This window comes from Salvelinus fontinalis, chromosome 33, assembly GCF_029448725.1.
Source record: "Salvelinus fontinalis isolate EN_2023a chromosome 33, ASM2944872v1, whole genome shotgun sequence".
NCBI classification, from domain to species: domain Eukaryota; kingdom Metazoa; phylum Chordata; class Actinopteri; order Salmoniformes; family Salmonidae; genus Salvelinus; species Salvelinus fontinalis.
Window position 1 is genome coordinate 44,249,189 of NC_074697.1, and position 72,089 is coordinate 44,321,277.

Here is a 72,089-nt window from a genome sequence, read left to right on the forward strand (position 1 = left end):
CATAAAACATTTTAGAAAAAGGCTCCGTGTCATTATCCTTACATGGGGAAGGTGCTAGAATATTGAAAACAGAGGTGCTAATAAATTTGACCCGTATCTTTTTTAGATTTGTTTTATTACATGTTAAACAAAGTCTCTTTCTCTGAGCAATTTAATTTGTATTTTATTTGTATCCCAAATATTTAGAGAGCTTTGTATTATTTATGACATCTTTTTTTTTCTCATCTTAATTATTAAGGGTGCCAATAATTATGGACTGTATATGATACTAATATGAATAATCAGTGCCATAGAATGTACATAGAATATGAAAATACTCTTAAAGCTGCAATGTGTCACTTTTTGTCCGACCAAAGAAATGCGCATGTGTTATAGATCTATCATCCTCATTGAAAGCAAGGTCTAAGAAGCGGTAGATCTGTTCTATGTGTGCTATTTCTACTCTTCCCATTCTTAAGTTTAGTTTTTGCGTTTTACTTTCGGTTTTGTACACCAGCTTCAAACAACTAAAAGTACAATATCTTGGGTTATGTAAAATATATTTCACAGTAGTTTAGATGGTACAATGATTCTCTACACTTTACTTGCTTGTTTTGTCACAAACTGAAATTATGTGAACTATTAGAATTTTTGCAAACAGGAAATGGCGGAGCCATTTCTGCATAATGCATCTTAAAGGCTACATCAATAAAATAATCCTTTGGCATCAAAAGTATTCTGTTGGGAATGCAAAGAGCGGTTAATACACTTTCTAACTGTGAAGCAGTCAAGCTCCAGGCAAGACCCATAGCTTTTCACACGAGGTCAAAAACAGTGAAAGGGAAAAGTTCACTAAAACAAAATGTGTGTTCTGGACATATGAGTGTCCTCGGCTCCACTGATGATGGTATCAAAAGCACATAAAAAACACAAAAAAAAAGTACCTAAGGATCGAAATAAAACGTTGAAAGTGGTTTCAGCAGGACAATTATGGGATTCTTGAAAGTCGGGACAATCCTTGTGCGGCAGGGAAGGGAAACTAAGATTTTGTTCCATTATTTGTGATAAAAAAATTACATTTTATAAGACGGAAGATTGTCTTTTTGAATTTTCTAAATATTTTCAATATTATTCATTTCCAATTCCCTTGTCAGGAGCAAAGGATCTCAATTACAAACCCTCCCAAAAGCGCAATAATGAATATTAACTGAAAAAGAGGGATCTTATGTAGTTTATTGAAAAAGTACTCTGACTTTAAAAACATATTTCTCTCAAATCTGTGATTCCTTAAAATGTGTCTGGAGATTTGATCAACTCAGTCAGATTAGTCTAAATCCTAAACTAATCAGGAGTGAGCAGAGTCAGCTACATCATAAGGACCTATTTTTCATGTCCTCATTGAATGCAGTGCAATAAGACCACTCATGGTCTGGAAAGTTCTCTACTTTTGATAGATTAAAACAAACCAGACTCTGTGATCGTAACATTTTCAGCAAAATCAACAATTCACTGCATTTTATGCCACGGCAAATTTGACCAACCACCGCACTATTTCTGCATAAAACAATAAAATCATTGCAATATTATCGCATAAAACTGACCTATCACCGCAGTACAAAAAGAAGGCTCACAAATTCAACTAATCAGTGCACATTTGCCAAGTAATATGTTTTAATCAAGCCACAAAGCGTCAACAAACTTTTACCCTCATCAGCACATTTTCAAGAAAAATTTGACAAAATCATTGCATATTACCATGCAAAAAAGTCAGAATTGCCACAGCAAAATCAAGCATTTTTGTCTGCAAATATCACTGAATCTCCCCGAAATCCTGGAAGGACAATTTTGAAATCCCCATGGTCACAACCATAAGCTGTCAACTCCATCTCCCTGTTAGATTAAGATATGTAATTTGGTGCAAATTTGTTTATCATAATTAATGTTTTATTTTAACTTTAATTAGATTCTAGAGTCATAAAGCAATTGAGGAAAAATTAAATGCGTACTTTATATACAACTTGAATGAAGAAGAAAACATTTTATTTTTGTCTAATGTCAACTCCGTCAGAGTGCTGAAAGATCTGATAGAATGGATTTTCAAATTAATAATTTTCCATATTTTACCAATGTTTGTGTTGCACTCTTATTTTTAGAGGCAAAAATACATCTATTTTGAGTTTTTGTTGTCAACTCTGTCAGTGGCTTGTCAATTCCATCGATCATGGCTAACTCTCGTAAGATTTTTTTTGTTGTTCTCAATATTCTGAACAAATATTTTAGTCACTGTTCTGCAAAATATGCTTAAACTATTGAAGTATTTGCTGTGCTGGATCTAAGGCATAATGTTTGCTTTATGCTTCTACACCTGCATTGCTTGCTGTTTGGGGTTTTAGGCTGGGTTTCTGTACAGCACTTTGATATATCAGCTGATGTAAGAAGGGCTATATAAATACATTTGATTTGATTATAAATGTTTTATGTTACGAATTTAGAAACACATACCAAAATGCTAAATCCCTGGAGTATTATATAATGTATTCGAATAATATAATGTTAGAATTAAACAATCAAGGCATTTAAACACTTGTTGGACAATACATCTAAAAAAGAAATTCCATTTATGGTGTCTGACAGAGTTGACATAAATCCAGTTGGTTGTAATCTATGGAAAAATTGAATTAGGATGTTTTTCATTTACATGGAGTGATAGCTGATACTTTGGTCTATCAAAATATATATTTCAAATGCTGTTAATATTAAGAAAAACATTTCTCCAGTCTTTAAAAAATCCCTGATTGACATAATCTTCAAACTTTTTTGTTATCGATGAGGATTGAGTCTGAGACTATACACCACACATTTGGAACAATCTCATTAGTTTACAAATTCCTAAAACCTATATTCTTACGGGACTATTGCAGCATTTTTTATGTCTCCTCCCTCAGATAGCTTACATGTGTTTGTATGGGTTCCTTGGAAGTCACTGTAGTGCAAATGCAGAGGGATACTACTCTGATGAGGACCTCGTTCTGATTCTAAGATTCATTATTTATGCTGGCTATGATGTGTGTGATGTTTTATTGAGGCATCCTTACCAGGGGCTATCGAAGGTGATCCCTTGGGCTCCCAGTTTTTGACTCAGCATTCCACTGGCCAAAGTGGCAGTTCCTTAGATACTCTTCTTTAAAAACCAACATAGAAAGTCCAAACACACAAACCAAAGCCCCAAACAGTTCACAAAGTTAAACCATGTTTCCCTGTGGACCGGCTCACTGTAGCCGTTAAAGCACAGCATCATTGATTTGGGGAGAGTGACGCATACGTTCGGAAATGTTCGGAAAGTATTCAGACCCCTTGACTTTTTCCCATTTTGTTACATTACAGCCTTATTCTCCCTCATCAATCTGCACACAATACCCCATAATGATGAAGCAAAAATGGGTCTTTAGACATTTTTGCAAATGTATAAATAAACAAAACTGAATAATCACATGTACATAAATATTCAGACCCTTTACTTAGTACTTTGTTGAAGCACCTTTGGCAGCGATTACAGCCTTGAGACTTCTTGGGTATGACGCTACAAACTTGGCACACCTGTATTTGGGGAGTTTTTCCCATTTTTCTCTGCAAATCCTCTCAAGCTCTGCACAGCTATTTTCAGGTCTCTCCAGAGATGTTAGATTGGGTTCAAGTCTAGGCTCTGGCTAGGCCACTCAAGGACATTCGGAGGCTTGTCCATCTCCTGGGGTAGGCGTGAGTATTCCATCATCATCACTTTCCACCAAACCCTTTTTAGTACAGATTTTACTAGCTGTCTGTCCCTCGTGTGTTGTTTTTACAGCTCTAGTGGATTCCGCTGCCGTGGGGAATTTAATTGAAAAGGCCCTTGCCTCCTCCCTGAACATAACCTCATACCCACTCTTATCTACGTTTCTGGTTCAAGCACCGGATAATCAACCACTGGGATTTGGGACAATTACACACATTACAGCACCAATCACCATCACTGCGGATCCCCTGCACCAAGAGAGCCTTCCCTTCCTCATCATTGAGGCACCGGTACACAGTCATCCTCGGCCTCCCGTGGCTCCAACGCCACAACCCCACCATCTCCTAGTCAAGGATGGAGATTACTGTCTGGGCATCCGGATGTCGGGAAGGCCTGCTTTCCCTTATCCTGTAGTTCCACGTCGGTTGAGAGTTCTGTGGTTGCCCTCGAGGCCAACATCCCGGAGATTTACCAGGATCTGCGTGAGGTTTTCTCCAAGACCACCTGTCTCCCTCATCGCCCATGGGACCATGTAATCGACTTGCTAAAAGAATCTGCCGCGTCTACCCCCTGTCGCTGGCTGAAACCAAGGCTATGGAGGAGTATGTCTAGGAGGCTCTCCAACAGGGTTTCATCCGCCCATCCACCTCTTCTGCGTCGGCAGGTTTTTTCTTCATGGCCAAGAAGGAGGGGACTACATCCGTGCATCAACTACAGAGGTCTCAATACTATCACCACCAAGTTCCGTCATGTGTGAATGAGTAGTCCTGAGACGCCTCCTGGAGAACCATCTATATGTCAAAGCGGAGAAATGCCAGTTCCATCAGGCCGCTGTCACCTTCTTGGGATACCGGATCAGACCACAGGGAGGGGTTATGGAGGAGAGGAAGGTCGAGGCAGTCAGGTCATGGCCAGTCCCAACCAATGTAAAAGGATTCCAACGATTTTTGGGGTTTGCCAACTTCTTCCGGCTCTTCATTAACTTCAGCTCCATCGCCTCTCCTCTCACCTCTCAAGGGTGGTCCCCGTAATTTGGTGTTGAGTCCTGCAGCCGATGAGGCCTTTTGAAGGGGTGTTTTACCTCCGGCCCAGTTGCTGAAACACCCAGATCCTACGCTGCCCCTCGTGGTGGAGGTGGATGCCTCTGAATAAAGTGGGTGTAGGGCTGTCCTTTCACATTGCCAAGCTAACTAACAAATATTATCCATTTGCATACTATAATAAAACTGTCTCCTGCAGAGAGGAACTATGATGTCGGCAACTGGGAGCTCCTGGCAGGGAAGTTGGCACTATAGGAGTGGAAACACTGGCTGGAAGGCACCAAGGACTAATTTGTCATCCTCACCGACCATATACAGACAGTGAGGTGACTGAACCCGCACCAAGCAAGGTGGATCCTTTTCTTCACTAGATTCAACTTCACCCTGTCATACTGTTCTGAGTGCGCCCATTATACCGCCCTCCCGAAAACGTTGCCCCAACGATCCTCATCTACATCCCAAAACTGGAGAGTGAACCGAGACCTACTACCTGCCCTCCGGAGCGCACCTATGTTCCCATGGAGGTAAGGGATCGGCTGTTGACCTGAGCACACACACCCCTTGCTGCTGGACACCCAGGTATCACCCACACCACTCAATCCATCTCCGTTAAGTTCTGGTGGCCCACCTTGGTGCAGGACGTTATCCGCTACATAAACTCCTGCTCCGTATTTGCCAAATCCAAATCTCCCTGGCACGCTCCAGCAGGGAAACTCCTTCCCCTTCCCCTGCCTCCTGTTTCCCATCTGTCCATAGATTATGTTACTGAACTTCCCCCATCTGATGGTTTCACCACTTATGTTTGTTGTGGACAGATTCTCAAAATCCTGCCGTTTTATCCCTCTCTCTCTGGTCTCCCTACTGCTCTCTGAGGCACTGTTCCAGTAGGTCTTCCGACACTATGGCCTTCCGGGGGACATTGTTTTGGACCATTGTCCACAATTCATGTAGCGGGTATGGAGAGCCTTCATGGAGAAGTTGGGGGTCACAGTCAGCCTCACATCCGGATACCGGCCTCAGTCCAACGGGCAGGTAGAGAGGACTAACCAGAAGCTGGGGAGGTTCCTTAGGAGTCACTGTCAGGACCGGCAGGGGGAGTGAGCACGGATCCTTCCCTCGGCGGAGTTCACCCACTAACTTTGTCACTCCTCCACCCTCAGAAGCTGAGCCCCCGGTTTGTGGGGCAATTCAAAGTCCTCCGGAGGGTCAATGAGGTAACATACCGATTACAGATCCCCACTAACTACTGGATCTCACCGTCTTTTCACATTTCCCTCCTCAGGCTGGTGGTTCCTGGTCCTTTGGCTGATGCGTCCCCCACGACGGGGGGACGCATCCCTTGAACATCGAGGGGTGTCATGTCTTCTCCCACTCCCTCACTCCGGCGCTCGACATCGCCAGTCTGCTGTACACCAAACCTGGCAACCCATCATTACGCACACCTGTCAACCTTCATTATGCACACCTGCGCCCCATCATTAGGCACACCTGGACTTCATCATTACCCTGATTATTTCCCCTTTCTCAAGCACTCCATTGTATCACCCATCAGGCAGTATTGTTTATTTTTCCATGTTCAGACACTACTCCTGTTTTTGCATTTACTCCGTGTTCGTTCCTATTAAAGTCACCGACTGCACCTGCTTCCTGACTCCCTGCATTTTCGTTACAGTAACAAAATGTGGAAAAAGGGAAGGAGTCTGAATACTTTCCGAATGCACTTTTTGCAGTTTGGTGTGCCATGGTTTTGGGTTCATACATTGATTTCATAATTATTGTAATGATCTTCTGGCAGTCTCTTTCTGCCCTGGCACTGCTCTTTTAGAAGGCACATCTAGTCTCAAAGGGTAAAGCACAGGTGTACTGACTGCATTGACCCCGGGAACCTATACATTAGATATGGAAGAAATCAGTAAAAGATGCTGTAATGGGCAGTTTCAAGCGCCCACACCTTCACTATGCTAAACAAAACCAAACGCACATCATCAATGATTTAGGGAACATGACCCTTATATGTGGGCAAGGTGTAGTGGTGTGTAGAGTTAGGTTTAAGATTAATAAATTGTTTAATAAAAAAATGAAATAAAAGTCTGTAAGCCCTTTATAGGACTGGCAGACACCGTTCAACCTATCCGTATGCTGATGTACTCATCGAGCGTGGGTTTGCAATTTTGATGTCTACACATATCCAAGGTTTAAGGATTATGGATAATCGTGTTCGAGTTCAAGTACTGTTGACCTGTGTATAGTAGGAAGCGGTGTGTAACGGCTTTCTTCCTGGGATGAAGGAGAGGACCAAAATGCAGCGCGGTTATTGTTCAACATGTTTAATAAGACGATAAACGGTGAACATTAACAAATAACAAAATAACAAACGTGAAAGCCGAGACAGTCCTATCTGGTGCAGAACACAAACACAGAGACAGGAAACAATCACCCACAAAATCCCAACACAAAACAAACCTCCTATATATGATTCTCAATCAGGGACAACGATTGACAGCTGCCTCTGATTGAGAATCATATTAGGCTGGACACAGAAACAGACAAACTAGACACACAACATAGAATTCCCACCCAGCTCACGTCCTGACCAACACTAAACAAGCAAAACACATAAGAACTCTGGTCAGGACGTTACACGGTGGGTATTTTTATAGAACCATTTAACTCAGACAAGGAGCCCTTGCATTCTGCCAACGCACATCTGCATAACGTTCCTGCCTCCGAGATGAATGCTCCTTTGGCTGTGATAATTCTGCAAAATCGAATAAGATTGATGTATAGTATGTTTCTACATTCAGAATTTAAAGCAACGGTTGTTTCCATAGACGCTCATTTTGAGTAAGTAACTCATCTCTTGTGACCTTATAAACATCTAAAATCTCTCGTGCGATGCTAATACATCATTACATGATTGGAGAATGAGAGTGTATTACACCACACCAAAAGTAATGAAATAAAACTCAATAATAATAGTAATAATACACTGACACGACATTCAACATGACTTTTTTCAGAACATTGATGAAAATATTGCTGTGAGCAAAGTAAAAGGCAATAGGAAGGGGATAGAGGGCAGTGAACTGTAACGCTTGCTTGACATCAGAAATAGTGGTTACATTTCACCTCCTGCCTGTGGCCATGTTTGAAAGCAGTGTATTATTCCTGCCTCAGGCAAGGGCATCGGTCAGATTGAATATTAAAGTGTTGATTCCATATAACAGAGCAAAGGGCTTAACATCACCTGGTGTGTGTGAGACTTGAGGTGTCGTACTTCTCTTCCCTCATCTCATTGACTGTGACAGACATTTACATGCTTTGATAGGGAGTCGCCTGCGGCCAGTAACTTCTAATGGTCTCAAGACGAATTGCTTCCTACCGACAAAGGCGGCCCAGTGTCTGGCCAGTAAACCAGCTTGAGTCTGTGCTTACTACGATAAGGTTGTGACGTTTCCCATTAACAGGTTAACACCCATTAAGTCGTGCAGGATTTTTGGACACTCCTTGTGAAGCCGTATTAGCCAAGCATTGACAGACAGCGCATACAGACAAGTCACCTACGGCTGGGTTCTGATGGTGGTCATTGAGCGCGTTGTACTTCTTGAATACTCTTTTGGAATCTTGCATAAAATACATCAGTAATCTGTAGTCTGTGAATTAAGTCAATTTGTGCTTAGTTTTAATCAACCATCTGTCCTCTGGTGCAGGGATAATGCACATACAGTATGCATAACTGAATCCAGTCAAAAGTTTGGACACACCTACTCATTCAAGCGTTTTTCTATATTTTTTTACTATTTTCTACATTGTAGAATAATAGTGAAAACATCAAAACTATGAGATAACACGAATGTATTCATGTAGTAACCAATGCGTTTCAATTAACAGATGTGCCTTGTTAAGAGTTAATGCGTTTGAGCCAATCAGTTGTGTTGTGACATGGTAGGGGTGGTATACAGAAGATAGCCCTATTTGGTAAAACATAGTACAAATAAAGAAAAACCCTTGAATGAGTAGGTGGGTTCATTCTAGTTCACCAAATGTTCCCAGGTCCCCTTTTCCCCTTTTCCCCAAAACAAAGCCAGGGAAAAGTTTGTATTTTAATTTGCTGCTACAAACAAAAATGTATTCTGTCTAACCTGCACCAAAATGCAATTCATCAAATGCACAGACATAAACACAGATAAACTCACATACAATATTTCAAGATGACAAATGTAGGGAAATGTATATCATGATATTAAAATGCGTTTGCATTTGAAAATTCCTTGCCTGCCAGATGTATAAACGTGTAGCTGATAAAAGGCGACAGTTCTCCCTGACTGTGGCTCACAATGAGTTTCTCGCCAAGCATCGTAATATCTTTCTAACGGAAATAAGATGGCTTGCAGTAAAAGAGATGTGGTGCTAAAGTCTTTGCCGTTCCATGGCCAGTAAATATAATCTCAAAGGTATCAAAGTGATCTCATCTAGGGTGGCATCTTCAGTCTTCCAGACCAGACTGTACTTGAAGATGGTCTATATATGGTCTGTATATATAGTCACACATGCATGCACGTAGATTCGCACGCAAGCACGTGCGCACACACACACACACACACACACACACACACACACACAAACAACGGTATGGAGCCGACAGGACCCTGAATAGCTTCTACCCCCAAGCCATTAGACTGCTAAATAGTTAACTAAATAGCTACCCGTACCATCTGCATTGACCCTTTTTGCACAAACTTTTTGGACTCATCACATGTGCTGCTGCTACTGTTCAATATCTATCCTGTTGCTTCGCCACTTCATCCCGTCACAGTTCTCCCCTCAGCAGACTCCACTGCCATATGTACATACTGTATCTACCTCAATTACCTCATACCCCTGCACATCTACTAGGTTGATGTACCCGTGTATATACTGTAGCCTAGGTATCTTTATGTCATTGTGTATTTCTTATTACGTTTTTTTAATATGTGTTATTATTATTTGATTATTTTCTTTCTCTCTACATCGTTGGGAAGGGCCCGTAAGTAAGCATTTCACTGTTGGTCTCTGCCTGTTGTTTACGAAGCATACAAGACAAATACAAGTTGATTTGATTTGACACACATACACACACACTCCACATGTAAGACGCTACACTTAAATTCTGTCCTCAGGTTGTAGGGACACATATATTAATTAATGATCAAGATTCCTGGCATGCTCTCCCAGTTGTTCCAATGTGTTCAACAATCGATGCCACATTTTCTTCATACATCGTGTCACATACATCATGGAGCCCAGACTGTTTCTTCACACGCCATGAGCAGACAATTTGCTTGCGGTGTGTGTGCACAGTCTGCAGAACACCATTTTGTTCATCTCAATTCACTTTTGTTAGTCACTAATCAATCAATTTACACCTTACTGCCACAGCAAGGTCATACACTTTGAGAAACCAACATGGAGGTCATTCTTCAATATAGTATTCAAAAACAGAGTAGTGGGTTTTTACCGCTTTTGCCTTATCAGTAATACTTAAGACAAACCATCTGGTTTCACGACGGTAAAGGAGTTGAGGGATAGGTTTGCTGTGCTAAAAGTTTTTTTATACATTCTTGTAAGTGGTCTATTTTATCAAGGGTTGCTGCAACATTCCCAGTCACTTTCATGCCACTTTAATTATACTGTAACTATGGTGTCTGAACTAAGTGACCTTATTTGAAAGAGTTCCATATTTCCTTATTTGAAAGGGTCCGCTACACTCTCAGAAAAATAGGGTACAGTTATGGTACACTATTGTTCCTTGGGGTACAAAAAAACAACATAATACATAGCATACTGTACCTTCAGAGGTATACATACAATATCACATGGTACTCTCTGGTACCTTTTAGTGTACATGTGGTATAATCTAGCGTCATGGTACATTTTTGTACCCATTATTTAGAATATTAAGGTACAATCAGCACACACTCTCAAAATCCACGGCCATCATTATCATATTTCCCAGCATGCAGGTAGATTTTTTTAAATAAATTGTTTGTTTCTATATGTGTGTTTCCGCATGCACATTGATTGATCTTAAGCTACACAAAAATAAATAACATACATTTTTCTAAGCGAATCCAATCTGTTAGTAGTTGGACTTATTGCACCTGTTACTGAGATGGTTGTTCCTGTTTAGATGGTTTAGGTAGTCTCATTTATACATTTCGCCAACCTTGGCAGTCGTTCTGAAGGATTAAAAGTTACATTTTTGGGATATCCTAATTCTGGCTTGATTCCAATAGGAATTACATATCACTTCGCAAGCCTGCATAATGCATAACATAATGCAGTTGACTGTATTGGGGTAAAACTAGGCTGATAAAGTATGGCCTTATGATATACTGTATGCAATGTATTTTCATAAAGAGTTTAATTAAAACAATTGAATGCAATAATCATGTCTTTGTCACTGGTCACCTAATAATCCCCAGTTTACAATTGGCTCATTCATCCCCCTCCTCTCCCCTGTAACTATTCCCCAGGTCGTTGCTGTAAATGAGAATGTGTTCTCAGTCAACTTACCTGGTAAAATAACGGATAAATAACATTTAAATTAAAAAATTAAAAAAATAGCAAACAAAGTCATGGGGGGTACTGGTAACTCAAAAATTCACTTGATAGGCGCCCTGGGAAATATGCAAATAATACTTTACACCCTACAGTGTTAAAACAACACCCTAAACACGTTTTATAGAGGTACATTTTTGCCACTTAAAAGGAACAAACAGCTTTGACACTGTGGTGGTACCCTAAAAACGGTTCTAAAGGTGAGCTTTTGTACCTCTAGACTACATGTAAGCAAGGTACTATCTCCTCCCGTAAGATACACTGTTGGCTCCTTAAAGGTGCCAAATGCAAGGGTGCAATTATGTACCCATAACTAAAAGTACAATGTGAATACCTTACAGGGTACCACTGCAGTTACAAGTGTTTGTACCCCCAAAAGGCCCAGTGCTGTCACGATCGTGTGGCGGATTGACGGACCAAAATGCAGCAGTTGGAAAATAAGCCATCTTCTTTTATTAACACCACGAAGATGAACACGACACAAAACTCTATACACACTAACAAAACAACAAAACGACCGTGAAGCTACAAACGTTGTGCACATACATACATGCTACAAACGTTTTACATAGACAATTACCCACAACCAATGAGAGCCTATGGCTACCCTAAATAAGGCTCCCAATCAGAGACAACCGAAATCAGCTGTCTCTAATTGGGAACTCATTCAGGTAACCATAGACTCTCCTAGATAACTAACCACCATAGACAATGCTAGACATCTACACTCAACACAAAACCATATACTACACCCATTAACCCCTTTACCAAATAAACACCCAAAACAACAAAACATAAACATTCCCCATGTCACACCCTGACCTAACTAAAATAATAAAGAAAACAAAGAATAATAAGGCCAGGGCGTGACAAGTGCAGTCAACAATTACATCTCCTGTGTTTTATATACCCTGAGTGTACAACATATTTGCTCTTCCCATGACATAGACTGACCAGGTAAATCCAGAAAAGCTACAGTATGATCCGTTATTGATGTCACTTGTTAAATCCACTCCAATCAGTGTAGATGAAGGGGATGAGACAGGTTAAAGAAGGATTTTTAAGCCTTGAGACAATTGAGACATGGATTGTGCATGTGTGCAATTCATGACGGTGAATGGGCAAGACAAAATATTTAAGTGCCTTTGAACGGGGTATGGTAGTAGGTGTCAGGCGCACCGGTTTGAGTGTGTCAAGAACTGCAACGCTGCTGGGTTTTTCACACTCAACAGTTTCCCATGTGTATCAAGAATGGTCCACCACCAAAAGGACATCCAGTCAACTTGACACAACTGTGGAAAGCATTTCGAGATCTTGTTGAGTCCATGCCCTGATGAATTGAGGCTGTTCTTGGGGGCAAAAAGCGGTGCAACGAAATATAAGGAAGGTGTTCCTAATGTTTTGTACACTCTGTGTATATTTCCACAGTGAGGTTGGAATGGTACTGTGAAAATGGTGATAATGCCCTTTTAGTGTAAGAGCTGTTGGAAAAAACTGCCTGAAATGTCTGCCTGTTTTGTCCTTTCTAGTGTCATCACCAGGCGGTAAGTTAGTTAATAGACCAATAAGAAATAGTTCCAAACTGCTCTGCCAATATCAACTTGTTTTTAGTTTCCCCCTCCCCACTCCCAGACTGTCCAAGCAAAATATTGCTTGAGAAATTGCTCTTTACTAAGAAGCTGTTTTTGTTTTTTTGGAGAATATTTATGAAAACAATCGCAGCACGGTACCTATTTGTTACCCAGAAATTATTTGTTCTTGAGATAAAAATGGCTGCATTGGACCTTTAAGTACAATTCTAAACCTTTTTTTTCTGAGAGTATAAGAGTCAAGTTGTTCTATGTTGCACATACCATTCAAAACCTGTTGACTTGTCAGCTGTGCAGGGAAAAAAAAAATCCTTTTGGCCAGTCATTACTTGCAATCTCAGTGGAGGTGGATTTTTCCCTAGAGAGGACACTAAGGTGTTGTTATACATACACGTTTTCAACAAGCCTAAAGATCATTTGAATGCAGTCTGACAACACTCTCGACTTGCAGTCCGATCACGTTACGCAAGTGAAGATTTAGCAGTTTTAAAAGTTAGAGACGATCCCGTTCAACTCTCTTGTCCCTGAATATATTATCTAACTTCTGAAAATATTAAACAGAGTGATTTTCGAAATATCTATGCCTCTCTCAAACCCTTGGGGCCATTTTCAGATTGCGAGACAGTTTTCACACTTTAAAAGCAACAGCTTTTTTAATATTCTTATGTTTCTGCATAAGTGACTGAAGGAAATCACAAAGCTCTTTATTGAATGATGTGAGCTGGAGACTGTAGTTTGCAAGTGGAAATGGGAAAGCGCAAAGGAATTTAAAAACCTTTTCACCTCTCAGGGATTGCCTTTGCTAACTAGGGAACACACTCAGCACATCTGAAAGGGCAGACTGCTGATAGCGTAGTCTTTTGAGCCAGACAATATTTATACTCTCGGGCCTCTACACTAGGTATGGGGTTGTCCCATATAATTTCAATCACTTTCTGACTGCACCACGTTTGATTTGAATGAAACCTTCCATACGTTGGCCCATGGTAGAACTGGCCAGAAAGTAACTTTCGGACCTATTTGCCAAAACATTCAAGCGATAGTTGACACATTTTGCATACCCCACCCTAACATGAGATATCAATGTCTTCATCACTGAATAAGATAAAGGGTTGAGTTTAATATACAATCATTAAAACATTTACAAACAGGTTTGTCAAACTATTTGATAATTTCTTGAAAACAGTTTATTTTCTTTTTCATTTTTTTAACCTTTAATGTCAATAGGGGGAGCTGTTAGCACTATTTTTTCTTGATGTTCCCAAATTAAACTGCCTCGTACTCAATTCTTGCTTGTACAATATGCATATTATTATTACTATTGGATAGAAAACACTCTAGTTTCTAAAACCGTTTGAATTATGTCTGTGCGTGAAACAGAACTGGACTTAGAGCAATTTCCCTATGTGGAGTTGAGAATGCAGATTTTTCCAACCTGTTCTCAGACCTGTGTATAACTCTGCCTGTCTTCTATTGGTTGAGATGCACTGCATACGCCTTCCCCTGGGTGTCAGCGAATAGAGGGCCTTGAAATGGAGTCTCTAGGCAGATCCGAAAGTCTATAAATTGATTGGAATCGATGTGTCCCCCCTTTTGATTCTTCGCGCTGACGCAGGGAGGACCTTGGCATGTCGTTTTAGAAGCTCCTGTTTTAGCTCCTAGATATATCCGGCTCTGTTTTTATTCGATATAGGCTTTAAAGACATCATAATCTTGTTATTTTAAACCGATTTATATCAGTTTGTCAGTATATTGCGATTTTCGGGTATTTCATTTTCTGGCGTTGTAGGAAGTTGGGTATCTCTCTCTTGCATGCTATTGTTTACTGCTAATTGCAACGTGGAAGGAAACTTTCTCCAACCCATCAACGATTCTTTTGGACAAAGGACACCTATCCCAAGATTCTGATGGGAGGTCATCAAAAAGTAAGAACTATTTATGCTGATAATTCATTGTTCTGTTGAAAAAAGTCAAATGTATAAGACGCCATTACTTGCAGTGTAGCCTTGCTTTATCGCACGCTGTATTGCGCAGTAACGTTAATTTTAAAAATGTAATTCAGCGATTGCATTAAGAACTAATTTGTCTTTCAATTGCTGTCCAACCTGTATTTTTTTAGTCAAGTTTATGAATAGTTTTCGATAAGAATAGGTGCCTTTCCAAGATGGCGCCGGCCAGATTGCTTGAGGATTTGGACACTATTCTCATTGTATAAGCACGATTTGTGCCGCTAAATATGCACATTTTCGAACAAACTCTATATGCATTGTGTAATATAATGTTACAGGACTGTCATCTGAAGAATTCTGAGAAGGTTAGTGAAAGAATTTATATATTTTGGTGGTTTATACGTTATCGCTATTTTTGCCTTGAATCAATGCTGGGGTGATGTTTGCTATTGTGGTAAGCTAATATAAAGCTCTATTGTGTTTTCGCTGTAAAACACTTAGAAAATCTGAAATATTGGCTGGATTCACACGACCTGTGTCTTTCATCTGCTGTATGCTGTGTATTTTTAAGAAATGTTTTATGATGAGTAATTAGCTAGTACACGATGGTCTCTGTATTTATTCTAGTCGCTTTGGTGAGAGTTGTGATGGTGGCTGCAATGGTAAACTCTGATTTATACCTGAAATATGCACATTTTTCTAACAAAACATATGCTATACAATAAATATGTTATCAGACTGTCATCTGATGAGGTTGTTTCTTGGTTAGTGGCTATTTATATCTTTATTTGGTCGAATTTGTGATAGCTACTGATGGAGTAAAAAAAATGGTGGAGTAAAGAAGTGGTGTCTTTTGCTAACGTGGTTAGCTGTGATTTAATGATATTTAGATGCTACTATTTACTTGTGACGCTATGCTAGCCTATGCTAGTCAGCCTTTTTACTGGTGGGGGTGCTCCCGGACCCGGGTTTCTGAGGAAGTAGAGGTTAAGATCTGTCACGACTTCCTCCGAAGACAGTCCCTCTCCTTGTTCGGGCGACGTTCGGCGGTCGACGTCACCGGTCTTCTAGCCATCGCCGATCCACCTTTCATTTTCCACTTGTTTTGTCTTGTCTTGTCTTCCCACACACCTGGTTTCAATCCCATCAAGTACATGTTGTCTATCTGTTCCCCACATGTCCTTGTCCGGTATTGTTGATTGTAAAAGTTGTGCAATTTTTTCTGGTGTGCGAAGGGTTTTGTTCCATTGTAATTATTTGTGTTTGTTCACAGTGATTTTATTATTAAACTGCACCACTGTACATGGTATTTGCTCTCCTGCGCCTGACTTCTCTGCCGCCAGTAGGCACACATTACAGAATACCGGACCAAACTTATGGAGTCACCAGGAGCAGGTACCCCGGGTATAGGGGTGGAGGAGCGCGTCTGGGAGCACGCAGCAATGCTCCACCATCTTGGCACTGCCATGGACCGCGTTGTCCAGACAATGGACCGCTGGGAAAGACAGGGAGTTCTCCCAGCGCCTCCACCAGCACAACTGGGGTCTCCACTACGACTTCTCCTGGTCCCAGTGGGATTCGTCTCTCCCTTCCCCAGGAATATGATGGCACGGCTGCAAACTGCCAGGGGTTCCTATTACAACTGGACCTATACCTGGAAACCGTCCACCCGGCTCCTTCGGGCCGTGAGAGGGTTTCCGCCCTTGTCTCGTGCCTAACCGGGAAAGCCCTGGAGTGGGCCAATGCCATGTGGAGAGAGGGAGATGCGGCGTTGGACCAGTTTGAGGAGTTCACCTGCCGTTTCCGACCATCCGCCTGAGGGTAGGGCGGCGGGTGAGCGCCTCTTCCATCTGAGGCAGGGGACAAGGAGCGCCCAGGAGTTCGCCCTGGAGTTTCGGACCCTGGCTGCCGGCGCGTGATGGAGTGACAGGGCCCTGATCGACCATTATCGTTGCAGTCTGCGCGAGGACGTCCGTCGGAAGTTGGCCTGCAGAGACACCACCCTCACGTTCGACCAGCTGGTGGACCTGTCCATCCTGCTGGACAACCTGCTGGATACCCGCGGACGATCAGATCGGGGTCTGTTAGTTCCATCCCCACGCACCCCCTCTCCGATACCCAGGGAGCTGGGAGGGGCGGTGCGAAGGGAGACCGGAGGGGGTTCCAGCTCGTGCACCATCTGTGGCCGCAGAGGTCACACTGCCGGCCGGTGACGGGTTGGTTCCTCTAGGTATCGAGGCAGCAGGCAGGGCGCTCTGGCGTCATCCCAGGTGAGCCGGAACCATTCTCACCCAGAGCCCTCTGTTGCACATATGTTTGTGTATGTCACTTTCCCTGATTTTTCCCCGCATTCCCAGCATAAGTCGCTCGTCGATTCAGGGGCGGCTGGGAATTTTATTGATAGAGCGTTTACCCATAGTTTAGGGATCCCCATTGTGGCTGTGCCCTTCCCCGTTCACACATTAGATAGTCGACCATTAGGGTTAGGGTTGATTAGGGAGGTCACCGCTCCTCTGGGCATGGAACGCAGGGGAGTCACAAGGAGAGAATTGGTCTTTTCCTTTTTGACTCCCCTGCGTTTCCCATTGAGCAGGCTTTACGTGCAGAGCCCGCTCCCGTCCAGTGTCCCGCTGAGCGTCTGTACGTCCCGTCTGCTGTTCGTGACCGGTTGATCTATTGGGCCCACACGTCACTCTCCTCTTGTAATCCTGGGATCAGTCGGACAGTGCGCTGTTTGAGCGGGAGGTACTGGTGGCCTACCTTGGCTAAGGACGTTAGGGTTTATGTTTCCCCCTGCTCAGTGTAAGGCTCCTAGGCACCTGCCCAGAGGTAAGCTACACCCCTTACCCGTTCCACAACGGCCTTGGTCGCACCTGTCACTGGATTTTCTGACCGATCTTCCACTCTCACAGGGTAACACTGCGATCCTGGTCGTTGTGGATCGTTTCTCTAAGTCCTGTCGTCTCCTCCCTCTGCCCCGTCTCCCTACAGCCCTACAGACTGCGGAGGCCTTGTTTACTCACGTCTTCTGGCACTACGGGGTGCCTGAGGATATAGTGTCTGATTGAGGTCCACAGTTCATGTCTAGGGTCTGGAAGGCGTTCATGCTACTTCTGTGGGTCTCAATCAGCCTTACTTCAGGGTTTCACCCCGAGAGTAATGGGCAGGTGGAGAGTAAATCAGGATGTGGACAGGTTTCTGCGGTCCTATTGCCAGGACCGGCCGGGGGAGTGGGCGGCATTCGTGCCCTGGGCTGAGATTGCACAGAACTCGCTTCGCCACTCCTCCACTAACCTCTCTCCCTTCCAGTGCGTACTGGGGTACAAGCCGGTTCTGGCGCCTTGGCATCAGAGTCAGACCGAGGTTCCTGCGGTGGACGACTGGTTCAGGCGCGCGGAGGAGACAATGGGAGGCTGTCCGTGTTCACCTTCAGCAGGCCGTGACGCACCAAAAGGAGAACGCAGATCGCCACCGCAGTGAGGCCCCGGTGTTTGCACGGGCTCTCAACCCGAAACCTGCTCCTCCGCCTGCCCTGCCGGAAGCTGGGTCCGCGGTTTATGGGGCCATTTAATGTCCTGAGGAGAGTGAACAAGGTTTGTTATAGGTTACAACTTCCACCCGATTACCGTATTAACCCCTCGTTCCATGTGTTTCTTCTCAGGCCGGTGGTAGCTGGTCCACTCCAGGAGTCTGAGGTGCGGGAGGTTCCTCCACCCCCTCTGGACATCGGGGGGCCCCGGCGTACTCCGTTCGCTCCATACTGAATTTGAGGCGCCGGGTGAGGGGCCTTCAGTATCTTGTGGAGTGGGAGGGGTACGGTCCGGAGGAGAGGTGCTGGGTTCCGGTCGAGGACGTGTTGGATGCTTCAATGCTACAGGAGTATCATCTTCGCCCTGCACCTCGCCCTACGGGTCTTCCCCGAGGCCGGTGTCGGCGCGCTGTTGGAGCCGCACGTAAAGGGGGGGGGGTACTGTCACAACTTCCTCTGAAGTCGCGGTTCACGGTGATTTTATTATTAAACTGCACCGTTGTACATGGTCTTTGCTCTCATGCTCCTGACTTCTCTGCCGCCAGTTCGCACACATTACAACATCAGTAATCTAAAAACCGAAAACTCTGATGTATTTTTATGTTCATATATGTTGTAGCCTTATTTTACATCATCAGAGGTGTTTCTGTTCTGTCCACCATCGGTTGACACACAGCATGCTCTTGAATACAGGGTGGGTGTCATGTTTTGGCTGGTAAGTTAACTAACAGGTTAATAACATTGAAATGTCAATTTTCATGGGCCTCCCGGGTGGCGCAGTGGTCTAGGGCACTGCATCGCAGTGCTAACTGCGCCACCAGAGTCTCTGGGTTCGCCCCCAGGCTCTGTCGCAGCCGGCCGCGACCGGGAGGTCCGTGGGGCGACGCACAATTGGGCTAGCGTCGTCCGGGTTTGGGAGGGTTTGGCCGGTAGGGATTTCCTTGTCTCATCGCGCTCCAGCAACTCCTGTGGCGGGCTGGGCGCAGTGCGCGCTAACCAAGGGGGGCCAGGTGCACGGTGTTTCCTCCGACACATTGGTGCGGCTGGCTTCCGGGTGGAGGCGCGCGCGCTGTGTTAAATAAGCAGTGCGGCTTGGTTGGGTTGTGCTTCGGAGGACGCATGACTTTCGACCTTCGTCTCTCCCGAGCCCGTACGGGAGTTGTAGCGATGAGACAAGATAGTAATTACTAGCGATTGGATACCACGAAAATTGGGGAGAAAAGGGGATAAAATTTAAAAATAATAATAAAAAAAAAAAGAAATGTCAATTTTCATATGGTACCACAAAGATGGTTGGAGTAGTTTTAAAGTGTACTGTCAATCTTCCATAGTAAACCTATTGAAATCATAGACATAGTCATAGAATAGACATTGCTATTCAAGTTGACATTCGACGATCGGTGGACTGGCGGCCATCTTTCTGGTGGAAAATGAAGGGATAGGTCCATTTTCTCAAATCTGTTTCTATAACTAAAATGACACCCACCCAGTTTTCAAGAGAATGCTGTGTCTCAAACGATGACGGGCGCAACACAAACACATAAGACAATGTAAAATAGGGTCTAAGCGACAACATTATTATCTGAACATTTAAAAAAAGTAGTTTACGTGTTTTTTCATAATTGATGTTAAAGGTAAAATAAAAAAAATTGGACAACCCTGTTTGTAAGCTTTGAAAAGATATCAAACTCAAATGTTTATATTTTTCAGTGATGAAGACGGCTCGTGGGAGGGTGGGATATGCAGAATCGGCCAACTTTGAGCACCTCTATCAGAAAGTGAATGAATTCATATGGAACGAAACTGTGGTAAGACATTTTGTGTCAGGAACATGATTATACTTGAATTCCAACCTTGATGTCAGTAGAAATCAGTATAGTTAATGCCCTATTTAATTGTAATCAATAAGACTGGGACACATGGCCAGTCCCATTTTCTATAGCTCAATAAGACTGTAACATAGCAATACGTTCCCATCAACTTTATGTCCCATAAATAAACACTATTTCCCATTGAAGGATAAAATACTTTAGGTACCTCAGCAAAATGCATCAGTGATAAGGATTGCAATGATAAGAAATGTTATACTAATCTTTTCGTTCAATATGTTTTGCTCCAACTGTTAGGCTGCAGCTCCATCCTTTTCTCCTCTCAACGCAAACTAGGGAGGATTCTGCTGTCACTTGGCATCTCTATGAAGCAGATCCATAAGGGATTCTACACAAACCTCAATGCATACTGTTGCACATATGGAATGGTGCTGTACATATGGAGTGGTGTTGTACATATGGAATGGTTTGTAAGTGTGCAGTCTGATAAACAAAACTACATGCTATGTAGGGTGTGTAGGGTGCCGTCTTTCGGATGGGACGTTAAACGGGTGTCCTGACTCTCTGAGGTCATTAAAGATCCCATGGCACTTATCGTAAGAGTAGGGGTGTTAACCCCGGTGTCCTGGCTAAATTCCCAATCTGGCCCTCAAACCATCATGGTCACCTAATAATCCCCAGTTTACAATTGGCTCATTCATCCCCCTCCTCTCCCCTGTAACTATTCCCCAGGTCGTTGCTGCAAATGAGAACGTGTTCTCAGTCAACTTACCTGGTAAAATTACGGTAAATAAATAAATAAATAAATGCTATCATGTATTTCAAGGCCTACCTTCAAACTCAGTGCCTCTTTGCTTGACATCATGGGAAAATCAAAACAAATCAGCCAAGACCTCAGAAAAATAATTGTAGACCTCTACAAGTCTGGTTCATCCTTGGGAGCAATTTCCAAACGCCTGAAGGTACCACATTTATCTGTACAAACAATAGTATGCAAGTATAAACACCATGGGACCTTGCAGCTGTCAAACCGCTCAGGAAGGAGACGCGTTCTGTCTCCTAGAGATTAACGTACTTTGGTGAGAAAAGTGCAAATTAATCCCAGAACCACAGCAAAGGACCTTGTGAAGATGCTGGAGGAAACAGGTACAAAATTATCTATATCCACAGTAAAACGAGTCCTTTATCGACATAACCTGAAAGGCCGCTCAACAAGGAAGAAGCCACTGCTCCAAAACCGCCATAAAAGCGGTTTGCAACTGCACATGAGGACAAAGATCGTACTTTTTGGAGAAATGTACTCTGGTCTGATGAAACAAAAATATAACTGTTTGGCCATAATGCCCATCGTTATGTTTGGAGGAGAAAGGGGGACGCTTGCAAGCCGAAGAACACCATCCTAACCGTGAAACACGGGGGTGGCAGCATCATGTTGTGGGGGTGCATTGCTGCAGGAGGGGACTGGTGCACTTCACAAAATAGATGGCATCATGAGGGAGGACAATTATGTGGATATATTGAAGAAACATCTGAAGACATCAGTCAGGAAGTTAAAGCTTGGTCACAAATGGGTCTTCGCAAATGGGACAATGACCCCAAGCATACTTCCAAAGTTGTGGCAAAATGACTTAAGGACAACAAAGTCAAGGTATTGGAGTGGCCATCACAAAGCCCTGACCTCAATCCCATAGAAAATTTGTAGGCAGAAAGGATGCCTACAAACCTGACTCAGTTACATCAGTTCTGTCAGGAGGAATGGGCCAAAATTCCCCCAACTTATTGTGGGAAGCTTGTGGAAGGCTACCCGAAACGTTTGACTCAAGTTAAACAATTTAAAGGCAATGCTACCAAATACTAATTGAGTGTTTGTAAACTTCTGACCCACTGGGAATGTGATGAAAGAAATAACAGCTGAAATAAATCATTCTCTCTACTATTATTCTGACATTTCACATTCTTAAAAGAAAGTGGTGATTCTAACTGACCTAAGACAGGGAATTTTTACTAGGATTAAATGTCAGGAATTGTGAAAAAGTGAGTTTAAATGTATTTGGCTGAGGTGTTTGTAGACTTCCGACTTCAACTGTATCTCATTCAATTCTTAGAAATTGTTGTATGTTGCGTTCCTAATTTTGTTCAGTGTCGTTATATATCCTGCAACTGTTTGGGAATCAGGAATAGCGGAACTGAATATAAAGGAAGCTTTGATGTTTCCCCATCGGGTGTTAACAAATGACAGAACTCTGAACTCATACTGTCAGGACTCATGTTCTGTTCTAAATCAAAATTATTTTGTTCTGAAAGAAGATACACTTCTTGAGAAAAAAACCCACATTGTCTGATCCCACATAGTTTGTGTTTAACAAACCACTGCAAGGCCAAAAGAACTGAAGCATTATTTTCTCTCTCAAACAGCATGAGGGGTGATCATTAAGGTAAACTTTGCATCCTTGAAATGAATAAAAAATATATATCTTGCATTTACTCTTTTGATATTCTTTAATGATGTGAAATCCAACATTTATCTTAGAAATGTCAGCATGGACATGAATATACACTGCTCAAAAAAATAAAGGGAACACTTAAACAACACAATGTAACTCCAAGTCAATCACACTTCTGTGAAATCAAACTGTCCACTTAGGAAGCAACACTGATTGACAATAAATTTCACATGCTGTTGTGAAAATGGAATAGACAAAAGGTGGAAATTATAGGCAATTAGCAAGACACCCCCCAAAACAGGAGTGATTCTGCAGGTGGTGACCACAGACCACTTCTCAGTTCCTATGCTTCCTGGCTGATGTTTTGGTCACTTTTGAATGCTGGCGGTGCTCTCACTCTAGTGGTAGCATGAGACGGAGTCTACAACCCAAACAAGTACATCAGGAGACGTGGAGGAGGCCGTAGGAGGGCAACAACCCAGCAGCAGGACCGGTACCTCCGCCTTTGTGCAAGGAGGTGCACTGCCAGAGCCCTGCAAAATGACCTCCAGCAGGCCACAAATGTGCATGTGTCAGCATATGGTCTCACGAGGGGTCTGAGGATCTCATCTCGGTACCTAATGGCAGTCAGGCTACCTCTGGCGAGCACATGGAGGGCTGTGCGGCCCCACAAAGAAATGCCACCCCACACCATGACTGACCCATCGCCAAACCGGTCATGCTAGAGGATGTTGCAGGCAGCAGAACGTTCTCCACGGCGTCTCCAGACTCTGTCACGTCTGTCACACGTCTGTCACAGACTCTATCACGCCCTGATCTGTTTCACCTGTCCTTGTGCTTGTCTCCACCCCCCTCCAGGTGTCGCCCCTCTTCCCAATTATCCCCTGTGTATTTATACCTGTGTTCTCTGTCTGTTTGTTGCCAGATCGTCTTGTTCATTCAAGCTAACCAGCGGTTTCCTGTCAGCTGGATTTTCGACCCCTGCCTTGACCTGACTTTGCCTGCCCGGTTGCTACAATAAACATTGTTACTTCGATAGTCTGCATCCGGGTCTTACCTTGATTCCTGATAGTTTCGTCATGTGAATCTCCTTCCCTAGGGAGAAGACATTGAAAGCATTGTCAGAGCTTTTGATATAAACTCGGCTGAAGACTGGAAAAGCCAGACTAATTGTGATCATGAATGCAGTTCTTTTGATCCACTCAGCCCCATCTGCTTGGAGAAGACAAACCAGAAGACAGAATGCTTGTATAATCATCACAAGCACAAAATAAAACAAAATCATGAGACTGCTGAAGAAAGGTCAACAACACATTTGTGGAAAGAAAACCGAATTTCATCTTTGGGAAATTAACATGCCTCCAAGGCAGGTTTTGAGTCTGGGAATACTTTGAATCTTTACTTGGAAAAGTATGGGTCTGAACTGTTCAAGGAAAGTATGCGTCAACAAAAAAACACAAAAAGTCAAGAGTGAGGCTGTTCTTCTTTGAAATAAACCACCTGTCACGGCCGTCAACAGAAGTAGACCAAAACATATAAACCCTTTATTTATATGACACCGACAAAAACAATAAACAATCCTAAACAACCGTGAAGCTAAAGGACTATGTGCTACAAACAAAGTTAACAACCCACTTAGAAAGGAGGGAAAAGGGATACCTAAGTATGGTTCCCAATCAGAGACAACGATAGACAGCTGTCCCTGATTGAAAACCACACCCGGCCAAAACTTAGAAATACAAAAACATAGAATGCCCACCCCAAATCACACCCTGACCAAACCAAATAGAGACATAAAAAGGCTCTCTAAGGTCAGGGCGTGACAGTAACCCGCCCAAAGGTGCGGACTCCGGCCGCAAAACCTGAACCTATAGGGGAGGGTCTGGGTGGGCATCTATCCGCGGTGGCGGCTCAAGTGCGGGACGCAGACCCCGCTCCACCACTGGCTCACCCCACTTTGGTGGCACCTCTGGTGCGGGGACCCTCGTCGCCGACCCTGGACTAGGGACCCTCGTTGCGGGCCCCGGACTGGGCACTCTCGTTGCGGGCCCCGGACTGGGCACTCTCGTTGCGGGCCCCGGACTGGGCACTCTCGTTACGGGCCCCGGTCTGGGCACCCTCATTACGGGCCCCGGTCTGGGCACCCTCGTTGCGGGACCCGGACTTGGCACCCTCGTTGCGAGCTTAGGACTGGGCACCCTCGTTGCGGGCTCCGGACTGGGCACCGTCGCTGGAGGCCCCGGACTGGGGACCCTCGCTGGAGGCCCCGGACTGGGGACCGTCGCTGGAGGCCCCGGACTGGGGACCGTCGCTGGAGGCCCCGGACTGGGGACCGTCGCTGGAGGCCCCGGACTGGAGACCGTCGCTGGAGGCCCCGGACTGGAGACCGTCGCTGGAGGCCCCGGACTGGAGACCGTCGCTGGAGGCCCCGGACTGGAGACCGTCGCTGGAGGCCCCGGACTGGAGACCGTCGCTGGAGGCTCCGGACTGGAGACCGTCGCTGGAGGCTCCGGACTGGAGACCGTCGCTGGAGGCTCCGGACTGGAGACCGTCGCTGGAGGATCCGGACTGGAGACCGTCGCTGGAGGCTCCGGACTGGAGAACGTCGCTGGAGGCTCCGGACTGGAGGCCGTCGCTGGAGGCTTCGTGCCATGGATCATCACTGGAGGCTTCTTGCCATGGATCATCACCGGAGGCTTCGTGCCATGGATCACCAGAGGCTTCGTGCCGTGGATCATCACTGGAGGCTTCTTGCCGTGGATCATCACCGGAGGCTTCGTGCTATGGATCATCACCGGAGGCTTCTTGCCATGGATCATCCCGACCAAAACATAGAAATACAAAATCATAGAATGCCCACCCCAAATCACACCCTGACCAAACCAAATAGAGACATAAAAAGGCTCTCTAAGGTCAGGGCGTGACACCACCATTCAATGCATGACAAAACAAATGGGATGTGCCATTGATTCAACACTAACACAACCTAAGTTGTGTTTTTTACAGAGCTACCATACAGTGAATCGCCCACAGGATGGGAAACACAATGCATTTTAACATTTTGGAGCCACTTGCAGGAGGGTTTAGCTCCAGGGTCTCATTTAACTTTTATACCAATTTAGCTCCCTCTTAAACCCCAGCCAGCTGATGGGTATCTCATACTGCCACTGCTGAGGTCTTGGCCTACTGCATTTGCACAGTTGGTTGTCTCACATCAAATCCCTGCTAGAGACAATCTACCCTTCTCTCTATCATCTCCTAGATAATAGGTAGTTCAAGTTTCAAAAGTTTAACCAGAACGCCAGAACTTATTTAACACTTACAGTATCTAGTGTGAGGGTGTGATTGGGGGTGGCATAAGGAAGTAGGAAGGCATCTTATGAACAATTATTTGTTTTTGCAGGTTTGTGTGTGGTAGTTGCTTCCCTCTCTATTCCCCAAGGCACGTAATCCTGATTCCAATGAGTGCTCTCCTGTGGCTGCATGCTGCCACGACCCTCGATCCAATTATCTCTAAGGCCAGACGTCCCTTTTCATATCAGAGAACAGTGACAGGGCCAGTCTCCAGGGAGATACCAGACACATCAACCTGTCAGCTTTACTGTGCCAGTGTATCTCTGGTGTGTGCAGCCACATCCTGGCTACACTGTCACATCTGTTTGTGTGTGTGTGTGTGTGTCTTTTGTCTATCCATCCTGTGCAACACAGTCTCCTGCCCAGTGGTATTCAAACGTTTTCAGCGGGATCCCATTTTATCCGCCAGAATTTCTGGAGCCCCTTTTACCCCCAAAATAATTTCCAACCACCCAGCCGCACCCCAAATCAAATGACACAACCTTGAAATCGTTACATTTCGATTTTTACATCAACAGATAACCCGCTAGGGGTCGCGACCCCAACTTTGAATGCCACTGCTCTAGTCAATGGGTTGAGCCTTTTAGTTTGACAGCAGTACTCCTTTAGGGTGAACACAGCTATGCCCTTGTCAGCGGTGTCAGACATGGAGCGCTTGCGTCCTAACACTGCCCACAGGAATTCCTAGATTGGATTCATAGAGATGTGAGTCCTCTGCCTCCAGGGTTGAGTGTTTATTGTGAGGGGACAACAACATGTCTCACTTTATTCCATCAAGCTAAATCACTGCAAGGCGTGGGTGTACTGAGCGAGGGTGACATTGTGGTTCAGGTTTTGGGCTGTTTTGCAAGATTACAGAATATGAGTAGCTGGTTGTGAGGGTGAACCTAATATCCATAATATCCTCAAAGAATGTAACTGGTTGGCCATCTGCCAAATAGTTGCAGAAGGAGTAAGCATGTTCATGTTTGTTTGTGCAAATCTTACAAAGTACAATTCTAAACATGCTACAGCTTCATTATGTATCTACACTCCCCTATGCATTTCTTTGGACAGTGATGCTGAAACTTCTAATTTGGCCCTATACTCCAGCATTTTTAACTGTTTTACCATTTAGAAAGGACTGCACTTCATGTATCTAGTACCCCCATTTGAATGTGTCATAAGTATTTGGACCAATTCACTTATAGTGTCCTACATTTAGTCAAAAGTTTAGTATTTGGGGTGGCAGGTAGCCTAGTGGATAGAGCGTTGGACTTGACTGAAAGGTTGCAAGCTCAAATCCCCGAGCTCACAAGGTAAAAATCTCTTGTTCTACCCCTGAACAAGGCAGTTAACTCACTGTTCCTAGGCCATCATTGAAAATACAAATTTGTTCTTAACTGACTTTCCTAGTTAAATGATAGTAAATTTTTTTTTAATAATAATAACACATTTTGTCCCATTTTCCAAGCATGCAATAACTACATCAAGCATGTGATTATGTTGTGACAAATGGTAAATAATGTATTGTCATTTTGGAGTCACATTTATTGTAAATAAGAATATAATATGTTTCTTCTACCTTAAAAGGTTTTCTTCACTGTCCAAATAAATACGTAGGAGAGTGTAAACCTTGAATGAAGCTGACCATTGCTTATTTACATACATACAAACACTTCCTTGTCCAAGGGAAAGCAGCTTACACCCAGCAGCCAGAGGACGTCTGAATCCATCTGGGCATAATCTTCAGAGAGCAGAATGACAGGCAAAGCCGCTGGTTTCCACAGATTCCAGTGAAAGGACATTGATGGGTAGGGAAGAGGGATAGTAGAGGGTTTGGTAGTGCATTCAGTGACCTGCAAGGTTTTGCTTATCACAGCCTCCGCAGGATTTATTCTCAGGGTTTAAATCAGACTCTCGCCCTCCTCTCACCTTTCATATCGCCTCTGTTGTTCCCTGTGCTCAGAGAAGGGTACATCCAGCGGGCACCTCGGAGGATGAAATGATCGCAATCTCTCCCCCACCACTTCCACCTCTCTCTCTCTCTCACTCTCAGACTAAACGATAAACACTACACATCTAAGGTACAGTCACTTCCTCTACCGCTACAGAATATTCATAGAAGGGCGAGCAAAGGGTGAAATTATATTGCCGCAACAGTTTTTTTGGGGGGCTGAAATGGATTCATTACAGGTGGCAATTGTACAAGTTCTCACCTACTGAAATACCTGTTTGATGTGTCATTTTTGAATAAATCAACTTACAGTGAAAGCTAGCCGTAACTAGCTCGTTTCTTATCTTAATCCCAATAAATCATGGTGCAAGAACGTGCATAAATGAAAGGTGAAAACAAAACACAAACGTTTCTGCCTTAGAACATCCTCAGTGTAAAAGCCAGCAAACACACCGGGCTTCTATTTCAATTTAGGATTGCATACAGTATGTCACATGATCAAGAAAGAACATCTATAAATCTGAAGCCTAGCCAGTAGACTGCATGATCTACATTTTATACAGAATATACCATATTTTTTTTGGGGGGGGGGGGCACCATGATGTTCTAATCAACATCTAATTTTGCATTCAAGCCTCTGTTAGGTATTTAATCCTTTTTTTGACAGTGTGCAGGGTCTCTTTCTCTTTCCGTTGTATACCTTGAAATGATTCATTGGATTCTTTCTCAGAATTGTATCCCTTGACTACTGAATACAGATGGCCATAATGGGCTGTTTGTATGTGGAGATATTGTGTTATTGCACATTTATCTATTTCATTTGAAGGGAAAGTGGTATCAAAGTGTCATTGCGTTGAAAAGTCTTTCTGGCACTTAAATCACCATTTTGTGAGATCAGTAATCTAGACTGCACTAGAGAAAGGTAACCCTTTTACTTTTGATGTCTCGGTTGCCAAACCAGCTGCCTCCCGGAAGTCCTATTTGTCCGGAAATAGTGGCATTTTGAATTCAAGGCATACCCTCTCGTTGCAACAGGGCAGCGATTGAGACAAAGTTTGGCTTGTTGGATCTTTTCTCAGAAGCAGTTGGTACAGGGCAGATGGTCCATTCATCTGAGATTACTTGCAATTAGTGGTGGATGTCATCTGAATCTCAATGTCTCTAGCAAACCAGATCAGTCAGTCTGGAATCAGCCAAATTCAGAACTTGAAAAAGTAGAACACAAACCACCACTTTTATTCCTTGATCAGGTCTCACGCTCTCATAATCTCCAGCGACGTCATAATTTAGAGCCCTGCTTAAAACCCAGCATAGTTTAAATGATATAGATAGAGGGTATTAGGTCAAATATCACTGAATTGGTCTTCCTGATTTTTTTGGGTTCGATTGATATATCTAATAACCCCAGAACTCCCTTGAATGATGCATACTGTATAGTGAACATTGATCTTCTTGTGGAAATCTATTTATAGACCCAGTGTTTAATTGAAAAACAAAGCCCCCTGTTCCTGGCTTCTCCCAAAGAAATATACTGAATATACTCTACTGTATTTGGATGGAATATATAGCTATGTATAACAGGAAGGATGGTAGTCGTTTGATACTTAGAATGTTTTAGCCCTCTTCCCACCCGATCTGCAACAACTCCTATACTAATACCCTTTCAAGTTATCGACTTGTTTACATTGTGCTCTTGAACGTCCTTACCCGTCCTCCTTGATAGCCAATAAAGGGTTAACAAACCCAGGGACAAAACATTTGATTAAATGGCTCTTTGATTAGACATCTGATTAAATGGCTGTTTACACAGCCCGATCTGGTGGTCCAACTCGAGATGATGTTGGAAACAAAGCGCTGGGGGAGTGCTGGCTAACATGCCACCCAGGGGCACAGCCAGAGGGCCGGCTCAGCTAGCACACCACTGTGTGCGTGTGAATGTATGGGTGACGCTTGCCTCGTCGTTAACCAGGCTTCCCTAAAACGGGAAGCCTGGGGAAGTTCCATGGCAGAAGTCCGCTAAAGAGGGGTTGGAAAATGCCTTCCTTGGGCAGAACTCCAAAGGTGCTCACGAGATTAGTGTCATAGGTGCAACAGTGTGTGAGGATGGCTGGGAAATCGCTGATTTTAAACCACATTAAAATATGTTGATGTGTGTCGATTTTGTGTATAGAGCACACTCAAGGATGTATAGCGACGAGAGACTAGGAATACGCTATACAGTAAGTGATGTAGGTTGACTGCCATTCTAAGGATCCCGGAATTAAAGGATTAGTGCTATCTTTGCCCATTTCTGTCTCCAGCGCTGCAGAAAAAGAGGGATGAGGTGGGGGAAAGGACCCAGAAAAACAAAACCGCACAATCCTTTTCTGTGTCACCCTCCAATTCAGTAAATTACTTCATAATGTTCTTTGCCATTGAGTTTTAGGGAAAAAGGAAAAAATAACAACTGCGGAACCATTTAGAAGGCAGAGCAAATGAAAATGAGATTATAGTATCTGAGGCTAACGGATAAGAGGGCATTTTGCCTTTGGTTTTGTCTCTTGTTCAAAGCTCTAAATCATGCAATTTTGAAGGCTTGTTTGCTAGATCGTTTAAAGGATCTGCACCTTTTTAAAATGTTTGCCTAAAATGACATACCCAAATTTAACTGCCTGTAGCTGAAGCAAGGATATGCATATTCTTGAAACACTTTGAAGTTTGTGGAAATGTGAAATTGATGTAGAAGAATATAACACATTAGATCTGGTAAAAGATAATACAAAGAAAAAAACATGTACCATCATCTTTGAAAAGCAAGAGAAAGACCATAATGAATTATTCTAGCCCAGGCGCAATAAAGACTTTGGCCTCTAGATGGCAGCAGTGTATGTGCAGAGTTTTAGACTGATCCAATGAACTATTGCATATTTATTAAAATGTTGTATCAAGACTACCCAAATGTGCCTAATTGGTTTATTCATACATTTTCAAGTTCATAATTGTGCACTCTGCTCAAACAATAGCATGGTATTCTTTCACTGTAATATATGGTATTCTTTCACTGTAAATTGGACAGTGCAGTTTGATGAACAAGAATTGAAGCTTTCTGACCATATCAGATATGTCTATGTCCTGGGAACTTTTTTTGTTTCTTACAAGCTCATGCTATTCACATTAGCCTACGTTAGCTCAACCGTCCCGAGGTCTGGACACTGATCAAAAAGAAATCGAAATTGGGATTCTGAATCGAAGCATGAAAAATAGTATTTTTCATGTTTTGACAGTGTTTTAGGTATGATAGCCAGGAGGTGGTTGTTGTACAGATTGGCCTTTCCCATAATAATATGATGTGCTAGCGCAAACAAGATGCTAAATATACTGCATGCTGGGTGGGGGCCCGCTTCAGCCTTGGGGTTGAGGAAACTTTATTTGACCTGCTTATGTTAAGTTATATGTGCTCCTCTTTTGTATACTTGGCAGACTGCTTGGCATTTGTCTCATCTAAATAGGTGGTCGCTGGCTATTGTCTTTCTGAACAGCAGATACTTCAATATCTTCTCAGTTGCAAATGAAAGACAAGATGGGGAATGGGTGGGTTTCCAGGACAGGTAAATGATTCATACTTTGCTAACCTGTATATGGGTCTTTCTATAAACTAGGGTACCAGTGAGCATTTCTTGAAGTGGACAACTGTTTGGTGCGATTACAAAGTAATTAATAATAATTTGCTTTTACGTGAATACATTAAAGTGGCTAAGAGTTCATTTATATATTTCCTTCAGTGTGTCAGTGAGCTCTGGGTCACTTGTAAATTTAGTGTGTTGTCGGATTGTCTGTTCATAAAATCTGTGCATTTTGAGAGCACACTGCAAGATTGACACTGGACGCTCTGGCCGAGGAGTAGGTAAATTAGGGTTGATCCGAGCGTTCCTCACAATGGCAGTCAAGCACCCAAGCTAACTGGCTAAAGTTGGCTAGCTTGCTAGCTATTTCCAGACACAAATGAGAGAACACCTCACTCTGACCATTTTACTCGCCATAGCAGAACTGGTTAAACTGTTTACATGTATGTAGAACGTTCATGACTTTTTTTGCGTATGTTTACTGACACCGGTCAAATTCAGCAGGTGTTGCGCATTTCGTAAATTCATCAGTTATTCTGTGCTCTGGCACACTCAGATGAGAGCGCTCTGAAATCAGAGCAGACTTCTGCCCTTTCCCTCCTGGACAAATGGAACACCTATGTGAGAATGCTATTCACTGACTACAGCTCAGCATTCAACACCATAGTGTCATCAAAGCTCATCAATAAGCTAAGGACCCTGGGACTAAAAACCTCCCTCTGCAACTGGATCCTGTCGTTCCTGGATCCTGGGCCACTATGCTGATCCTCAACACAGGGGCCCCTCAGGGGTGCGTCCTCAGTCCTCTGCTGTACTCCCTGTTCATTCATGACTGCATGACCAGGCACGACTCCAACACCATCGTTAAGTTTGCCGATGACCCAACAGTGGTATGTCTGATCACCGACAACGACAAGACAGCCTATAGGGAGGAGGTCAGAGACTTGGCCGTGTGGTGCAAGGACAGCAACATCTCCCTCCACATGATCAAGAAAAAGGAGATGATTGTGGACTACAGGAAAAGGAGGACCGAGCATGCCCCCATTTTCATCGACGGGGCTGTAGTGGAGCAGGTTGAGAGCTTCAAGGTCCACCAATAAACTAACATGGTCTAAGCACACCAAGGCAGTCGTGAAGAGGGCACGACAAAACCTATTCCCCCTCAGGAGACTGAAAAGATTTGTCGTGGGTCCTCAGATCTTCAAAAGGTTCTACAGCTGCACCATCGAGAGCATCCTGACTGGTTGCATCACTGCCTGGTATGGCAACTGCTCGGCCTCTGACCGCAAGGCACTACAGAGGGTAGTGCGAACGGCCCAGTACATCACTGGGGCCAAGCTTCCTGCCATCCAGGACCTCTATACCAGGAGGTGTCAGAGGAAGGCCCAAAAAATTGTCATAGACTCCAGCCACCCTAGTCATGGACTGTTCTCTCTGCTATCGCACGGCATGCGGTACCAGAGCTTCAAGTCTAGGTCCAAGAGGCTTCTAAGCAGCTTCTACCCCCAAGCAATAAGACTCCTGAACATCTAATCAAACGGCAACCCAGACTATTTGCATTGCCCCCCCCCCCCCTTTTATGCCGCTGCTACTCCCTGTTATTATCTATGCATAGTCACTTTAATAACTCTACCTACATGTACATATTACCTCAATTACCTCGACTAACCGGTGCCCCCGCACATTGACTCTGTACCGGTGCCCCCTGTATATAGTCTCGCTTTTGTTATTTTACTGCTGCACTTTAACCCTCCTGTTGTGTTCGTTTCATGTTAATTCATTCTGTGTTCTGGTCCAAAATGACCGTTCCATTTTCGCTGATTATAAATTCTTAATAATACATATATTCTCGCCTAACGTTGTGTTAGATCTTTTTTATCAACTTCAGTTCTTGTGAAGTTTTGAACCTCTGTTTGCTATATATGGCCTGTAGGCCTCATTGACCTGAGCTCATACAACTTGTTTTTGAGTAAAAAAGCATAATGTATGGAATATTTTGACTATAACAAATACTCAGATGAAACATATTGTGCTATTTATCACAGACTACTTTGTGTCAAAGAATAACAAGGACTCTCTCCTCCTCACCAGTGTCATGATCAAGAGCCTCACATACAGTATATCGTTTGGTCATTGTGCTGCCACAGAATGAATTGTGAGCAAGGCCTCAAAAAGCTTTTATATACCAGAGCTGCAAGAAAAGTTCTATATATTATTGAAACAATGTTGTGGTTGTTTGTGAGAATACCAACAGGTGTGGTTCTCGTGGGGGAAAGATTCTATTGGGGAAAGGTTCCCGTGGGGGTTGTCATGGAAGCCAAGAGTGTGTGTGTGTATGTGTGTTGTGCGTGTGCGTGTTTGTGCTCAAATACACACATGCATGTTGGGGTCTGGGAGAGGAAATGTGTACATCTGATGAATGGGCATGTGCCTGAACTCAATTTTATACACTAATTGTAGTCTCACCCATTCATTTCTAATGACCGGTCATTTTTGGAACACCACAGGTGTACAATAGTTAAAGAAATGATCCAAAATGTAATGAAAATCATCTAAATGTATTTTGTGTGTTCAGATGCCCTGTGCGGACAAAGTCAAGGAACCTTATGACAATCAGAGAATCAGATTAAATAAACTACATTTTTCAAAGAGAAAACTTGTAAATCAGTCCAATTCGACCGGAACAGAGCAGGAGGGTTAACATCTTGTTACTTTTATTTCTTATTCTTTTTCACATTTTTTAAACTGCATTGTTAGGGGCTTGTAAAGTAAGCATTTCACTGTAAGGTCTACACATGTTGTATTCGGCGCATGTGACTAATACAATTTGATTTGATTTGAGATAGCCAGAGTGAATGTATTAACACAAGAGATATAACTGGAGAACAGTTGTTCAAGTTCAGCATAGCTAGCTAGCAAAGCGATTCACATTTTTTACTAGCTAACCAAAAGACAACTGCATCTCGCTGTAGAAAATTATATGAGTGGGGGGGGGGGGGGCGGTCATTCACCCACTCCTCCAATCACATGGCATGCCTCCCGGCAGCTAATGTTAGGCTCCACGTTGTTAGCTTGCCAAATAAAGACCTTCATAAATCGATACGTCGATTAGCCACATTATGACTGACTTATCATTGCCCTTGCTAGTTTGATTGTAGTGAAATTGTCAGCCTTTTCAACTGAAACAGTGCTTCCCGAACGGGTGGAGGCAGTAAACAATGCACTAGGCTAGCTGTGATTTACATCCTGATAGCAAAAAAATTGGGACTCCCAAGAAATGTATTAGTGATTTATACTGAACAAAAATATAAATGCAACATGTAAAGTGCTGGTCCGATGTTTCACAATCTGAAATAAAATATCCCAGAAATGTTCCATATCCATAAAAGCTTCTCTCATTTTGTGCACAAATTTGTTTACATCCCTGTTAGTGAGCATTTCTCCTTTGCAAAGATAACCTATCCACCTGACAGGTGTGATATATTAAGGAGCAGATTAGACAATATGATCATTACACAGGTGCACCTTGTGCTGGGGACAATAAAAGGACACTCTAAAATGTGCAGTTTTGTCATACAACACAATGCCACAAATGTCCCAAGTTTTGAGGGAGCATGCAATTGGCATGCTGACTGCAGGAATGTCTACCAGAGCTGTTGCTAGATAACGTAATGCTAATTTCTCTACCATAAGCCGCTTCCAATGTCATTTTAGAGAATTTGTCAGTATGTCCAATCGGCCTCACAACCGCAGACAACGTGTATGGCATCATTTGGGTGAGCGGTTTACTGATGTCAACACTGTGAACAGATGTTCCCCATGGTGGGGTTATGATATGGGCAGGCATAGGCTATGGACAACAAACACAATTGCATTTTATCGATGGCAATTTGAATGGACAGAGTTACCGTGACTAGATCCTGAGGCCCATTGTTGTGCCATTCATCAGCCGCCATCACACCATGTTTCAGTTATATAATGCACAGCCCCATGTTGCAAGGATACATAAACAATTCCTGGAAGCTGAAAATGTCCCAGTTCTTCCATGGCCTGGATACTAACCAAACATGTCACGACATTGTGTTCCAGTTCCCACAAATATCTATCAACTTCGCACAACCATTGAAAAGGAGTGGGACAACATTCTACGGGCCACAATCAACAGCCTGATCAACTATACCAGATGTGTAGCACTGTATGAGGCAAATTGTGATTTTCTGATCCACGCCCCTACGTACTTCTTTTTTGGCAAGGGCCAAAAATATGTGACCAATAGATGCACGTGTATTCCCAGTCATGTGAAATCCATAGATTAGGGCCTAATTAATTCATTTAAATTGACTGATTTCCTTATAGGAACTGTAACTCAGTAAAATTGTTACATGTTGAGTTTAGATTATTTTTCAGTATATATGAATCATGCATTGAACTGCATCCATCTATTCTGACAACAATACCTTAGTGTACGTTGTGGAATCTTGAGTAAAATATAACCTTTTAGATTTTTTAAAGCCTCTTTATAAAATTTTATTTGTAGCACAAACTGGGAATTTTATATATACTGTATATATTTGTTTTCATATCTGCAAAGTAGTTCAAACGCTGTGATTTCCACCCTAAGATGTTATGACTGTATTGTGAGGATCATAATGGGTCAGATCAGCATGGCAATGGCTGACAATAACCAGTCCCTCTCCCACCCGCAAAGGGGGGGAGGGAGCTGCCGGGTTGACAGCTCACACTCATTGTAAATTAAGCCAGAGAGGGCTTTCGCTTGCTCTTCAGTATCAATCAAAGTAATGTCTATGTTCACAGACACTTTTGCCCGACCAAAATGCTAACGTCCAAAAGTGGATAACGGAACAATAATTCTAACATGGGGAATGTGGGAAATAGTCATTGGGGAGATGTAGAAAACTAATGTCATATTGTTTTTCATTTTGTGATGAAATTAAAAACTGTATGGTCATGTAATTTGGAAGGATACCCCCTTATCTGTCAAGTTTCCATCCAATACGTTGTGCAAATGATATGGAAAATGCTGAATGTATTTTTGTTAATATAGGAATGTGATTTTAGGAGTCACAAGAGATAACTTCTAATCATATCCTTTGCACATTAAGTAGCCACGCTCCGAGGGAGGTCAGAAAGCTTGTCAGCATGACGGAATGCCCCTTTTTACCAAAGGTGGAAGAGGAATCATCCTTTCAACCAGAGAACGTGAAGCGAGAGCTACATGTTTTAAATGGTTGAAATTGAACCTCAACACGAGGTGAAGAAATAAACTCACCTTCCTTTAGACCAGAGAGACGAAGAGCTGCAGCTCATGTCCATCGTGGTCCGAATCCTACACAAGGAGGAAGGGGCGAGAAGCTCACAACAGACAATCACTGGGACAGCTGTTTAGCTGTCTTACATCAGATATCGAGCAAAGCAAATCTAAACGACAATCCTACTACACTCATCACCAATGGGAATCATCGACACGGCTGATTGGCTTGTCTTCAGAAGACCAATCTTCCAGAACGAGTGGAAGTTGTACATCACCTTTTAGTTCTGCTCCAGTCTACATAACAAGTCATTGAACCACAGACAACTAAGAAGAAGGACATTGTGACCTCTTGTGAACAATCAGAGCCTTACACTGACAGGAGATCCCGGCAAGGCTTATTTCCGACAGAGAAATGGCGAACGGCATTTAACAAGTAAAAACATTCATGATTCTTATTCCAAACGGGCGGCAGTTCATGTGCAAGGTATATGATTAATATGAGGACAGTGCTAGAATGTATCCACGATAAGTGTCCTTTCTCTCTCGCTCTCTCTCTTCCCCCCTCCCCATCTATGTTGTAACAAGCCGTAATATTTTGTCAGTCCACTAGGGACCTTTGTCTCATGTAAAAAGGGTGTATGTGTATTCTGTGTTATTATTTAGTTAGGTAGTAAATAAATTATTAAACCATTTTGTGTAGTACTGAAAAATGTGCAAGGCTGGGTTTTTTGCAGATCCAAGAAGGTTACGACTGTTCAGAATGATGATTTGATAAGAGGTAATGATTAATAAGATGACTGTTTATCGATGAAATAGGTAAAGACCCTATAGAGTTTAATTCAGGAGATGGTAACTCTCTAAAGAACTTCTTCCGTTGTGCCCAAAATCCTAATGAGTTAATTGTTACATAATTAATTGAATCGGGTAACAATTAAACATAGTTCATTGATTAAATAGATAACAGTCATCAGATTAATGAAATTAAAGTCACGACAAAGATATAAAGGGGGAACGTAGATAAATTCAATATACACTATATATACAAAGGTATATGGACACCTTTTTAAATTAGTGGATTCGGCTGTTTCAGGCACACGCATTGCTGACAGGTTTATACAATTGAGAACACAGCCATGAAATCTCCAGTGACAGTGACTTTCAACATGGCTCATAGGATGTCACCTTTCCAACAAGTCAGTTCGTCACATTTCTGCCCTGCTAGAGTAGCCCCAGTCAACTGTAAGTGCTGTTATTGTGAAATGGAAATGTCTAGGAGCAACAACGGCTCAACCACGAAGTGGTAGGCCACACAATTCACAGAACGGGACCGCTGAGTGCTGAAGCTTCACGAAAGGGGTTTTCATAGCCGAGCAGCCGCAAACAAGCCTAAAATCACCATACGCAATGCCAAGCGTCTGCTGGAGTGGTGTAAAGCTTGGACTCTGGAGCAGTGGAAATGTGTTCTCTCCTCAACCACGTCGAACACCTTTGGGATGAATTGGAACGCCGAGTGTGTGCCAGGCCTAATCGCCCAACATCAGTGCCCGACCTCACTAATGCTCTTGTGGCTGAATGGAAGCAAGTCCCCGCAGCAATTTTCCAATATCTAGTGGAAAGCATTCCCAGAAGAGTGGAGGCTGTTATAGCAGCAAATTGACACACTTAATGATGTTTGTTTCCAACATTAGAGCTGTTTACCGAAAAAAGTTAAATCGGTTAAGTGTTTTGTTTTCCTGCAACGATACTAACGAGTATTGCGATATTGGTATTGTCCCAGCCCTACTATGAGGTTGAAATCACAAAATGATGATAATGCCCTTTTGGTGTTGGAGCTGTTTGAAAAAAATGCCTGGAATTTCAGCCAGTTCAGGTGGGATAGAACTTTTGTCCCAAGTCATGATGTCACAATGTGATCTAATTAGAATAGACCAATGACTGTTCATCTGGGCAAGGGGGTGGGCTCTATACCATCCTATCAGCCAATCAAGGCTGTGTATGTAGATATCTTCAAATTTGTTTCCTTACGCCCACACAATGACTGAGCATTTCAAGGGCCAAAGGAGGCGCCAGGGAAATAAATTATACAAATATATATTTTTGAGTTAATTTCATAAAATAAACACACAGTGATTTTTTTTTAGACATACAGGGATGATTTAAAATTACAAGTAAAATACTTCTTAGGGGCTTTAATAGCGGTCAAATACTTTTTTCCTCTGTTCTTGGGAGAATCTCAATAGATTTTCCTTCATTTGTCACATTCTCTCTCCTCGTCTCCTTCTCAAAACTCATTGGATGAGAAGGTCAGAGGTCCTTCCCATCTCACCTTATTATCCAATGGGTTTTGAGAAGGAGGCGAGAAGAGAAGATGTGAGGAAAATGCTATTCAGATTCTCCCCGTGTTTCCTCTATTTCTCACCTCTCTCAAAGCACATTGGGGGAGAGGAGTGAAGGTTCCTTCTCTCAGGCAACAATGCACTTTCAAGGAGTGGGAAGGAGTGGAGGAAACCAGGCGGCTAGTTTTCAGACAGATGCACACAATACTTGAAGAGTTTACTAATTATAATGATTTCCTTATTGGTTATTATTATTGTATATTATTTTGTTGACAGAACCCATTGTATTATATTATTGTATGATATTATATAAACTATTACAACATATAGAAATACTGTTGCCTATCTTGACATAAACCGGTGGCCTGACACCTACTACCATACCCCCGTTCAAAGGCACTTCAATCTTTTGTCTTGCCCATTCACCCTCTAAATGGCACACAATCCATGTCTCAACTGTCTCAAGACATAAAAAGCCTTCTTTAACCCGTCTCCTCCCCTTCATCTACACTGATTGAAGTGGATTTAACAAGTGACATCAATAAGGGATAATAGATTTCAACCCAATTCATCTGGTCAGGCTAGGTGTTAACTATGTTTTTGTTTTGTATTTTCTTTTGGTAAAAAGGTAATGTTATGCCCATTTAAAATCTGTCCCCTTGTCCCCATCGTCTACATACAACAGCAATAGATAATTCACTGAAATGTAGATGAAAAAATTTAAACCGATAAAATGCAGAGGTAGCCTTGAAACAAGGTTCAACAGAGATCGAACGCAGAGGTGGCCTTGAAACAAGGTTTATGAACGACACTGCATCTAATTGTAGTCTAAAGTTCTAATGATATGGATAATAATGAGTATTAAGTAATACCCAAGGCCATCTGAGTGTAATAACAGAATGGGTGAAGTACATGTTCTGTGCTTGAGATAAAAATAACAATTCCAGCATGCACTACAATAGACATGGGACCCTTGCTAGCATCTGAAGTACTAGCAAAATAGATTTTAACACAAAACTAAATAAAACACTATTTGAAAATAAAAATGGTTAACACTTAATTTGAAGAGGTCCTTATTACAGTGTACTTTCATTTGTAATTACACTAACAAGTATTGTAATTATTTGTAATAATTCATATTTACACTGTAATAACAACATTTTGCTGCCTGGTGGGAATTGCAGTCTGTAAGTCTCTCACTCCAATAAATTTTTATAGAAATTTAGCAAAAATAGATAAGATCTTGCTACCATGGAAAGGAAAATACCTGTCTATTTGTGGGAAAATCACCCTGATTAACTCTTTAATCATATCACAGTTTACCTATTTGCTTATGGTTTTGCCTACACCTAGTGACCTGCTTATTAAATTATATGAACAAAAAATATTCAATTTTATTTGGAACGGCAAGCCAGATAAAATTAGAAGGGCCTATTTATATAACGAATATGAATTCGGAGGGCAGAAATTATTAAATATTAAAGCATTAGACCTCTCACTAAAGGCATCAGTCATACAAAAGTTATACTTAAATCCAAACTGGTTCTCTAGTAGATTGGTACGAATGTCTCATCCTATGTTCAAGAAGGGCCTTTTTCCCTTTATTCAGATTACACCTGCTCACTTTCGGTTGCTTGAAAAGGAAATCATTTCCAAAATATCTTTATTTTTTAAACAAGCCTTAGAAAGTTGGTTGCAATTTCAGTTTAATCCACCTGAAAGGACGGAACAAATAGTACAACAAATCTTGTGGTTAAATTCAAATATAGTAATTGATAAAAAAAATGTATTTATCGAAGAAATTTTTAAAAAAGGTATAATTTTTGTGAATGATATCATAAATAGGACTGGTGGAGTAATGTCACACATGCAGCTAACACAGACATATGGAAATGTCTGCTCTACCCAAAATTACAACCAATTAATTGCAGCATTACCACAAAAATGGAAGAGGCAGGTGGAAGGGGATAAAAGTAAGGAACTTGTATGTCGGCCTTATATTAAAGAACATAAATGGTTAAAGAAAAGTGTGATAAATAAAAACATATACCAATTTCATTTAAGGAGCAAAAAACTTACAGCTGTGCCATATAAATTGCAAAATAGTTGGGAAGAGATTTTCGATGTACCCATTCCATGGCACTGAATTGATACGCAAAACAACGCCGGATTCAAAACTTCGAATTTTTCAATTTAAATTATTGTACAAAATTCTTGCAACTAATAGAATGTTATATATATGGGGGATACAATCTTCCCAGCTCTGTATATTCTGCTGTGAGGAGGCAGAGTCATTAGACCATTTATTTTGGTATTGTCCGCATGTAGCTCGTTTTTGGTCACAGGTCCAGGAATGGTTGAAGAATTGCAACATTTGCGTAGAACTAACGCTACAGATAGCAATACTGGGGGATTTGAAAAGCCATAGTCAATCAATCAATAATATAATAATTATTTTAGCAAAAATGTTTATTTTTAATTTACAATCCGTGGAAGCTATGAGAATAGGAAGATTCAAATCTTTTGTGAAGCATCACAGCACAGTTGAAAAATATATGGCAAATAAAAATCCGAAATGGATGATGTTGGAAGATAGATGGGAAAGGTTGAGTGGAGCTGAAGGGTGGGACTAATAACAAGATAAACAATGAGGGGCATACGGGATCTGTGAAATGTGTATAGGTGCGGAGCTATTGTGAAATAGCACAGTTACAAGTGGAAATCAAACTGGATGGACAACAGAAATAGAGGAAGGACTAAGAACAAACAAGAGAGAACTGTTATAAAGTAGACTGTCTGTAAAATGTGTATAAGATGTATAAATTGAAGGTAAAAACAGAAATGTTTATCAGTTTACTCCAATTGGGGGATCGGTGGTAGGGTTTGCGGGGAATAATAATAAAGGTATACTCTTTAAAAAAAGTATGTATGTCTATGTAGGTATGTGTATGTATATATGTGTATATGTATGCATACGTGAATGATATATATATTTACCCCAAAAAATATGGGGGATTGGAAATGATGCAGACAATTACATTGGAAGCAACATTCTTTCCGCAATATTAAGCTGATCCACCCCCCAAGATTTTTTTTTTTTTTTTTAAATAATAAAATAAAATAAAATGCAGTCTGTAATTACAGGGATGTAACAAATGCTTGTTACCGTGCTTGATAAAAATGTTAAAGCTTCGGATAGCATCCCAACAAACAGGTTAACAAACAATTAACATAATAAATACTTTAATTGTTAAATAAATTTACCGGTGCATTTGACAATGGATAAATTACGCTAACCATCAATTAAACAGTTTTAGACACATTAATAAAAAGTTGTGGTTAAAATTGTGAGTCATTCGTGCTTGTCAAATTGTAAGCATTTTAAGCTTGGTTGAATAATAGTTTATGAATGCACTTAAAACAGTCATAATACAAATTTCATTCATTCCTATGGAGGACTGCTATTGCTGGTAAGTGACAATACGGCCGATCGGTGGCTTCAAAAACTCTCAATGGCCAATACATAGCATCCGAAATCCAGGGTTTACTGTATATACATCATTGGTGTCAATACACTATAAGTAAACATTAGTTCCTTTTCAATGTAGCTAAGCACTAGCTAACCTATTAGCACTACTATTGCTAGCTGGATAATACAACAACTAGCTAAGCCTAGCAAGCTATATATTTTTTTTATTTTTTTTATTTAACCTTTATTTAACTAGGCAAGTCAGTTAAGAACAAATTATTATTTACAATTACGGCCTACCAAAAGGCAAAAGGGCTCCTGCGGGGACGGAGGCTGGGATAAAAATATATATATAGAAATATAGGACAAAACAAACAGAACGACAAGACAGACAACACAACACTAGAGAGACCTAAGACAACAACACAACATGACAACAACACGGTAGCAACACAAACATGGTACAAATATTATTGGGCACAGACAACTGCACAAAAGGCAAGAAGGTAGAGACTAGAAGTCGACCGATTATGATTTTTCAACGCCGATACCGATTATTGGAGCACCAAAAAAAAGCCGATACCGATTAATCGGCTGAATTTATTTATTTATTTATTTGTAATAATGACAATTACAACAATACTGAATGAACACTTATTTTAACTTAATATAATACATCAATAAAATCAATTTAGCCTCAAATAAATAATGAAACAATTTGGTTTGAATAATGCAAAAACTAAGTTTTGGAGAAGAAAGTAAAAGTGCAATATGTGCCATGTAAGAAAGCTAACGTTTAAGTTCCTTGCTCAGACCATATGAAAGCTGGTTGTTCCTTTTAACATGAGTCTTCAATATTCCCATGTAAGAAGTTTTAGGTTGTAGATATTATAGGAATTATAGGACTATTTCTCTCTATACGATTTGTATTTCATATACCTTTGACTATTGGATGTTCTTATAGGCACTTTAGTATAGCCAGTGAAACAGTATAGCTTCCATCCCTCTCCTCGCCGCTACCTGGGCTCGAACCAGGAACACATCGACAACAGCCACCCATGCAGAGCAAGGGGAACAACTACTCCAAGTCTCAGAGCGAGTGACATTTTAAACGCTATTAGCGCGCACCCCGCTAACTAGCTAGCCATTTCACATCGGTTACACTAGCCTAATCTCGGGAGTTGATAGGCTTGAAGTCATAAACTGCGCAATGCTTGAAGCATTGCGAAGAGCTTCTTGAATGAATGCTTACGAGCCTGCTGGTGCCTACCATCGCTCAGTAGGACTGCTCTATCAAAACATAGACTTAATTATAACATAATAACACACAGAAATACACACAGAAATAACACACAGAAATTAGGTCATTAATATGGTCGAATCCGGAAACTATCATCTCAAAAACAAAACGTTTATTCTTTCAGTGAAATACGGAACCGTTACGTATTTTATCTAATGGGTGGCATCCATAAGTCTAAATATTCCTGTTACATTGCACAACCTTCAATGTTATGTCATAATTACGTAAAATCCTGGCAAATTAGTTCGCAATGAGCCAGGCGGCCCAAACTGTTGCATATACCCTGACTCTGCATGAAATGAACGCAAGAGAAGTGACACAATTTCACCTGGTTAATATTGCCTGCTAACCTGGACTTCTTTTAGCTAAATATGCAGGTTTAAAAATATATACTTCTGTGTATTGATTTTAAGAAAGGCATTGATGTTTATGGTTAGGTACACGTTGGAGCAACGACAGTCCTTTTTCGCGAATGCGCACTGCATCGATTGTATGCAATACAGGACACGCTAGATAAACTAGTAATATCATCAACCATGTGTAGTTATAACTAGTGATTATGATTGATTGATTGATTTTTATAAGATAAGTTTAATGCTAGCTAGCAGCTTACCTTGGCTTCTTATTGCATTCGCGTAACAGGCGGGCTCCTCGTGAGGCATGTGGTTAGAGCATTGGACTAGTTAACCGTAGGGTTGCAAGATTGAATCCCTGAGCTGACAAAGGTAATAATCTGTCGTTCTGCCCCTGAACAAGGCAGTAACCCACCGTTCCTAGGCCGTCATTGAAAATAAAAATGTGTTCTTAACTGACATGCCTAGTTAAAGAAAAAAGGGGGGGGGGGGGGAAATTGGCGTACAAAATTACCGATTTCCGATTGTTATAAAAACTTGAAATCGGCCCTAATTAAATCGGCCATTCCGATTAATCGGTCGACCTCTAATAGAGACAACAGTACATTATGCAAAGCAGCCACAACTGTCAGTAAGAGTGTACATGATTGAGTCTTTGAATGAAGAGATAGAAATCATGATGATAATAACTATCGGTAATGTAGAGTGTCTATGCCAAATTGTGATAGATTCTTCTTCTCTACCACAGATTCCCATTAGGTCTCAGACTCTAGCCTGTTGGGGATGGGGGCGCTGTTTAGACTATTTATGCTAATGTGGCTAATTTTTTAAACGGCTTCCCACAAAATCCTTGATCGTACAATATGCATATTATTATTATTATTGGATAGAAAACAGTCTATAGTTTCTATAGGAGTTGAAATTTTGTCTCTAAGTGGAACAGAGCCCATTCTACAGCAATTTCCCTGACATGGAGTCAGATTTGAGAAATGTTGGCCACTCTTCTGAAGGCAGTTAAAAGGGCACTGTCGTTGCTATGACTATACGGACACTTCTTACGTCTTCCCCTGGATGCCTTTACGTGATGACGATTCCAACGGGGTCGATTGCACGTTCACAGGCCCTACAAATGAAAAAACCCTGAAGCTAGTCATTCTTTCCTTGGTGCGTAACGCGCGTGCTGGTCACCGACCCGCTCCTGTTCCAAGCGTTAGTTTAGCCTGTTATATTTCTCCGGTCATCTTTTCACTCGTTATAGGAGTTAAAAACATCATAAGGTAGTTAATTTAAAGCGTTTTATAGCAATTTATATCCGTTTAGTGCGATTTTGGGACATTTATTTTTGCAACGATGTGAAAAGTTGGGCACGCTTTTCAGTTCATCCCGAACGCAGTTGACATTTTCACATGGCAAGAGGACAGCTTTCCACCAAAAGACGATTTCTCCCAAGAAAGGATCCTTTGCCCAAGATACTGATGGAAGAACAGCTCAAGGTAGGACATTTTTATTATGATAAATCGTGTTTCTGTCGAAACATTTTAGTGGCTTAGAACGCCATGTTTTATGACGTAGCTTCGCTAGGCGCAAACTGTATTGAAAAGTAAGGATAAATTAAAAAATGTAATAACGCAATTGTATTAAGAATTAAATTGTCTATCAATCCCTGTCCACCCTATATTTTTTAGTCACGTTTATGAGTATTTATGTATAAGAGTAGATCACTGTCTAAGTGGCGCAAGGACATTTTCTTTACCAGCTTGTCTACATTTCACATTGTCTAACCATGATTTTGGTGGCTAAATATAAACATTTGCGATCAAACTCTATATGGAATGTGTAATATGATGTTACAGGAGTGTCATCGGAAGAATTCTGAGAAGGTTAGTGAAAAAATTAATATCTTTTGGCGATGTTGACTTTTATCGCTCACTTTGGCTAGAATCAATGCTGGGCTGCTAATTGCTATGTGCTAAGCTAATATAACGATTTATTGTGTTTTCGCTGTAAGACACTTAGAAAATCTGAAATATTGTCTGTATTCACAGGATCTGTGTCTTTCGATTCGTGTATGCTGTGTATTTTTACGAAATGTTTGATGATTAGTAGTTAGGTAAACACGTTGCTCATTGTAATTATTCTAGTCCATTTGTGATGGTGGGTGCAATTGTAAACTATGCCATCTACCTGAAATATGCACTTTTTTCTAACAAAACCTATCCCATACCATAAATATGTTATCAGACTGTCATCTAATGAGTTTTTTTGTTGGTTAGGGGCTATAAATATCTTAGTTTAGCCGAATTGGTGATGGCTACTGGTGTTGGTGGACAAATAAAAGATGGTGGATTATGCTAATGTGTTTTTAGGTAATAGATGTACATCTTTACATATTGTGTCTTCCCTGTAAAACATTTTAAAAATCGGAAATGTTGACTGGATTCACAAGATCTGTGTCTTTCATTAGCTGTATTGGACTTTAATGTGTGAAAGTTAAATATTTTAAAAAAATATTTTTTTTGAATTTCGCGGCACTGGTTTTTCAGTGGGGGGGGGGGGGGGGGGGTGCCGCTAGCGCCACGCTGATCCTAGACAGGCTAGGATGGGAATTGCATGCAAGAAAGAAACAGATGAAGACAGAGTCAGACACAGAGTTGGCAATTTCCATTGTTAATTGTAATGTCAAAAAGGGAAGAATAGACAATCACATGTTTCTTAACGAGCTATCTACATGTAGGCTACTCACCATACTATAGGTAACAGATTGAAGTCACCACTATAATTGTTAGTTTTATGTTACTGAGTAGGCCTATATCTTTGTTTAATCTAATTAAATCACATTCTCAATCTAGCAAAAAAATCCTTATTATTTTGTAAGACATGAAAGGTATTTTTACATGTTGCAATAAAGTTGACTAAATTAGAAGCTTACCTTTTGTTTGTAGGCATTTTCAATTGGTAATGAGTAGTAAGTATTTATATAAAATGTGCTCATAGCTAGTTACACTTCACTTTAAATAGCTAAATCCTGTGGAACAAGCGACAACCTTGTACTTTTGCAGATTTGACAGATATGTGCCCTGTGGTGTATTACTCACTTGTATGGCGCATTCAGAAGCTGGCGATTAGATTGTCAGAATTAGTAACGTACTTCGTAGGCACACTAATAACAAGTAAGTACCCCTCAATATATACTTGATTAACTAGATAAATCCTGTGTAACACCTAGTAATTACATTGTACCTAAGCAGTTATTTCACATACTCTGTGGTGCACTTGTGGGTTTATCTTTTCACTTGGATGGCAAGGAGATTCAGGTTGTCACAATGGGTAATATACATATTTAATTATACCTTTAAAAATATTTATATAATCTGGGATAACACCTGTATGGTAGACCCCAGTCAGTGAGGTTGACTTATATCTGATCTGTTTTTGTACACTCAACCAAGTTTACCCAGAATATACACTTTTTGGGGGCAAGTGCTACAGTAGCAACAACATTGAGTGGAGATTTTGAAGAGTGGCATTCACGGGTAGGTAATTAGAGCCTATTGAGCCTCCAGCCTTTGTAATCTCGGACACCCAACGCATCTCTCCACAAGAGATTACAACCTTGTGACAGTTATTACTAAATCAGATGCAGCTGAAAGCCAAATAAACACTAAATTGGTGAATTTAGTGGAAACTTGCCCATTTTTATCGAGCATGGTGACAAGAGTTTCTTGTTACACCTCTGTATTTACAGATTGCAATTACCACTAGTTCCATATTGTTATTACAGTGTAACTATGAGTTATTGCAATTAACTACAATACTTGTTACAGTGTAAGTACAGATGTAATTACACTGTTATTAGGACCCTTTAAAATTAAAAGTGACCAAAAAACAGATTCTCACATATGTGACCCGTTTCAGGAAACTAGGCATATGTCGTGAGTCACTACCTCAAAGAAAAGCTGTTTGAACGTTAAAAATGTTTCAAATCAAAATATGTTTTTTGCTTGAAATGCCTTCTCGAACATGTGAACTTTCATATGCCTTAATAACAAAAGTGTATGCCATCTTAAATTCAAATAAATTGTTAAATTACGAGCCTAGTTGGTTTAAACACAGAAAAAGTCAGCAACCTTCCCGCTAGCCATGATTGGCTAAGATAATGAGTGGACTGGAAATGCCGAGAGATGAGTTTGGAATGGTCTGCCATATAGCGCGCTTCTGCCTATTTGAGCTGGTCAGTATGTCTTGGAAATCCTGTCTAACTCAGCTTTAAACAAATGTATCACGTAGTAAAACTGCATAAACCTAATTTCAAGTAACTTTCTGGAGGACCAAGTTTTGAAATCAGTGGAATTCGATTATGATCACGAAGGAGATAAAACACCTGTCTCTGGATTACATCTTCAAACTAAGGACAACCATGGCACCTGACAGGATGTCCAACCATGTTGTATAGGGGGGTAAGATAGTCTTCATTTCAAGTTAAAGTATACTGTTTTTTTTTTTTTGTTTTTTTTACTGTTAGCTAGCTAACGTTGGCTGGCTCGCTAGCTAACATTATGTGTATGATCTTATTCTTCGTATCTCAGACACATTTGCTTGACTAGTTGTAGCCTAATGTTAGCTAGCTAACATTGAACCTGGTTGGTTAGCTACCTGCAGATTCATGCAGGGTAGTAATGTCATGAGTTGGGATTATGGTTCATTGTTTACGTAGCTAGCTAGCTACATGTCTTAACAAAAGACTCTCGTCTTAGTGTGCCAGAGCGAGAATAACTGATGCATTTTCAAATGCTCAACACCTATTGAATATGGCTGGTGTTAGTAAACGTTGGCAAAAAAGCATAATTAAATTGTTGGCAGCAGCACAGTTGCAGTCACCAACGCTCTGGATAACATAACAGCCTAACTAGCTCTGCTGAGGCGAGTAATGTTCAGTGAGCTGTTCTCTCTCACTTTAGATGTCTGGAAGTAGCTAGCAAGTTAGCTTGGGTGCTTGACTGCTGTTGTTAGTACAGAACGCTCGGATCAACCCTTAAAGAGATGGGTGGGGCTAAAGCTTAAGAGGGTGTGAACGATGCTGAATGGGTGTAGACAAAGAAGGGCTCTCCAGTAGGTACCAAAACATTCAAAGGCCATTTTCTCAAAAGTGAGTTTAAGCTCAAAAGTTGATGAACTTTCAAAGTAAAACTACTTTTCCATTTTTCCTCAACTGCAGTGTATGATATACCATTTTGTAACTCTAAGTCTCCATTTCTATCCAATGTAAAAAAAAAAAAAAAAAAAATCTAATTATGCTACATAAGACCGATTTGTGCAGGTCGGTCACATATGCAGTGTCGAGTCTTGACTATCATTAATGCGATGATGATTATTTTATCAAATAAATTAACTATGTTTAAATATTACGATGATTAAATTAATCATGTTTCAACTAACTCATTAGCAATCTTGGGGCACCATGGAAAAAGTTTGTTTAATGAGTTACCATTGCCCGAATGAACTCTAAAGATATAAATATATCGTTATCGTCTTAGTCATCCATTAATTATTATTACCTCATATCGTAGTCTTATTCTGAACGTCCTAATATCCTATAAATCTGCACGAACCCTATAATTATTTATTTACTAACTTACTAAATAATCACACAGAATTACATAAACACCAAACAGAATAGCTTACACATTGATTACTACACAATGCAATGAAAAGTCCCTAGTGGACTAAATCGATATGACGGCTTGTTACTCATAATGGCGGATTCAAAAGAGAGGGAAAGGAATTCCACTATCGTACAGACAGCTGGTAACTATGCTCATGGAAATGTGAATACTTTGTACATGAACGGCCGCTCATTCAAAAGAATTGCAATGTACATATGGGTATGTCTCTGCTGTCTCTCTGTTGAAAACACTCGATCCATCTACAGGGAGTAATTTGACAGAATGTATCTGGTTGTGTAAGTCTCTGGTTGTACACCAGAGATCACCATGTTCTATGTAGTTGTAGTAGGTTGGTCTCGGAGTGTCTGTTAGAATGAATCTTCCAGACGTACCATTGTTGGTTAGAATTGGTCTTTCAAAGTACCACCCAATGGTTCTCGGTCGGGTTTACTAGACTAAAGTACTTAAACAGCTGCAGACTGAATGTTCCTCTGTAGTCTTCCTCTTCTTCGAGAGAGTTTGAGTTTCTAACCATTTCAACGTGCAGCCATGCTCCGCGTTTTTCTGGTCTCATAGAGTCTCACTATTCGTGATGTCCGGTTCAATACTATCTGCCTGTGTTAATTCTTTAGGAGGGGTTTTATGCACTCTGGAAAAAGGGAGCGTTCCATGACGCCGACATAACATCTGTGCTCACGTGGGTGTGGTCACTGATTGGGTAGAACTTTTCTATGAAAAACATTTCTAATTTTAGAAGGCTAACATCACATTTCATCTTCTCACAAATAGCTTCATATTTAATCCTATAAATTCCACAACGTTTAGATGTAAACCTGACAACTGTGAAATATGCACATTCAGAGATACAGTTACGCTGTTACACCATCCTTAATGAGATCCCAAAACAACAACTGGTCTGACATAATTGTTCTTTAAGTATCCACGTACCATTCCAACTGTTCAGATTACAGAAATATTGTTTCTTTATCCATTCTTGGATGTCACAGTACTACAAAATCTCTCTCTGTTGTAACAAAGCGATTTTTAACTTCCATGTCTGCACAGTGGGAGAGAGAGAGAGTTCCTGCAGGTACTTATGACTGTCGTAAAACAGCCAACTTTACCCCTCTCCCCCTCTGTGGGAGACAGAGGGCGCTGTGGAGCAGACCCACTGTAACCTGATCCTTCCGATCTTCACAGAATAGTCATGACAGAAGATTCACATATTTTCCACTTTTTATTAGTGTTATCATGACAAATGCCAAACCCCTATGCCAAACCTCTACATATTGATATTTCAGTGTGTCTAATTTCTTTAAAGAACGCACAGGGAGTAACCCACAGTGACCCAGAGGCAGTCAGCCCACCCTGAGTAGTTAATAACACGAATGGGTGGCTGTGGTGTGAGTGGCAGTGAGCCATGGAGAAGTAGACACGTCAGTGTGGAGGGTAAATGAGCAGAAGCCATTTTATTAGACCTTTATTGCACCAACTACAGTTTCAGCATCATGGACAGCACCACTGCTTCCAGCACCATGGACAGCAGTCAGTCCGGCACTTTACAGTTAGGATCTATGTCTCTGTCTCTCTCTTTCTATCACTCTCTCTCTGTCTCTCTTTCTGTTTATCTGTCTCTGTCGCTCTCTTTGTTTATCTGTCTCTCTCTGTTTATCTGTCTCTGTCGCTCTCTCTCTCTGCCCCTGTTGCTCGCTCATTCTCCTTGTCTCTCTTTCTCACACACACGCACAAGGCAAAGACATCAGGTGATTATGTAACAGAGAATGTCTCTAGCCATAAGCTGTTCAGAAGGAGAGAAACATGTTTGATTCCTTTTCCTCTGATGAAACTTTCAAATGGCATAGTTATAGACACTCTGCTTTCCGAAGTCAACAAGAAATGTGAATCCAATTCCTGCTTCTACCCCGTGCCTGAATAAGATATCGTCCCCAGACTTTCCCAGGGTGTACATAATGTAACACTTTGTCTCATTCTGCTGTGTTTGGACGGGACTCAGACCCCAGTGGTGACTCACACGGCAAAGCAAACCGAATACTGCATGGACCGAGGACCATAAGCAATGCCTAGCCCCAGCCTCAAGTGTTTGATTCTGTTTTGTTTGTGTCTCTTCTTCCCTAACTGAGAGAGAAAGCTCACTGTGTGTGGTCACACAGGTCAGGAACCATCTCAAGCAGGCCTAATAACGGGAGTCATTGAGTAGGAAACAAGCTATGTGACACATGGTCAATGCTGAAGTAGATAAACAAGGCACCTGGCTGGCCAGCATGCTGATGTTCTTGGGGTACCTTTGAAAAACAAAACAACAACACAAACTACTTTTGACTTCCCCTGTTATCACCGTTTCTCTGAATAAAGTATCGTTGTAGTTAAAGTCTATATCACTGTTGGCTTCTGTCTTTTGGAGAGAGGAAGAGTGTGCGGATTGGTTCTTCACTCCACAGTGAGTTATTTTCTTAATCGCTTGTACTGTTGCATCAGTATCAGACAACCTGGAAACACATATACGAGCTAATATATGAGCCGCTTCCTGTTCTGAAGGTAATCCAACCCTTTGGTTCTAGCATGTTTAGTTGAAAGGCATCTGTGGTGCAGTGCGTGTTTGTGGCACAATGGGATTCATCTCTACCCATATGAGGATAATAGGGTGCAAATTATGGACTTAAAATGTCAAGACCATATACACTGAGTGTACAAAACATTAGGAACACCTGCTTTTTCCATGACATAGAGTAACAAGGTGAATTCAGGTGTAAGTTATGATCCCTTATTGATGTCACCTGATAAATCAACTTCAATCAGTGTAGATAAAGGGCAGGAGAATGGTTGAAGAAGGATTTTGAATACAACGTCTCAATTGAAGCAATTGAGACATGGATTGTGTATGTGTGCCATTCAGAGTGTGAATGGGCAAGATACAATATTTAAATGTATTTGAACTGGGTATGGTAGTAGGTGACAGGTGCACCGGTTTGAGTGTGTCAAAAACTGCAACACTGCTGGGTTTTTCATGCTCCATATTTCACTGTGTGTATCAACAATGGCCCACCACCCAAAGGACATCCAGCCAACTTGACACAACTGTGGGAAGCATTGGAGTCAACATGGGCCGGTATCCCTGTGGATACACTTTAGACACCTTGTAGAGTCCATGGCCCGACGAATTGAGGCTGTTCTGAGGGCAAAAAGGGTGCAACTCAATATTAGGAAGGTGTTCCTAATGTTTTGTACACAGTGTAAGTGTGACTAATGAACAGCCCAGTGGGTCACTATGATCTCAGTGCTTTGTTCCACTTCTGCGGCAATTACCCAAGTGTTACAAATGACGACCAACAAAGTAACCTTTCTTTAGAACGTTTCCATTCACTCTAGCAGGTCCTGGTTTCTTTGACACGCCAACGTGTAGAAGCTCTAGCCGCCTGCAGCACGTCGTAAATACTGAAACAGAGAAAAGGTAGACAGCAGGAGGAGAGAAAGATAAAGTATTTTAAAGCAGCAGAGACGTGTAGTGGTGATGGAACTAAGGTAGAGGCAGGCAAACGCAGCATGCCTTTACCTCCATAGTGCGACGCCCCTCTATCTACCCACACATCACAGTGAGAATAACAACCGTGTTACTCCTCTAAGCACCGAGAAGAAGTCATTATTATGAGTTATTTCACATGAAACATCCCATGCGGTGGGGAATCAGATACGGACTTTCAGCAGACAAAGACATGAAGGTAGCTATTGGAGTATTGATTTGTTGTGCTGTCAGTGGAATCGTGAAGCCTGCCCTGGGCAAGCTAACAGAAAATAACCTCCTGTATGTCTGTGGAGGAAGGAGGGCACAACACAGGCACTGTGACGTTCGCTCTGATCCTCCTCTCTCCCCACAAGAGTCAGATTGATGGACCAGGTGTTGTGTGGCCTGGGTGTGGAAGTGGTTCATCAAAGAGGGAGTGTGAGTGACGAACCCAAAGACAATACTAGCCTAGCATTGCTTCTAGTGTCACTAGCCTAGCATTGCTTCTAGTGTGGTTGACTGGAATCAGGAGGATTAATAATGTTCATTATCTTAATTATTATTCCATTCTCTTTATAATGGAGGCAAAAATCATTAAAATTTGTATGAGGTGTATACACTCGTTGAGTAGGACTGGATCATCCATGTTGGGATATAAATGTGAGGTTTACTGCTCATAAAAATGTATGGGGAAGAATTTATCTAATATTACTGTCTCATATTATGACTTACTCAATATTATAACTTCTATGTGCGCTTCGAGGCAAGCTACACTGAAGCATGCATGAGAACACCAGCTGTTCCGGACGACTGTGTGATCACGCTCGCCGTAGCCGATGTGAGTAAGACCTTTAAACAGGTCAACATTCACAAGGCTGCAGGGCCAGGCTGATTACCAGGACGTGTACTCCGAGCACACACTGACCAACTGGCAAGTATCTTCACTGACATTTTCAACCTCTCCCTGGCCGAGTCTGTAATACCTCCATGCTTCAAGCAGACCACCATAGTCCCTGTGCCCAAGAACACCAAGGTAACCTGGCTAAAAGACTACCGACCTGTAGCACTCACGTCTGTAGCCATGAAGTGCTTTGAAAGGCTGGGCATGGCTCACATCAACACCATCATCCCAGAAACCCTAGACTCACTCTAATTTGCATTTCGCCCCAACAGATCCAGAGATGAAGTAATCCCTAGGCATTCAACACTGCCCTTTCCCACCTGGACAAAAGGAACACCTATGTGAGAATGCTGTTCATTGACTAGAGCTTAGCGTTCAACACCATAGTGCCCTCAAAGCTCATCACTAAGCTAAAGACCCTCAGACTAAACACCTTCCTCTGCAACTGGATCCTGGACTTCCTGACGGGCCGCCTCCAGGTGGTAAGGGTCGGCAACAACACATCTGCCACGCTGATCCTCAAAACGGGGCCCCCTCAGGGGTGAGTGCTTAGTCCCCTCCTGTACTCCCTGTTCACCCATGACTGCGTGGCCAAGCACGACTCCAACACCATCATTAAGTTTTCCGACGAAACAACAGTGGTAGGCCTGATCACCGACAATGATGAGACAGCCTATAGGGAGGAGATCAGAGACCTGGAAGTGTGATGCCAGGACAACAACCTCTCCCTCAACGGTACCGGAGCTCCAAGTTTAGGTCTAAAAGGCTTATGAACAGCTTGTACCCCCAAGCCATAAAACCGCTGAACAGCTAATCAAATGGCACCCCGGACTATTTGCTGCTATTCATTGTTTTTTATCTATGCATTGTCACTTTAAGCCTACCTACATGTATATATTACTTCAATTACCTCGACTAACCTGTACCCCCACACATTGACTAGGTACCGGTACTCCCTGTATATAGCCTCGTTATTGTTGTTTTTTCTTCACTCTTATTCTTCTTAAAACTGCGTTGTTGGTTAAGGGCTTGTAAGTAAGCATTTCACCTGTTGTATTCGGCACATGATTGATTTGATTTGTAAAGTTACCTTTAATAGCAGTGAATGTGTGTGTGTGTGTGTGTGTGCAGCTACGCACACGATTTATACAGATTTACCCAGTACTAGCCTGCATCTCCATAAGGTTTGGATGTTTTTGTGATGCTCACATAATAGCTATTCACAGAAAATTGCAACCTTAAACCTTGAGTTTAGCAATGTCAAAAAACATATTTCATTTGGTGAATTTCCATCTAGTATGGAGGGATCTGAGTGCACATTTAAAGGGTGTAGATTAGAAACTGCTTACAGTATGCTTACTCAAATGCAATCAGATTTTTGGAAGTCTGTGTGTCGCTCCGAGCAATGGTCCGGTGACTTAAATGTAGACTGTTAGCAAATGTATCCACTAAATGCAGTGGACTAAAAATTTCCACGTGTTCTGGGGGCAGATTTAGTCATAATTCCCCTCTTGCTGTCATATTTTCCTGTTATTTAACTGAATTGAACTTGACTGGAAGGCCAGAGGTAAAAACACAGCAGTTCTGCCCTTTACTCTTTATGTGTTACCAGACACTAGGTTTATCATATAAATGGAGGATAGCAAAAAATCCCCGGTAAACTGTTTTCATATGAGGCTGATGTTGTTCCGTTCTAATGGTGAGTGTTATTGCGAAGGATTACAAGGCCAGCCTTATCATCAAGAAACAGCACTCTCTCCGCTGCATCTCTCATAGCAATCCATTCTATGATGGAAATTATTTTTTTTCCAGAAGCCTGAGGAAGATTTTTCTTGCCCATGGCCACATTCCTTTGCCTTAACATTGCAAAAAAACACATCATTTAGTTTGCCAATTAAAGAGCTGGCTTCTCCTTATCCTCTGCACTCAATCGCACGCACGCACGCACGCACGCACACACACACAGATTCTTGTATCCTCCTTTTACACTAGGAAACACACACACACACACATTGTGAGAGCACAGATTCATCCTAGTAAAGACTCGGCCCAATTGAACACCTTCGATAACCACAGAGTCTGAAACCCGGCTGATTACTTTTGTTGGCTTCTGAAATCAGTTAAAATGGTGGTAATTAACCATAAGTCTTCATCTCCCTTCAGACGTGGTGGGACGTAAAGCGGAGGGGAAGGAGTTGTCATGTAACATGGTAAATACCATAATGAGGGTTAGGGGGTTTAGCCCCGAACAGACTACTTCTCCTCCTGTTAGCATGCCCTCTCTGTGTGTTGGGAGGCCATGTGGATAATCATCTGGGAAGGTGTAAGCTCTCCCGCTGCTCTCTGGCTGTTCCCCCTGCATACATTTCCCCACCAAATGTGTTGATGGACTGGCTGGAAAATGGAGAGCAGTGTGCTGTTCATCCCAGATTCACGGATTGTGTGCATTCAGTCCGAAGTATCTTATTTCTTTGTGTGGGATAAGTGAAAGATCTACCTTACCGTTCAAGAGTTTAGGGTCACTTAGAAATATTTTTGTTTTTGAAAGAAAAGGAAATGTTTTGTCCATTCAAATTACATCAAATTGATCAGAAATACAGTGTAGACATTGTTACAAGTCCTCAACTGGTAGCTTCATTAAATAGTACCCGCAGAACACCAGTCTCAACATCAACAGTGAAGAGGCGACTCCGGGATGCTGGCCGGAGTCGCCTCAGTTGCAAAGAAAAAGCCACATCTCAGACCGGCCAATAAAAATAAAATATTTAATGGGCAAAAGAACACAGACACTGGACAGAGGAACTCTGCCTAGAAGGCCAGCATCCCGGAGTCGCCTCTTCACTGTTGACGTTGAGACTTGTGTTTTGCTGGTACTATTTAATGAAACTGCCAGCTGCCAGACTTGTGAGGCGTCTGTTTCTTAAACTAGACACTCTAATGTACTTGTCCGCTTGCTCAGTTCTGCACCCGGGCCTCCCACTCCTCTTTCTATTCTGGTTAGCGCCAGTTTGGGCTGTTCTGTGAAGGGAGTAGTACACAGCGTTGTTCCAGATCTTCAGTTTCTTGCCAATTTATTGCATGGAATAGTCTTCATTTTTCAGAACAAGAATAGACTAACGAGTTTCAGAAGAAAGGTCTTTGTTTCTGGCCATTTTGAGCCTGTAATCGAACCCACAAATGCTGATGCTCCAGATACTCAACTAGTTTAAAGACGGACAGTTTTATTGCTTCTTTAATCAGAACAACAGTTTTCAGCTGTGCTAACATAATTGCAAAAGGGTTTTCTAATGATTAATTAGCCTTTTAAAATTATACACTTGGATTAGCTAACATAACGTGCCATTGGAACACAGGAGTGATGGTTGCTGAGAATGGGCCTCTGTAAGCCTATGTAGATATTCCATTAAAAATCAGCTGTTACCAGCTACAATAGTCATTTACAACATTAACAATGTCTATACTGTATTTCTGATCAATTTGATGTTATTTTAATGGACAATAAATGTGATTTTCTTTCATAAACAAGGACATTTCCAAGTGACGCCAAACTTTTGAATGGTAGTGTATGTGTTCCGGTCAAAAACCAAGGTTGACTAAATCACAGTAAATGGATATTGATAGTGTTGTGTTAATGTCTGTTACTGTTTGTTTGGCTGATGTGGAGAGCGGACCTCACATCGATTGCTACTCATTCATCAATACAGTTTGAACAATGTGAAATGCCAGTGGCAGTGGAACTGGCACATGCCATTAACTCCACACTAACAAGGGAGAAAGGACAAGGCCTCACTTTATATCTCTGTGCAGAATGTTGGCTGTGTAGTATTTTCAATAAATACAGTCTGTTTTTGGAAAGGGCAACATGATTCAGTATAGTCCTAACATAATGCATAGTTCAGCTGAAATGTATAGTTCCTATGAGGCAGTAGAAATGCAAGTCTGAAGAGACTTTGGGTAATGAATCACCAAACAAATAACCAAAGAAAGTGAGGAAAACTATAGAAATAAACAGTTGTTCTCAAGCTGCATTTTAAAATGTAGCCTAAGTAAACTATCTGTAGGTTTCAAACAGCTTCTTCGGTTGGTAGCTTCTAAACTTGTGATTCCTTGTTACCAAGTGGATTTCTCAGATGTACTTTATATAAGTTATATCAGCACTCAGATTGTGGCTTAGGCGCTGTGAAAGAGCTTCACTTAAAGAGGCCTTGAGGGAGTCAGGTACTGCATGACGCCGTCATAAAGCAAGAGATGTGTGGTTGCCCAGCAGACACTTACACAGGGAAACTACATAATGGTCCAGGCTACTGGAAATGAACCAACAGGTCAAAGCAGAGCTAAAGAGCACCACCTGTCTGGGTCATCAAGTACTTCTCTGTTTCCTCCAGATTGTTTTCTTGTCTTGTTTTAAAGCAACACACCCACACACACAGAGAGAGAGAGAGAGAGACACATGCACACGCACACAAACACACAGAGTCTGGCAAGTGTTCACGTCTAGTCCCAGGGACATTTATAAAAGGATCCTCTCACTGCCCCTGGGCCATGACTAAGCATTAATCTAGCCCATGCACTGTGCCATACCAGGCCTCTCTCTCTTTTAAAGGCTTTAGTCACTGTAAAATCCCCTTAAATAGTCAGTGCCTCAGAAAGAGACTGATGGGGCCAAGGAGGAGATGCATGGCTGGCCATAGCACTACCAACTAGGGGACCATTACATATTTCTCCTTCACATAACAATGCGCCTATGAACACTACCTTTTTGATTTCAAAAAACACAATTTCCTCACAAAATAACATTTGATCTCTTATGTAAATATTAATATAGCCATTGTTTTAATGCCAACCCTCTCTCTGCCTTGAGACAGCCTTGTGACAGCCTGGAATATTGAGGGTTGATATGTGACTAGGGTAAGTATTTTGCGTTGCATCCAGACTGTTCCAAATCACAGGGTGAGGAGACACGGGTGCTTTGGAGCACTGCTAAGTCGGGTAAACACTCAGCCACGGAGCCTGCTCTCACGCTGACAGCTCTCTAGCACAAAGCACAGGCTGCTGTGCTGATAACTCCAGTATCTGGCCAGTGTGTCAACATGGCCTCAGGTCACAGGTCAAAAAGCTCACCATCAACTCAGCATCACTTTGGATTGTTCAGCTCCTTCCAAGGAGTTGTGCTAAATTCACTATCATACTGAGCACACCTAGTTATTGCAGCTCCTGGATTTTTCAGAATGCAGTCCATTTGTTGACTTCACCTATCATTATCCCAGACTGGTAGACATAGAGGTTTGTGTTTTTTGAGTGTCTTGACCTTTAACAAGGTGTTGAACACTACAGACTTGTGCATACTATATCTCGCTAACAGAGATACAGAACGTGACACAATATTAGAGGATACTGATACTGATAAATGAATATGTTGTGAGTTTTCCTATTTAAATTCAATGAATCATCGGCACAATCCTGTGTTAATGCCCAGTACTGAACCAAGAACTCACCTTCTTAGACCCAGTCAATATTTGTTCAACAGTACTGCAGAATGACCCGGAATGACCCGGATCTATAGTTGTAACCTCTAACATTTCAGCACGTGTCAGGCATGCATGCCTATTTTCATTATGTGCATTGTTATTGTCCAAGGCCTGTTCAATTGTTTTAGCTTGGCTCTACAGACAAACGTGCTCATTTTGTGTGGGCGCTGTATTGTGGTATGAGAGGATAGAAATGATAAGAATTTGGCAGCTTGTGAACGATTGCTCAGCAAGGTAGACATTAGATTTTTCTATTGAAACAGTATGAAGGTCTGTGTTTATGTTAGCAGTATTTATGCTGAAAGGGTACTTTAGTGAACTCTTTGAATCAAGTGATTGACATAACATGGGGGGGAGGGGGGTGAGAGATGTCTGTGTTTGAGCTATGCACTCACTTTCTGAAGCCACTTGAAATATGTCTGCCTCCTTGGCATTCAATAATCAATGTGCCAAGGCAATGTAGTGTGAAAACGATTTCACCATTACAATAACAAGTGCCTACTTCGTTGAATACACGGACAATAGAAGAAACTCTATTATCCAAATAATATGGACATTTCCCTTTAGCTTCAAACAGTGACATTAACAGCATTCTGCTGCCACACCTACAAAACGCTGAATGGCCTACATGGCACATAAGGCAATTACATAAATATAGGACATTATAACTTGATTCCAAAATGTATTTGTTGTTATTTGTTATTGCCTTTGGCATTCCATATCACCTCTGTGACAATGGATTGTCAATTTCAGGGAACAGAGGATGAGAATGGTTATTATCAATTGTACAAAAAAACTCCCTTACCATTTAGAAAATAAAAAAAGGCCCAATACACTTACTTTCAAGGTGGACAGGCACATTTTGAGCTATTTCGATGTCCTCTTTGTCCTACACTTATGATAGAGGAGAGACGCTTCTCTGTTCCTGAAATACTCCCTCAAAATAAACCAAATAGAAATATATATCAAGGGGACACTTCTGGGTCCGTAAAATGAGTCTAAAAGCTAAAGCTAGTACTGAAAATAAGGGATGGGCACGTTACAGTGTCACTGGACCAAAACGCTGTCAGGAGATTGAGGAAGTCGGGGGAATAGTCATTGAATTATTTAGTTAAATGGATTATCTTGGTTTTAGAACCAAATATTCTGGAGAGTTGCCATGAAACGTTCCAAGCCGTACTTGGCTATCATGACCCTGCAGATCTTAGGAGGGAAAACAAACGTAAGAGATCCTGCATGCTGATTGAATCAAACATAATTATCCAAGATACAAATATCAGATCACGGTCCAATTTAGGTTTGTTGGAGTTGTAAGACAATTCCTGTTCCTATAAAACTATCATATTGCCAATGAAAGGATATCTTGTGGATAAGCAGGGAAGTCGTAGATAGAACAAAGACATCTACATGACATATTTCACCGTTGCATACAGAAGGGTAGCAGACATGTCATACTTGGCATTTTTTTTGTTAAGCCTCATTGTGCTTAATTCGTTCTCTGCTCATTACTGTCAATCAACTATTATGTCGTAGACCTGCAGAACATTGCATTGCACAACAGCTCTCCTTGTCAATGTCGATCTTTATGAGATTAAAACTAACATGGAATCTCTCTTTAACGACGGAATGGCACTGAAGTAAGTAAATGATGATCTGTACAAGCATATGATTGACACAGAAATGTAACACAAGGAAAATGCATGATCTTAAAAGCCTCAGTGACGTCATATTGTCACGCAGGCTGCCTCCATAGATGTACACAGTGCTGGCCATTTATCTGTATGTTGAGAGCTCTCGGGGGGGAGACACGTGAAGCCTAGCCTCATAGGGCCATGGTTATGATCGCAGCCAGTGATGAAATAGGCAAAATAGATCTAATTAAATAGCAGCAACATTGTAGCAAGCCATGTGTTGCAACAATGATAAGGCTGGTCAAGCTACAGGCCACCTGGATATCAGATGTCACATGCAAACAATTTTTACCTCCAAACAATAGCACTAAAATACACAGAAGTGAAAAATCTACAAAGAAGCTGCGAGAAAGTGATGCAAACACCAATGAATCACATACAAATGGTGTCTTGGAAATTGATTGGTTTGCATGCATCATTTTTTAGGATCAAGATCATGAAGTTTAGTATGTTCAGAACGATTTCATGTTGGCGACAAGGTAGTCAGTTTGCGGTTGAGGTCTCGTTTGTCCATATATCTTTCTATGGGGTCTCTTTTCTAAATCTGTCCTCGGGGGTGAAGTTCTATCTAGAGCTCAGCACCCTGATTATTCAGAAATAATTTGAATACATTCTCAGAGAAATCTGTCACGATCGTGTGGGAGTGAGACGGACCAAAACGCAGCATGAGGAAAATAAGCCATCTTCTTTTATTATTGAAGAAGGCGAAACAAAACACTTTCAAACTAACAAAACAACAAACGACCGTGAAGCTATAAACGTAGTGCACACACACATGCTACAAACGTTCAACATAGACAATTCCCCACAACAAACTAAAGCCTATGGCTACCTTAAATATGGCTCCCAATCAGAGACAACAGAAACCAGCTTGAACAACATCCGGTTTGGAGCGAGCGGTCGCATTTGCATTCGCTCTGCAGGTAGTATAAATTTTCATTTCATTTTCATTACATTTCATTATAGTACAACGGTTTAATTTGTCTAACCTTAGCAATTTCTTCTTAGCTAGCTACTTAGCCGTCTGTGTATAAAAGATAATTGCGTAATTATCGTATTCCGTCGTCTATCGTAGTCCACACTGCTATCTGCCCAGCAGCTAGCAAACGTCCACCGTCTACCGAATAGTAGTATAAACTTTTCATTACATTTCATTATAGTACAACGGTCTGATTTTCATTTTCACTACAGTACAACGGTTTGATTTGTTTGATCTTAGCTAGCTACATAGCCGTCTTTGCATCAAACATAATTGTGTAGTTATTGAGGTTCGCCAGCCAGCTATTTTCGCCCTAACGTAACGCAACGTAGCCAAACACTGCTAGCTAGCCAGCTTGCCACCGAATAGCAGCATTGTAGAAACGAGTGCATTACAACGGAACGACTTGATCAGTGTAGTGTTGGCTGACTACACAGTTGTCTTTGCTATCTTTGATTTGTATTTGTTCGATCTTAGCTAGCTACTTAGCTGGCTACATAGCCGTCTTTGTATCGGTGATAATTGTGTAGTTATCAAGGTTCGCTGAGGTTCGCTAGCCAGGTATTCTCGCCCTAACGTAACGTAGTCAACCCTGCTAGCTAGCCAGCTAGCCACCGATTAGCAGCACTGTAGAAACGATTACATTACAACGGAACGACTTGACTTGTGTAGTGTTAGCTAGCTACATAGTTTTCTTTGCTATCTTTTTATCTAAGATAATTGTGTAGCTTTGAGTAATTATCGGTTAGCTAGCCAGCTATTTTTCGCCTGCCGCGCTGCCGTCCTCCTACCTAGCCAACACTGCTAGCTAGCCAACTTCTACCGAATAGCAGCACTGTAGAAACTTACATTACAACGGAACGACTTGATTAGCGTAGTGTTAGCTAGTTGTCTTTCCTGTCCTTGTATCCATGATAATTGTGTAGTTTAGAGAAATTTAGTGAAATTGTCGAGGTTACCTAGCCAGCTTCACTTTCAACAACGTAGCCACTGCTAGCCAGGCTACTTCACCAGCCAGCAGTACTATATCATTTTAGTCAATAAGATCTTGTATTTTATTCTTATTTTTTGCAACGTAAGCTTAACTTTCTGAACATTCGAGACGTGTAGCCCACTTGTCATTCTAATCTCCTTTGCATTAGCGTAGCCTCTTCTGTAGCCTGTCAACCATGTGTCTGTCTATCCCTGTTCTCTCCTCTCTGCACAGACCATACAAACGCTTCACACCGCGTGGCCGCGCCCACCCTAACCTGGTGGTCCCAGCCCGCACGACCCACGTGGAGTTCCAGGTCTCCGGTAGCCTCTGGAACTGCCGATCTGCGGCCAACAAGGCAGAGCTCATCTCAGCCTATGCGTCCCTCCAGTCCCTCGACTTCCTGGCACTGACGGAAACATGGCTCACCACAGATAACACTGCTACTCCTACTGCTCTCTCTTCGTCTGCCCACGTGTTCTCGCACACCCCGAGACCTTCTGGTCAGCGGGGTGGTGGCACCGGGATCCTCATCTCTCCCAAGTGGTCATTCTCTCTTTCTCCCCTTACCCATCTGTCTATCGCCTCCTTTGAATTCCATGCTGTCACAGTTACCAGCCCTTTCAAGCTTAACATCCTTATCATTTATCGCCCTCCAGGTTCCCTTGGAGAGTTCATCAATGAGCTTGATGCCTTGATAAGCTCCTTTCCTGAGGACGGCTCACCTCTCACAGTTCTGGGTGACTTTAACCTCCCCATGTCTACCTTTGACTCATTCCTCTCTGCCTCCTTCTTTCCACTCCTCTCCTCTTTTGACCTCACCCTCTCACCTTCCCCCCCTACTCACAAGGCAGGCAATACGCTTGACCTCATCTTTACTAGATGCTGTTCTTCCACTAACCTCATTGCAACTCCCCTCCAAGTCTCCGACCACTACCTTGTATCCTTCTCCCTCTCGCTCTCATCCAACACTTCCCACACTGCCCCTACTCGGATGGTATCGCGCCGTCCCAACCTCCGCTCTCTCTCCCCCGCTACTCTCTCCTCTTCCATCCTATCATCTCTTCCCTCTGCCCAAACCTTCTCCAACCTATCTCCTGATTCTGCCTCCTCAACCCTCCTCTCCTCCCTTTCTGCATCCTTTGACTCTCTATGTCCCCTATCCTCCAGGCCGGCTCGGTCCTCCCCTCCCGCTCCGTGGCTCGACGACTCATTGCGAGCTCACAGAACAGGGCTCCGGGCAGCCGAGCGGAAATGGAGGAAAACTCGCCTCCCTGCGGACCTGGCATCCTTTCACTCCCTCCTCTCTACATTTTCCTCTTCTGTCTCTGCTGCTAAAGCCACTTTCTACCACTCTAAATTCCAAGCATCTGCCTCTAACCCTAGGAAGCTCTTTGCCACCTTCTCCTCCCTCCTGAATCCTCCTCCCCCTCCCCCCCCCCTCCTCCCTCTCTGCAGACGACTTCGTCAACCATTTTGAAAAGAAGGTCGACGACATCCGATCCTCGTTCGCTAAGTCAAACGACACCGCTGGTTCTGCTCACACTGCCCAACCCTGTGCTTTGACCTCTTTCTCCCCTCTCTCTCCAGATGAAATCTCGCGTCTTGTGACGGCCGGCCGCCCAACAACCTGCCCGCTTGACCCTATCCCCTCCTCTCTTCTCCAGACCATTTCCGGAGACCTTCTACCTTACCTCACCTCGCTCATCAACTCATCCTTGACCGCTGGCTACGTCCCTTCCGTCTTCAAGAGAGCGAGAGTTGCACCCCTTCTGAAAAAACCTACACTCGATCCCTCCGATGTCAACAACTACAGACCAGTATCCCTTCTTTCTTTTCTCTCCAAAACTCTTGAACGTGCCGTCCTTGGCCAGCTCTCCTGCTATCTCTCTCAGAATGACCTTCTTGATCCAAATCAGTCAGGTTTCAAGACTAGTCACTCAACTGAGACTGCTCTTCTCTGTATCACGGAGGCGCTCCGCACTGCTAAAGCTAACTCTCTCTCCTCTGCTCTCATCCTTCTAGACCTATCGGCTGCCTTCGATACTGTGAACCATCAGATCCTCCTCTCCACCCTCTCCGAGTTGGGCATCTCCGGCGCGGCCCACGCTTGGATTGCGTCCTACCTGACAGGTCGCTCCTACCAGGTGGCGTGGCGAGAATCTGTCTCCTCACCACGCGCTCTCACCACTGGTGTCCCCCAGGGCTCTGTTCTAGGCCCTCTCCTATTCTCGCTATACACCAAGTCACTTGGCTCTGTCATAACCTCACATGGTCTCTCCTATCATTGCTATGCAGACGACACACAATTAATCTTCTCCTTTCCCCCTTCTGATGACCAGGTGGCGAATCGCATCTCTGCATGTCTGGCAGACATATCAGTGTGGATGACGGATCACCACCTCAAGCTGAACCTCGGCAAGACGGAGCTGCTCTTCCTCCCGGGGAAGGACTGTCCGTTCCATGATCTCGCCATCACGGTTGACAACTCCATTGTGTCCTCCTCCCAGAGCGCTAAGAACCTTGGCGTGATCCTGGACAACACCCTGTCGTTCTCCACCAACATCAAGGCGGTGGCCCGTTCCTGTAGGTTCATGCTCTACAACATCCGCAGAGTACGACCCTGCCTCACACAGGAAGCGGCGCAGGTCCTAATCCAGGCACTTGTCATCTCCCGTCTGGATTACTGCAACTCGCTGCTGGCTGGGCTCCCTGCCTGTGCCATTAAACCCCTACAACTCATCCAGAACGCCGCAGCCCGTCTGGTGTTCAACCTTCCCAAGTTCTCTCACGTCACCCCGCTCCTCCGCTCTCTCCACTGGCTTCCAGTTGAAGCTCGCATCCGCTACAAGACCATGGTGCTTGCCTACGGAGCTGTGAGGGGAACGGCACCTCAGTACCTTCAGGCTCTGATCAGGCCCTACACCCAAACAAGGGCACTGCGTTCATCCACCTCTGGCCTGCTCGCCTCCCTACCACTGAGGAAGTACAGTTCCCGCTCAGCCCAGTCAAAACTGTTCGCTGCTCTGGCCCCCCAATGGTGGAACAAACTCCCTCACGACGCCAGGACAGCGGAGTCAATCACCACCTTCCGGAGACACCTGAAACCCCACCTCTTCAAGGAATACCTAGGATAAAGCAATCCTTCTGCCCCCCCCCCTTAAAAGATCTGATGCACTATTGTAAAGTGGCTGTTCCACTGGATGTCATAAGGTGAATGCACCAATTTCTAAGTCGCTCTGGATAAGAGCGTCTGCTAAATGACTTAAATGTAAATGTAATGTAAATGTCTCTAATTGGGAACCCATTCAGGCAACCATAGACTTTCCTAGACAACTACACACAACATAGACACAGCTAGACAACTATACTAAACATAAACCCAACTACTCTAAATAAACCCCCTAAACCTTACAATCACCATGGACACTAGAAAACCCACATAAATACCCATGTCACACCCTGACCTAACTAAAATAAGAAAGAAAACAAAGAATACTAAGGCCAGGGCGTGACAAAATCTTTGGAAAGCTTTCTGTGTAGTCTAACACTAATCACACAACTTATCACCAACCTCCACCAATCCATGTTTCTTTTTAGGTAGTCACCTGGAATGTATTTCAAATAACAGGTGTGCCTCGTTAAAAGTTAATTTGTGGAATTTCTTTCCTTCTTAATGAGCCAATCAGTTTTGTTGTGATAAGGTAGGGGTGGTATACAGAATATATCCCTATTTGGTCCATATTATGGCAAGAACAGCTCAAATAAGCAAAGAGAAATGACAGTCCATCATTACTTGATGTTGGGAGTCATTGCGCGCCGACTCAGTACCGCCTGAGGAGCCGCATGGCAGTGCCATCAATCAGACCACGATAAATCATAGCACCTGGCCTCCAGAGAGGGAAAGAGAGAGAGAGCTGAGGATCCACTTCTATTGGTGGTCACCAGACAGGGAAGCTCCTCCAGAGAGCCAGGGGATGGATGCTCATGCCACGGATCACAGCCCACTGCCGGTGAAGGGGGATGGGGACGGGGAGGAACAGTGGAGTTGAACACTCCAGGTGACAGAGGGAGATAGTCGAGGATGAAATTTCACACAATTTGCACTCCCCGCTCTATTGGGCGAGTGTATTAGAACGACTAAAATATTGCCACAGTCGATAGGTCAAGTGGTTAGAATAGCTAATACATATGTATGGAGATGGAGATGGCAAGCCCTGTGCAGCATAGTGGTGGTGTGTGACAACATGGGGTAGTTAGCATGCCAGCCCCATTTTAGCTTTTATTCATCAAAATGCTAGTGCTGCCCAGCAAACAAGATCATAGCCGGTGCTATAGAAAAAAAACTGATTCAAACAGTCTTGTAATTTAATTTGCCAATAAGCTATTCCCTGGCTGTATAATTACTCTGATTTATATTTTGATGAGACTTGCCAGAAAAACAGATTACCAGGATGATCATTAGACCCATAATTACAGACAGATATTTATGCACCATAAACAAATATGACAAGCACGTCTCACCTATTAGGGACTCAATACAACATTACATCATCACAGGCTAATCCAGTGATTTTACCCTCTTCAGTCAAAGCCTTTGAAAACATTATACTATTTTCATCATTAGGGGCATGCAATTGCTAATGTATGTCATGTTTTGGTTTACAATCATATTATGAAATACTGTTCCAGTCAAAAGTTGGGACACACCTACTCATTCAAAGGTTTTTCTTTATCTGTGCTATTTTCTACATTGTAGAATAATAGTGAAGGTATCAAAACTATGAAATAACACATATGGAATCATGTAGCAACCAAAAAGGTGTTAAACAAATCAAAATATATTTTAGATTCTACAAAGTAGCCACCCTTTGCCTTGATGACAGCTTTGCACACTCTTGGCATTCTCTCAACAAGCTTCAATTGTAATGCTTTACCAACAGTCTTGGAGGAGTTCCCACATATGCTGAGCACTTGTTGGCTGATTTTTCTTCACTCTGCAGTCCAACTCATCCCAAGCCATCTCAATTGGGTTGAGGTCGGGTGATTATGGAGGCCAAGTCGTCTGATGTAGTACTCCATCACTCTCCTTCTTGGTCAAACAGCCCTTACTCAGCCTGGAGGTGTGTTAGGTCATTGTCCTGTTGAAAAACAAATGATAGTCCCACTAAGCGCAAACCAAATGGGATGGCATATCGCTGCAGAATGCTGTGGTAGCCATGCTGGTTAAGGGTGCCTTGAATTCTAAATTAATCCCCAACATTGTCAGTAAAGCACCACCACACCTCCTCCTCCATGCTTCATGGTGGGAACCACACATGCGGAGATCACCTACTCTGCGTCTCACAAAGACACAGCGGTTGGAATCAAAAATCGCAAATTTGGGCTCATCAGATCAAAGGACAGATTTCCATTGCTTGTGTTTCTTGGCCCAAGAAAGTCTCTTCTTCGTATTGGTGTCCTTTAGTAGTGCTTTCTTTGCAGCAATTCGACCATGAAGGCCTGATTCACATACTCTCCTCTGAACAGTTGATGTTGAGATGTGCCTGTTACATGAACTCTGTGAAGCAGAGTTAACGCTCGGTCTTCCATTCTTGTGGTGGTCCTCATGAGAGCCAAGATCATCATGGTGCTTGATGGTTCTTGTGACTGCACTTGAAGAAACTGACAAAATGATTGACATTTTCCAGATTGACTGACCTTCATGTCTTAAAGTAAGGATGGACTGTCATTTCTCTTTGCTTATTTGAGCTGTTCTTGACATAATAAGGACTTGGTATTTTACCAAATAGGGCTATCTTCTGTATACCACTCCTACCTTGTCACAACACTACTGGATTGGCTCAAACGCATTAAGAATGAAAGAAATTCCACAATTAACATTTAACAAGGCACACCTGGTAATTGAAATGCATTCCAGGTGACTATCTCATGGAGCTGGTTGAGAGAATGCCAAGAGTGTGCAAAGCTGTTTCAAGGCAAAGGGTGGCTATTTTGAAGAATTTCAAATATAAAATATGTTTCATATGATTTTGTTTCAAATATGATTCCATGTGTTTTTTCATAGTTTTGATGTCTTCATTGTTATTACACAATTTAGAAAATAGTAAAAATAAAGAAAAGATCTTGAAAGAGTATGTGTGCCCAAGCTTTTGACTAGTACTGTACATGAATATCATCTACAGCCCACGAAACTGCGATGAGACCGAACTTGTATTTTGAAACTAAACAATTTCCATAAAGGTGAACACACTGAAAAGTCTGGTTCTTGTGTCAACATAAAACACAAAGCTGGGTAGCAACCCATGGTTAGTAGTAAGAAAGACCTTTGAGTTGTGTCTTTTTCTGCGTGTAAATGTCTGTTCTTAAAAGAGGGGGATTGAGGGTTGCATCAATGAAACATTGCCCTTTACAAGCACAGTCTAAAAGTTAGATTCATTAGGGGGAGTTGAGGAGAATACATCAAAATAAAATGCAATTATTAGTGTAATACATCAGGGGTATATCAATATGACACCTAACATGTCATGTCATGTCATTTCATTTTGTTATATCATGCAGAATTTTAAAGGGATACTGTGAGATTCTGTCAGTTAAAAGTCAGACTAACTCGTGGATACAATTGTACAGTATGTCTCTGTGTGCAGTATGAAGTTAGAGGTACAATGGGATTTGCTCATCAGATGACTGATGGCTCAAAGAACCAATCATTAAACGTCTTTTGGAGACAGACAGGTCCAGTGGCGAATGAGGTAAGCCTCTCCCGTCCTTATAAGGCTCCACTTGCCCACCCACTGCTCATTCTCAGGTCCTGTCGATAAAGTCAATTTGTCAATTTCAAGGTGACTCAACGCCTGGTTATACTGCGTTTCTGTCTAAATGTATAGTGTCTAGAGCCATGGCATCATAATGATGGTAATAAGAGGTGGATTAATTCGGTGTTGACCAAAAGGAAAGTTTTGCTTCGAGGATCATATATTTTCTACTTCACAGTCTCCGTTGGTAGCTAGCGTCACACGGCTTGGTTAGCTCACGCTGCAAGGCTTTAGCTAACTTGACTAGCTAGCTGGAAGTCTAGCTAACCACACTACAAAGGGCTAGCTCTCACTGTAGGAATTAGTTAATCCAGGTAACGTGCCGCAAGGCTGGCTAAACCAAACTTGCTTTTCTACCTGGAAAGGTCAAATTGCTAGCTATCCTCTCGTGTTTAGCTCAACCAACGCTCATCTGTGCCAAGCTGACTAGACTGACCGCCTTAGTTTCACAGCTTGACAGTCGAGAGACACGCTTCGTTCGTCAAAAGACAAATTAGCTGTGAGGCGAATGCTAGCTAGCTCACACTTTGCTCGAAAAATATTATTTCTCAGAGCCATGGAGCCTGCTACCACTACACAGGGAGAACTAAGCAGGGCCCAGTTTCTCAAAAGAATCTTAGGCTAAATTCATCGTAAGAACCTTCGAAGGAGCATCGTCAAATGTCAGAGCTGTTTCGCAAAACCATCGTTACTACAGTGGCACTTGAAAACGCTCATTATTTACCAACTGCCTCAAACCTCTCGTAGAGCAGCTAAGTGCTTTGTTAGATGCATTTTTCCTTACCGTGTCACTTTATACACAGAAGATAGAATCAATATGTTTATCTGTCTCTCTGTGAGCGCTGATAATTCTACAACAAAGTTGACTACAAATACAAAGATGCCAAAGTCTTTGTAATTGATGCAAACAATAGAAGGATAAAAAGACGGAAAGGAAAACCAAGATGACTGCATACAAATATAAATAGCCTAGGCCCACAGCTACATAGGCCTACATAATTCAATAATATTGAAATAAATGTCATGTTTATTCAATTGAGTTCTATTTTGCTAATTGTAGGCTAATGTCTGTTATTTTTGTCTCAATATATTTCATGATGTTTAACAGCATATGTACGATGATGTGCCAAATCTTGATTTTATGCAATTTTATGCACACCCTTGTCCACGCGGGGCTATGATAGCAGGCAAAGATACACACCCCATAAGCATCGTCTGCTTGGTGTCCGAGTAAGCTAAGACATCACTCGCTAACCCTGAGTCTGGTGTGCATTATAGGGCACTGCCTGCAAACTCCCTCCATCAGTGAGTGGGCAGAGCAACTCCTAAACAAGACTCGTCCCCCTCACAGACTTTGGGCTGCCCCACAATCCCAAACCTCCTGGGGGGAGTTTATAAACTACCCTGGGGTCCTCGAAACAAAGATGAAGCAGCGGGGGAGGAGGACGGGGACCATGATATCGATGAGGAAGAAATTCTCAAAATTGACGAGGGAGAGGTTTGAGAAGAAAAACAATCCCAAGGCTCAAGGCACCCGATGACAGACTCGGGCTGGTCGACGTCTGTAAACGGGAATTATGTATATGTGACTCATTTCAGGAAACTAGGCGTATGTCACTTGTCACTACTTCACAGGAGAGCAATTTGAACATCAACTTTTTTATTC